The 72,089-nt window shown below is 38.8% G+C and overlaps 3 protein-coding genes across 4 annotated transcripts; 2 read left to right on the plus strand and 1 right to left on the minus strand.

Moving 5' to 3' along the window:
- Positions 1 to 31,334: 31,334 nt before the first annotated feature.
- On the plus strand, positions 31,335 to 33,019 carry LOC131691402 (uncharacterized protein F13E9.13, mitochondrial). 2 transcript variants are annotated; one of them, XM_058977762.1, is made up of 5 exons: positions 31,335 to 31,502; positions 31,566 to 31,648; positions 31,705 to 31,845; positions 31,913 to 32,112; positions 32,673 to 33,019. In XM_058977762.1, the coding sequence occupies exons 1-5, from the start codon at positions 31,430 to 31,432 to the stop codon at positions 32,998 to 33,000; spliced, it is 825 nt and encodes a 274-aa protein (XP_058833745.1). In that variant the 5' UTR covers positions 31,335 to 31,429; the 3' UTR covers positions 33,001 to 33,019. The 2 variants fall into 2 exon arrangements, with proteins under 2 accessions (XP_058833745.1, XP_058833747.1); XM_058977764.1 differs by having other exon boundaries at positions 31,335 to 31,427; positions 31,582 to 31,648.
- LOC131691403 (large ribosomal subunit protein mL52) lies at positions 33,010 to 33,705 on the minus strand. The gene is made up of 3 exons (XM_058977765.1): positions 33,494 to 33,705; positions 33,284 to 33,438; positions 33,010 to 33,221 (listed from the first exon to the last, which is right to left on the minus strand). Exons 1-3 carry the CDS (start codon positions 33,552 to 33,554, stop codon positions 33,042 to 33,044), a joined length of 396 nt encoding a protein of 131 aa, XP_058833748.1. The 5' UTR covers positions 33,555 to 33,705; the 3' UTR covers positions 33,010 to 33,041.
- Positions 33,706 to 40,004: 6,299 nt separating this feature from the next.
- LOC131693570 (uncharacterized) lies at positions 40,005 to 41,235 on the plus strand. Its single transcript, XM_058981493.1, has 2 exons — positions 40,005 to 40,585; positions 40,645 to 41,235. The coding sequence occupies exons 1-2, from the start codon at positions 40,075 to 40,077 to the stop codon at positions 40,998 to 41,000; spliced, it is 867 nt and encodes a 288-aa protein (XP_058837476.1). The 5' UTR covers positions 40,005 to 40,074; the 3' UTR covers positions 41,001 to 41,235.
- Positions 41,236 to 72,089: the final 30,854 nt, after the last annotated feature.

The raw sequence follows: 72,089 nt of genomic DNA on the forward strand, positions 1-72,089 counted from the left end.
TGAATGGGAAACGTAAAGAAAATGGGCTTCCTTCCAGTATGTTCCTCGCAGGTGAAACGTCCAATACTCCCAGCGGTATCTGTAATTTGTTCGCAAAACATTTCTCGAGTGTGTTTAAAAATGAATCGGCTAGCTCAACTCAGGTGGACTGTGGCCTTCAAGATGTCCCTCGCGATGTAATCAATTTTGGAAACATTCAATTTACTGACGAAGACATTATGGCTGCCATAAGCAAGTTAAAGTCCTCTACATCGGTGGGGCCAGATGGGATTCCTTCCATTATACTGAAAAAATGCGCAAGCGCATTGTGTACACCTTTTCGACTATTCTTCAACCAATCACTGTCGCAATCAGTGTTTCCCGTGTGTTGGAAAAATTCAGTAATGTTTCCCGTTTTTAAAAAAGGTGATAAGCAAAATGTTGCGAACTATCGTGGTATAACCTCGCTCTGCGCTGGATCAAAGTTGTTTGAGATCCTAGTAGGAAATATGCTCTTTCGTGAGACCAAAGCATACATATCGAAGGACCAACATGGTTTTTTTGCAGGCAGGTCAACAACCACCAATCTAGCCCAATTTACATCGTACTGTATTAAAAACATCGAAGATGGATCACAAGTAGACACTATATACACTGATCTTAAAGCTGCCTTCGATCGTGTAGACCACTCTCTTCTTCTGGCAAAGATCGAGCGACTGGGTGCTCCATCAAATTTTACAGGATGGCTTAAATCATATCTCATAGATCGTTCTCTGTCCGTGAAATTAGGAAGTAACGTGTCATATAGCTTCATCAACTTGTCGGGTGTACCTCAAGGGAGCAATCTCGGACCGTTGCTTTTTTCTTTATTCTTCAACGACGTCTGCTATGTTATACCCCCTGGGTGCAAACTCATATATGCTGATGATCTCAAACTCTTTCTCATTGTGCGGTCAATAGAGGACTGCATCGAACTTCAGCGACATCTAGATGCTTTCTGTAACTGGTGTAATCGCAACTTGTTGGCTCTCAGTGTGTCCAAATGCTCTATAATATCCTTCACGCGCAGAAAAAATCCAATTCTCTGGAGCTACAACATCGCCGGCCAATTGCTAGAGAGAGTGTCAGTTATCAGAGACCTTGGTGTACTCCTGGACTCGCAACTGACATTCAGAAACCATTACTCTCACGTTATAGCACAGGGAAATAGAAACCTTGGCTTCATAATAAGAATCGCCAACGAGTTTACTGATCCATATTGTCTGCGGGCATTGTATTTTTCACTTGTTCGGTCTGTCCTGGAAGCTTCCGCAGCCATTTGGTGTCCTTATACGAGTATTTGGACTAACAGAATTGAAGCAGTACAAGCAAGATTCCTCCGTTTTGCTCTTAGAAATTTGCCGTGGCGTAACCCAACAGAGCTACCACCATACATTGATCGCTGTCGTCTGCTCGATATGGAAACTCTGGCAAAAAGGAGAAATACATCCAGAGCGATATTTGTTGGGAAAATATTGACTGGCCAAATGGATGCCCCAGATATTCTCTCACAAATCAACATTAACGTACCCCCCAGAAACCTTAGATCACGTAACTTTTTAAGACTAGACTTTCAGCGCACCGAGTACGGTCAGAACGAACCCATAAGGGCGATGTGTAATGTTTTCAATAGTGTGTATGACCATTTCGATTTTTATGTTTCTAGTGATGTTTTCAAGAATAGACTTAGGAGATTGACTTAGCTTATAAGATTATGTGAAAATATTTCTGTAATGTTATTGAAATGCTGTATACCTTGTATGTAATTTTGTTAATTTGTAGTGTCAGTTCATTGTTATTGTAGGAAAAACATGCGAAAAGATTATGGGTTTTTACGCGCATTCGAGGTCTGCTTCTGAAGTGAACCTTGAAATGGGCTTTTCCCATACAACAACATTAAATTTCATGTAGACCAACATGGGTCAGATGAAAAATGGAAATAAATAAATAAATAAATAACTTTCAGTTAAATGGACTTTTAAGAACCCGAGTTTGTTTTTTTATTTTATTTTGTCGTTGAACGGCCAGTAGAGAAAGCGGTGGAAAAATTATCCGAAAGACTAACCTTGAAGCAGAAGATGAAAAATATTTTGCTCATTATCATGTGAATCAAAATTCCAAGAAGACAAAACATAGCTATAAAAACACAAAAAGATATCCTAACTGATATATGCTTTGAAGCGATTCAAGGCGAAAGCGACTGGGTTTGAATTTAGTATATTTTTACATTTATTTATTCCTTCATTATTTTCTTATATGTTCATTTTTTTCTGGGGAAAATTTTCATTAGGTCGTATCGTAAGTAACAATGTTATTCTTTTTGTTTACTTTTTACTCTGTAATAAACCAAGCCGCTTAAACGTTTGCCTCTTCGTTCTTTGCATAATGTGCTCGACGAAACCATCGTCTCTCGACATGTGCTGAAACATATGTGAAATGTTTATGTTAATGCCTATAAACCGAGAAACTATTCATTAATTTATTTACCAATTTAATTATTTATTGGTGTATTAATTTCTCTATATATTTATTTATTATTCATTTATATTTTATTAGTGTTAGATGTCTCACAATCCTTTCTGATTATTTAGGTTGAATTTTCCTTAAGCGGGTCTGACAGTGAAAAAATTAAAAAAAATCAAATTTTTATTTTTGGATATTTTGGATCCCTAAGACAAGAAATATATGCCTAAGAAAGGATTTACTCGAATTCAACTTGGTTCGACTGCTAGAGCCCATCAAACTACCAACTATCAATTTTCATATGAGGGGGCTGATAAAATCGGGTCTTCAGTGTATTTAATATTTTATGTTTTTTATTTTATATTTAATATTTATTATTGAATATTTAACATTTGATATTTAATATATAAAATGTAATATTCAATGTTTAATATTCATATTCAATGCGTGATATTTAGTATTTAATGATCAATGTTTTATATTTGGTATACAATACTCAATGATGATGAATGCTCTACCAGACTCGTCACACAAATGTCACATAAATGCGCGCATCACATAGCAACGCTTGAGAACTTCGTGATAATACAAACCCGGTCGCAAACGTGATCATTCATACACACCGGCACCCACCGTCTAGCATACAAAAAAGCAGCCTGGTGATTAAGTAAACGTGCTATAGCACAAACGGTATTCTTGAAGTACAGCAGTTGTTGATCCGATTGGTTGACGATTCGTTTGACCTTCGGTTTCCTTAAGTGACCAATTTAGTTATATAATATAATCCAGTAATTTGAAATCACGGTTCAGACCATGGAACACTTTCCCGGGATTCCTTAAACCTTCTCTAGTGTTTCATGCACTAAGAATTAACACGAATTACTTATGGCAGTAAATTTGAATTACGATTCTCACAATTGTTATACCAAAAATAGGTTTGTATCCGTACTGATTATTGGTAGCATTCCCTGAGACTTCCAGAACCATTAGTAGTAGCCATCATAATCGATTTTTAACGTCAGCCAAAGTTTAAGTTTTCTTTCGTCTCCGGTATAGACCTCCACAATAGCAAGCATATTTAATTTCAAATAGAACCCTATGGAGATAAGATTACTTAACGCGCCAGCAGAATCAGAGATAAAAGTCATAAATGCATTTTTTAGTTTTCTCTATTCCTATTCCTGGAACATGAGCGGCATAGATTAGGACGAAAGGCATTGTTTGCACTTTCTGCTTTAGGCAATTTTGAGGTGCCGTCTAGACGGCAGAAACAACGACACGACTAGACACTGCCATTCCAAAACTGTATCGCAAATCTGACTACCCCTCAGTGACTCAGGTAACTGGTAATGTCAAATTTGATATTTAGTTGAAAAATGCATGCAACTAGCAGCACTGATAAATCTGTTATTTTTTCTAATAATTGTTATGTGGATTAGGGACGTTTCGATATTAAAATACATCGATACTTAGAATCGATACTGGTATCGAATGTAAGTACTGATACTTTCGATATAATCGTGGTCGTAGTATCGATACTTGAAAGTATCGCCATTCGATTCCGCACTTCTACAGTGGCTTAATTCCGTGAATTAGGTAATCTACAATCTACAGTTAACGTTTTGCTCTGCTCCTGTGAACAGAAAAACCCGTTCGACAAATATCTTTTGTTAGTTTTATTCGTTTGATGTTGGATCCAGTCGACGATTCTGTTAGACGTCGAATGTCAGAAAAGATAAACAATAAATAATTGGCTGATCAGAAAGTCTCATGGACTGTCAAATAATAGGTAATGTTCGGAATCGATTTTTTCATCAAATGCGATTGGTGCTCCAGTTATTGTAGCAACTCAAATGCAACAACCGATTCCGCAATGGTTTAGCCTGAATAGGTAATCACATTTCACTCGGAAATAATTCTAAAATCATTCAGAATTCCGAATCGAATACTTCCAACTACTGGTTCTTTCGATTCTTTTCGATATTGTAAAGATTGTATCGATATCAGTAAAGTATCGTGCTTGAAGTATCGATACCAAAAAATCGAGTATCGGAAACAGAAGTATCGATTGCGTACTAGTATCGAAAATATCGCAACGTCCCTAATGTGGATACGGTAGCTACCGTTGCAACCCCTGGTTACGTAGTGGAAAATATAGAAACAAAACACGGATTATGTTTTGTACAAAATGGTGCAAATAACCTTCTGCATTCAAAATAGTGATTTCTTATTTAGAAATTTTGCAAAACGTGCTGGCGAAAGACTTGCTTAGAATTGTTAAGCGAATAGGTAATATTGTTTTATAATTTTGTTATAATTATAGGCCTTGCATGGTTTCGTTAGTTTTTTAGATTCTCTGGAATCGAACAATGTGTTGGGAATTAATATTTCACTGAATCGCTTTACCAAATGCAATTTTGGGAAGAATTTTGTGGTCGTTTGTGCTGCCACACAAGGGCAAGCGGCAAATATGTTTCGCCACAGGATCGCGTAAAAACATGCCATCCTGTACCACCGATACGCTATTGAGCATTGCAAGATGACGTCATATGAGTAAAAATGCTCGAAAAAATGACAGTTTAGTGAGCTTGTTTACATGGTGTTAGAATTAGAACCGAGTTTCTTGTACTGGATGAAACCAAAAACCAAAAAGTCCATGTAAACAAGCTCTCTGAGCTGTCAGAAAAGTGAGGTTATACATTTTCATGCAATGCCCAATTGTAATTAAATCTGTGCGAATACTTCAGAACACGCAATGCGGGATTCGTATGTTTAGTGGAACCGCTACCAACGGTAGCACCCCCAAAACGTGAATTCTTTACCAATGAAGATCAAGACAACAAACGTGGAAACAATCGTCTGCAACAGCAGGCAAATGTTAATGTGAGAGAGTAGATCTATTTTATGGATTGAACATATAGCACCAACCTAACAAGATTAATTTGTAGGTGCGCTAGGCGAATCAAAAAACAACAACTGCCTTCAGTTCAAAATGCAGCATAACAGCGCAGCATAGCAATTTCGGTTGTTGGGAGCGGTCAAACAGACAGTGGAATTAACTGGCAGGTTTGTCAACAGAAAGCACAAAAACTGCTTTGATGGCTCAGTGACAGCAACACGAGACGATCAATACATCGAGACTCGCTGAATTGCGTTACCCAGTGCAATTTTAGAAAAAATTGTGTTGCTGTGGTTCCTGCCACTACATAATTTCAACCGGCAAATATTTTTCGCCATAGGACATAGCAAAAAGAATTCTGCATGATAAAAAGATTATGTATTTCATTTAGTTTCTTGAAAAACAGTTATAAAACGCTAAGATTTTAATTGGCTTTCGCTCAGGAATCACTCAAAACTTCTGAACAAGACTTACGCTGTAAACAAACAATAAATAAAATTTTAATAAATGATGCTCTCATCCAACATACCTTGAATTTTAATCAATCTCTTCAAAATCATTGAAGTACTGAAATTGTACGAACTCCAAGGCAAAATTTCCGCAGCTGAAATATTTCGCATTGCTCGGATGGTAATACTTGCTATGATAGTCCATCAATATTATGGTTGCAGTTGAAAACTGGAAAATCCAACCAGCGACAATCATATTTTCTCTGATTCTAAACAATGGAATCACGTCGGAAGTGGTGCGCTGTTTACGTACAATGATGCGCTATCCAGCGCACTACTGCCGACATCATGGATTAGTACTAAACAGGAGAAAAACCGATTGTCGCTGGATGGATTTTCCAGTTTTCAACTGCAACCAGAATTTAAAAACTCATCCGACAAACATCTTTCGTTAGTCCGATTCGTTCGATGTTGGATCGAAACAACGAACGTCAGAAGAAATAAACAAGAAATGATCAGAAACATCTCACGGATTGCCTAATATCGAAGACCACAAATTATGCAGTCTTCGCTAATATCCAAAGTAGAGCCCTCAGCCCAAACGTAATTGTACTTTATTAATCGTTCGGTAATTTGCTGCATGTATCAAGGAGGTATGGTCAGGATGGTTATCTTGTCGAAATACTTCTGTACGATTACGGCCTAATTTTCGGTGAAAGATTCTTTCATCTCCTTGTGCAAAACTCCCATGAGCGTCGCAAAGTCCAGATAAAGTTCTGTCGAAACACAACTAGATAAACTGATTCTTGCTCACGGTAATCAACTCCATTCATAGATAAAATCAATGTATAATCGAAGCTTAAATATAATTCATCAATATACTAATCGTTCTTGCGCTGAAATATGTAGGCGATCATTAAATGTACTGCGACCGAGTGCAAATGGAGTTATATTTGTAAGGAGCGGAAGCTCGTGTTGGACAACACAGTCGGGCTCACCTTTCAAAAACGAATAATGGTGCCTAGTAAGTGGACGAAACATTATGTCCCAGATTGGTAACGCTGAAGAACGAACGATTTAAAATTATTTAAATGATAGAATCACATATTACAAAAATCTACAAAATATGCGAAAATTCTAATACTGAACTCCTAGTGAAAACTCGTATCTATGGAATCACCTGTGATGTAAATATAAACAAAGCAGTGATGCGTGATAAATTATTTATTTACTATGTCCCAGGGGTTACTCGATGTACTGGTAACTGGCGGTAAATGACTCGGACACTTTTTATAGGCAATTTTACATTGAGTTGTAGGTCGTGTCGTTGGCAGAAAGATAAGGAAATAAATAGCAATAGCACAGGTCTCCTAAATAAACTTTGTAATTGCCGCGTCATACATAGATTTAGAAAGCTAGGGATTTTGTCTCTCTCTGTTACATGAACAAACCTTATTAGTTATTAAGAAAATTTGTATATAAATTTTATTTTTTGAATATAATAAACAGTCCAATTGTAACAGTGGAACGTGCTAGTTGTGTTGTCCGAAATCCGGAGTAAGTGTTAAATCCGAAAAGTAGAAGCAGGTGTGTTGTATCTATCCGAAAGGCCGTAATATCACCATTAATTCAATAGGATCCCTTCGTTCTCATGGGCAAACCCACGCCTTTTCCGAAGGAAATCCGATTTGAATTAATCTTATAACGACGTAGCCCGGCCAGCTACACCTAGGGTTTGCTTCTTAATGGTCAAACGCCGATTTAGACTTACGATTCGGACAATTACAATAGATTTGGTTTGAGCGAATTTCGATAATTTCCCTGGGTCTTCTAGAACAGGTAGAAGCAGCCAATTTAGATAGAAAATGGCCAACCAATGATTTAAATTTCCGATTGCAGGAATTGTGCTGTCTAAATTGGTCAGACTGAACTTCCCCGAGACATCTGGAATCGTCACAAATAAGCATTATGATTAATCACGCTCGAAATATGATTCACGCTGAGTACGTCACTTCCCTGAGAGCTTCATGAATGGCAAATAGGTTTACAATTGTTACCGATTTCATACACATCCGTGATGAATTAATAAAATACATCATTTAAAACATTCAAATGACAGCAGAAATATAAAAAAAGTAATAAACAAAAAATAGCTGATGTCGTTTTCCAGTTATCAAAAGCGACATCTAACAACAAACACACAGACTAGTTTTCGCGAGCAAATGTCAAAATTCCGCACGGAAGAAGGAAAAATATTTCGCGACCTCATTTCGCAAGAGGTGCATACTAAGTTCATGGTAATACTGTGTAAAGCATGTATATAATTTTCATGACTGTAATGTAGCACTGTTTTTTCTCCCAAAATTTCTCGATTCTCAGCTTTCGTGAGCGTGTGCTTTTTTGATAAATGTGTAAACCGAAAACAAGATTATTGTTGGCAACAACAATTAATTAAATTAAGTGCATTATCATGATTTTGAACCTGCCCAATATCTTTTATTTAATATCTTATTTTAGGCGAGACTATCAACTGTTTTCGTTTAATCTGTGTGTGAATATGGGTTGATCCAATTCGGACCTTTTACCATACATACGAAATGATACGCGATCACGAAAAACCGTTTGAGAAGTCGAGCTTTCAGGAAAAGAAAAGTTTTCGCAAATCGGTTAACAGATTTCTACGTTTATAGCTCATAACCCTAGTAACAATTGAGGTTTTTTCTTGAAAACCTTCTTAAAACTTAGAGTGCACTTGTAGTGTGCTATAAAACTTAAAATGTTACTTGGAAACCTATTGCTAGGTAATTTGGCCCAACTTTTACTTTTTATGAAATATTTGCCACAAAATTTTATATATCAAAGAGAACTTTTCAATTCACAATTCGAAACTTAGTGAAAATTAAATAGGAATAACTTGGGTCAACGTAGGCATTTATTTCCATTGCAAAAATCGATAAGACATGGGTGGTCCTAATTGGAACAGGGTTGGGGTAATTCGGACCTTTCATGTACTTTTGCATAGAACCCTTAATACACAATACGGTACGATATCGGAAAAAGTTACCTTAGAAAAAATGTGCGCCATTGATCAGGCTTTCGGGAAAAATATTTATTTGTGCATCGGTTTTAGTTATATAGCTCTGAATTGGCCGACCCCCAATGATTACTGTAATTAAATATGACATAAAAAATTTACCGAACATTAAATATGACATACAAAATTGAAAATTAAAGAATTTAAGCTGAAATTTCAAAAAATAGGATTCCGGAATTAAAAAATCATATGATTAATATATGAGAAAATGAAAAATTGATAAATCTAAGAATTTAAAAATTTAAGAATTCAAAGATTTAGAAATTTTAAAATTCAAAAATTTAAAGATTTAAAAATTTAAAGAATTAAAGATTTGAGATTTGAAATATTTTGAAATGTAAAAGAAAATTTTTTAAAATATTGAAGATTAGAAAATTTTGAAAGTTAAGGATTTAATAATTTTGGATCTTTAAAATTCAAAATAAAAATTTAAAACATGAAAAATATATTTTTATTTAAAAGTTTATAAATTATATTTTTACAAACCATTTTCAATTATTCTTGATGATGAAAGCCATCATTTTTTTTTAAAAGTGCTGTATTAGGGCAGTTCACCACTAACAATAATAATATATTCCATATTAAATATAAAAAGTGATTGAAATTTATTTTTATTATTCTGTAGTACGTACGCTATGTTAGCAATGTGAAAGGCATTTTTTCTTATTTTTTAATGGGTCCATAGAAGTTAAATTTTAAGATAATTCTAAACTAAATATGAGTTAGAAAGGTGATCTGATTCGCAACGGATAGGTGACCATTGATTCACCGTAAACCTCCTGAATTCGCGGTTGCGGCACGGAACGAATAAAATTGTGGTATAATCCTGTTTTTCGAATAAAATTGCTAATAAGAAAATGAGGTCATGACAGTAGAAACATTTAACAGTAGTTACCACATTTTAATTATTTATGGCTTAGCGCTGCTCACAACTCCCAATGCTTCACAACCCCCCAACGTCCCCTATTTCGAGGTGTGCCTGTACCTTGAAAAGTACAAAATGTTAGGACAATCTCGACAAACACGTTTGCTATTGAGTGGCATAATAAAACAAATAAAATCATCAGCTTGTTGATCACCTCAAACAAATTAGCATAACCAACAAATCACAAAAATATTTCAGGAGCCTGAAACCGGCGGCGCGCCCCTCTTAAAATTAAATTTAACTATATTATGTATTTCTCTATAGAACTATTTATGTAAAATTTACCTCCAGAGCGCGCTGACACTAAAAAAGGTGTGATGTAGAAATCATCTGTCAAAACGCATGTGTATTATAAAGCGAGTGGAAAAAATCTTTTTTTTATATTAAAACGCTTATTTTAACATTCACAGACAACTGCAAACAGGTAATAAAAACAAAATCCTTTATGATAATATAATGTTCTGTACCTGGTGTAATAATAGATTTGGAGAAGATCACAAGAATCATTTTCCTTGACGTGGCGATCACAACATGGATAAATTTTGTATAGTACAAAGTTGTGGTAAACGAAGTTGTCAACTATTCCCTGTTCCTCATAAAGGCAGCAAAGTTTTCGGAAAATGGAGTAAATATATGAAGCTAAGCGGTGAATCAAAACACAGAATATGTGGAAGTCATTTCAAGCCGAAGGATTTCATCATAGGTGAGCAGTCAAAAATTCCAACCGTGAATATTTGTTTATATGAATCTTTTTAAAACAGTCACAACCCAGAAATTGAATCGCACTGCAGTTCCATCGGTTTTTCCTTCCCATAGAGCTGTTGATGGAAATGCGTTATCAAAACACGGATGTTGTTTTTTAACTTGCAAAACACGCAAGCAAAAATTTCTGAATCGTTTCCCTCCTGTAACTCGACCAAGCATTCGTCACAAGTGGATTGTAGCACTAGGGTTAATGGATCACGACATATCATGTTTGGGGCGCCTGCGTATTTGCCACAAACATTTTCAAGCAACAGATTTTTCAATTGGCAAGTATTCTATGGAAACTATATGCATATTCATAATTTAAACCATGTTTTTACAGAAACAAAACGGTATCTTAAACCAAACGCAGTTCCAAGTCTTAAAATCAGGCCACTGATTTCGCTAAAAAGGAAAATTTACATCGAGAGAGGTAACACTGCAGAACAAACTCCAGAGCACGGATACGCAAAGTCTTAACTACCCACGAAGTAGTGTAATGTGTTCTATCAAAGGATGCACGGCACAAGCAGGAAATGGAATCATGCTACATAAGGTTCCTCCGCCAAATGCAAATATCTTCATAAAGTGGGCTCGCGTTCTTAAATCGATACATTATCCTACAAAACATACACGTGTGTGTAGCAGGCACTTCTTGAAATCAGATTATACTGCAGGTTCTGATATAAACAGCATTTTTGAAATCAATTGACACGGATCTACTTACAGGTGGAAAGCGGTTAAGACCAGGATCATTTCCGACCCAATTCCTTACGACATCCCAAGCGCTTCAGATGTCGAATCCATACAAACGTACCTTTCGATCGTTCAAGCGGTTATCTAAAACGTCATCCAACCGAGATTCCGATTGTTACGAAGGAAGGACATTAGTTAACAGCAGTCCGACATATACAAAGGATTCGCAAAGCGTGACAGGGAATGCTCCCATTGAAAATTCTTTATTAACTGGACATAGTACACACTCTGAAATCCCTGTATTAAACAAGCAAAATTATTCTACCGACGTAGAATTTGAAGAACACTTAGATCCATTTTGTCGTGACTAACGACTTACCTTTCAATATAGGGGCCCCTTTTCAAAATTTCGGCAGAAAAATGATGTAAGATTTTGAACGCTTATATCTTTTGTTGTACTGAATGGATTTAATCAATTTCTTCGGCATTTTGTCGAAAATATTTGTACCAATGTTGTATTAAATTTTGGAATATGTAGGACATTCATTATCAACGGAAAAATAGTGTTTTGAAAAATCTTTCGAAAACGACTCGGAAAAGTGAAAATTTTCAGCCCATCCCGCACAGAGCCTTCAAAATGGTGCAGCAAATGAACAATAAAATAATGAAAAGTTTATATATAGGTTCACTACATGTTTGTTCCTTTGATTATTCGTATTGGGTTGCTTGACGAGAGCAGTTGGTGGGGGAAAGCCGGCATATTAGTTTTGGTTATGCCGTTAGAAGCCGGACGGAAAGGAAAGGCTCATGCACGCCACGAGAACGAGCGAGAAAGCGATAGTAGTGCATATTAGCGAAAGCGTTACGTACATTTTGAACCTTAATAACTTTTCTTCTACTAAACGGATTGCCAATCTTGTTTCATAAATCGGAAGGAAAACGTTCAACGCTTGCTACCGATACGTTGTTTGCTATATAAAATTTGTTTAAATAGTTCAAAAACTACTTTAAATGAGAATCAACATTAATGATAAAACCTATAAATAGGGGTGTCGCAGCTTTTCTCAAAACCAGACGTGTGTAAGACGCAGTGCATAACAGACGTGCGTGGTCGTGAGAAGCTGCATCGGACGACCAATCAAATCAGCTACCATCGGAGAGAAGCAGAAAAACGTTGGTGGAGGTGGTGGCGGTGAGAAGGCCAAAAAGCCAAAGGCTAAGAAACGCAGTCACTGAAAAAGCGGTAGTAACTGCCACTAAAAATGCCACCAAAACATCGAAGACTGCAAAGCGTACTCATTCGGTGTGAGCTGCGAAAGGGGAAAGATCGTATGGATGTACGCAAAAAAAACAATCGTCGGCAAGGTTTGAATTGTTTTAAAAGATTCCCGTCTTGTATCAACATAGTTATCCACAAACCGTCCTTATTAGGACGAATGCAAAATGGAAAAAGAATTTAATTAGAAAGTTTCTTTTATTAACTAGTATTAAGTTTGCGCTTGGTAATTCTGTACTTTTACCAGTGAATCATGAGAAAATGTTTTTCTAATCTACAAACCCGAAGGTTTTTGCAAATCCTTCCAAGAAAATCAGTGAATGTGGCAACTCTGCTACTAAGCGAAAGCTACACCAAAACGAATGATGAAAATATTTTCATTTATCGAACAAAAGGACGGCCTTCCATCTGCATTGTAAAGTCTATAAATAGGAATACCATGATGAAAACTGTGCTCATTCGGTGTGAGCTGCGAAAGGGGAAAGATGTATGTACGCAGTAAAAACAATCGTCGGCAAGGTTTGAATTGTTTTAAAAGATTCCCGTCTTGTATCAACATAGACAAACCGTCCTTATCAGGACGAAGGCAAAATGGAAAAAGAATTTAATTAGAAAATTTCTTTTATTAACTAGTATTAAGTTTGCGCTTGGTAATTCTGTACTTTTACCAGTGAATCATGAGAAAATGTTTTTCTAATCTACAAACTCGAAGGTTTTTGCAAATCCTTCCAAGAAAATCAGTGAATGTGGCAACTCTGCTACTAAGCGAAAGCTACACCAAAACGAATGATGAAAATATTTTCATTTATCGAACAAAAGGACGGCCTTTCATCTGCATTGTAAAGTCTATAAATAGGAATACCATGATGAAAACTGTGCTCATTCGGTGTGAGCTGCGAAAGGGGAAAGATGTATGTACGCAGTAAAAACAATCGTCGGCAAGGTTTGAATTGTTTTAAAAGATTCCCGTCTTGTATCAACATAGACAAACCGTCCTTATCAGGACGAAGGCAAAATGGAAAAAGAATTTAATTAGAAAGTTTCTTTTATTAACTAGTATTAAGTTTGCGCTTGGTAATTCTGTACTTTTACCAGTGAATCATGAGAAAATGTTTTTCTAATCTACAAACCCGAAGGTTTTTGCAAATCCTTCCAAGAAAATCAGTGAATGTGGCAACTCTGCTACTAAGCGAAAGCTACACCAAAACGAATGATGAAAATATTTTCATTTATCGAACAAAAGGACGGCCTTCCATCTGCATTGTAAAGTCTATAAATAGGAATACCATGATGAAAACTGTGCTCATTCGGTGTGAGCTGCGAAAGGGGAAAGATGTATGTACGCAGTAAAAACAATCGTCGGCAAGGTTTGAATTGTTTTAAAAGATTCCCGTCTTGTATCAACATAGACAAACCGTCCTTATCAGGACGAAGGCAAAATGGAAAAAGAATTTAATTAGAAAATTTCTTTTATTAACTAGTATTAAGTTTGCGCTTGGTAATTCTGTACTTTTACCAGTGAATCATGAGAAAATGTTTTTCTAATCTACAAACTCGAAGGTTTTAGCAAATCCTTCCAAGAAAATCAGTGAATGTGGCAACTCTGCTACTAAGCGAAAGCTACACCAAAACGAATGATGAAAATATTTTCATTTATCGAACAAAAGGACGGCCTTTCATCTGCATTGTAAAGTCTATAAATAGGAATACCATGATGAAAACTGTGCTCATTCGGTGTGAGCTGCGAAAGGGGAAAGATGTATGTACGCAGTAAAAACAATCGTCGGCAAGGTTTGAATTGTTTTAAAAGATTCCCGTCTTGTATCAACATAGACAAACCGTCCTTATCAGGACGAAGGCAAAATGGAAAAAGAATTTAATTAGAAAGTTTCTTTTATTAACTAGTATTAAGTTTGCGCTTGGTAATTCTGTACTTTTACCAGTGAATCATGAGAAAATGTTTTTCTAATCTACAAACCCGAAGGTTTTTGCAAATCCTTCCAAGAAAATCAGTGAATGTGGCAACTCTGCTACTAAGCGAAAGCTACACCAAAACGAATGATGAAAATATTTTCATTTATCGAACAAAAGGACGGCCTTCCATCTGCATTGTAAAGTCTATAAATAGGAATACCATGATGAAAACTGTGCTCATTCGGTGTGAGCTGCGAAAGGGGAAAGATGTATGTACGCAGTAAAAACAATCGTCGGCAAGGTTTGAATTGTTTTAAAAGATTCCCGTCTTGTATCAACATAGACAAACCGTCCTTATCAGGACGAAGGCAAAATGGAAAAAGAATTTAATTAGAAAATTTCTTTTATTAACTAGTATTAAGTTTGCGCTTGGTAATTCTGTACTTTTACCAGTGAATCATGAGAAAATGTTTTTCTAATCTACAAACTCGAAGGTTTTTGCAAATCCTTCCAAGAAAATCAGTGAATGTGGCAACTCTGCTACTAAGCGAAAGCTACACCAAAACGAATGATGAAAATATTTTCATTTATCGAACAAAAGGACGGCCTTTCATCTGCATTGTAAAGTCTATAAATAGGAATACCATGATGAAAACTGTGCTCATTCGGTGTGAGCTGCGAAAGGGGAAAGATGTATGTACGCAGTAAAAACAATCGTCGGCAAGGTTTGAATTGTTTTAAAAGATTCCCGTCTTGTATCAACATAGACAAACCGTCCTTATCAGGACGAAGGCAAAATGGAAAAAGAATTTAATTAGAAAGTTTCTTTTGTCGTGACTAACGACTTACCTTTCAATATAGGGGCCCCTTTTCAAAATTTCGGAAGAAAAATGATGTAAGATTTTGAACGCTTATATCTTTTGTTGTACTGAATGGATTTAATCAATTTCTTCGGCATTTTGTCGAAAATATTTGTACCAATGTTGTATTAAATTTTGGAATATGTAGGACATTCATTATCAACGGAAACATAGTGTTTTGAATAATCTTTCGAAAACGACTCGGAAAAGTGAAAATTTTCAGCCCATCCCGCACACAGCCGTCAATATTGTGCAGCAACCGAACAATAAAATAATGAAAAGTTTATATATAGGTCCACTACATGTTTGTTCCTATGATTATTCGTATTGGGTTGCTTGACGAGAGCAGTTGGTGGGGGAAAGCCGGCATATTAGTTTTGGTTATGCCATTAGAAGCCGGACGGAAAGGAAAGGCCCATGCACGCCACGAGAACGAGCGAGAAAGCGATAGTAGTGAATATTAGCGAAAGCGTTACGTACAATTTGAACCTTAATAACTTTTCTTCTACTAAACGGATTGCCAATCTTGTTTCATAAATCGGAAGGAAAACGTTCAACGCTTGCTACCGATACGTTGTTTGCTATATAAAATTTGTTTAAATAGTTCAAAAACTACTTTAAATGAGAATCAACATTAATGATAAAACCTATAAATAGGGGTGTCGCAGCTTTTCTCAAAGCCAGACGTGTGTAAGACGCAGTGCATAACAGACGTGCGTGGTCGTGAGAAGCTGCATCGGACGACCAATCAAATTGGCTGCCACCGGAGAGAGGAAAAACGGTGGTGGCGGTGAGAAGGCCAAAAAGCCAAAGGCTAAGAAACGCAGTCACTGAAAAGGCGGTAGTAACTGCCACTAAAAATGCTACCAAAACATCGAAGGCTGCAAAGCGTACTCATTCGGTGTGAGCTACGAAAGGGGAAAGATCGTATGGATGTACGCAGTAAAAACAATCGTCGGCAAGGTTTGAATTGTTTCAAAAGATTCCCGTCTTGTATCAACATAGTTATCTACAAACCGTCCTTATTAGGACGAATGCAAAATGGAAAAAGAATTTAATTAGAAAGTTTCTTTTATTAACCAGTATTAAGTTTGCGCTTGGTAATTCTGTACTTTTACCAGTGAATCATGAGAAAATGTTTTTCTAATCTACAAACTCGAAGGTTTTTGCAAATCCTTCCAAGAAAATCAGTGAATGTGGCAACTCTGCCACTAAGCGAAAGCTACACCAAAACGAATGATGAAAATATTTTCATTTATCGAACAAAAGGACGGCCTTCCATCTGCATTGTAAAGTCTATAAATAGGAACACCATGATGAAAACTGTGCTCATTCGGTGTGAGCTGCGAAAGGGGAAAGATGTATGTACGCAGTAAAAACAATCGTCGGCAAGGTTTGAATTGTTTTAAAAGATTCCCGTCTTGTATCAACATAGACAAACCGTCCTTATCAGGACGAAGGCAAAATGGAAAAAGAATTTAATTAGAAAGTTTCTTTTATTAACCAGTATTAAGTTTGCGCTTGGTAATTCTGTACTTTTACCAGTGAATCATGAGAAAATGTTTTTCTAATCTACAAATCCGAAGGTTTTTGCAAATCCTTCCAAGAAAATCAGTGAATGTGGCAACTGCCACTAAGCGAAAGCTACACCAAAACGAATGATGAAAACATTTTCATTTATCGAACAAAAGGACGGCCTTCCATCTGCATTGTAAAGTCTATAAATAGGAACACCATGATGAAAACTGTGCTCATTCGGTGTGAGCTGCGAAAGGGGAAAGATGTATGTACGCAGTAAAAACAATCGTCGGCAAGGTTTGAATTGTTTTAAAAGATTCCCGTCTTGTTTCACATAGACAAACCGGCCTTATCAGGACGAAGGCAAAATGGAAAAAGAATTTAATTAGAAAGTTTCTTTTATTAACTAGTATTAAGTTTGCGCTTGGTAATTCTGTACTTTTACCAGTGAATCATGAGAAAATGTTTTTCTAATCTACAAACTCGAAGGTTTTTGCAAATCCTTCCAAGAAAATCAGTGAATGTGGCAACTCTGCTACTAAGCGAAAGCTACACCAAAACGAATGATGAAAATATTTTCATTTATCGAACAAAAGGACGGCCTTCCATCTGCATTGTAAAGTCTATAAATAGGAACACCATGATGAAAACTGTGCTCATTCGGTGTGAGCTGCGAAAGGGGAAAGATGTATGTACGCAGTAAAAACAATCGTCGGCAAGGTTTGAATTTTTTTAAAAGATTCCCGTCTTGTATCAACATAGACAAACATAGAATTTAATTAGAAAGTTTCTTTTATTAACTAGTATTAAGTTTGCGCTTGGTAATTCTGTACTTTTACCAGTGAATCATGAGAAAATGTTTTTCTAATCTACAAACTCGAAGGTTTTTGCAAATCCTTCCAAGAAAATCAGTGAATCTGCCACTAAGCGAAAGCTACACCAAAACGAATGATGAAAATATTTTCATTTATCGAACAAAAGGACGGCCTTCCATCTGCATTGTAAAGTCTATAAATAGGAACACCATGATGAAAACTGTGCTCATTCGGTGTGAGCTGCGAAAGGGGAAAGATGTATGTACGCAGTAAAAACAATCGTCGGCAAGGTTTAAATTGTTTTAAAAGATTCCCGTCTTGTATCAACATAGACAAACCGGCCTTATCAGGACGAAGGCAAAATGGAAAAAGAATTTAATTAGAAAGTTTCTTTTATTAACTAGTATTAAGTTTGCGCTTGGTAATTCTGTACTTTTACCTGTGAATTGTAAGAAAATGTTTTTCTAATCTACAAACCCGAAGGTTTTTGCAAATCCTTCCAAGAAAATCAGTGAATGTGGCAACTCTTCCACTAAGCGAAAGCTACACCAAAACGAATGATGAAAATATTTTCATTTATCGAACAAAAGGACGGCCTTCCATCTGCATTGTAAAGTCTATAAATAGGAACACCTTGATGCGAAGCGTACTCAATCGTCGGTAAGGTTTTAATTGTTTTAAAAGATTCCCGTCTTGTATCAACATAGTTATCTACAAACCGTCCTTATTAGGACGAATGTAAATTGGAAAAAGAATTTAATTAGAAAGTTTGTTTTATTAACTAGTATTAAGTTTGCGCTTGGTAATTCTGTACTTTTACCAGTGAATCATAAGAAAATGTTTTTCTAATCTACAAACTCGAAGGTTTTTGCAAATCCTTCCAAGAAAATCAGTGAATGTCGCAACTCTGCCACTAAGCGAAAGCTACACCAAAACGAATGATGAAAAGATGGGTTGGTGATGTATATGACATAACAGGGGTGTCGTGACCACACTTCGAAGTTATTTCAAATCTTGCAAAGCATAAATTGACATAATTTCAATGATTGTTCCTTTATGAATGAAATGACAAATTTTCAGGTCAACGCGGCAATAACTTTGCAATTTATAGAACAATTTTATATTTTTAGTTATCATATATTAACTGTCATCTCTTCCAAACAACTTAACCCTCTGCTGCCAACCCCGTGGTTTTGCAGGGTTAAGGAGAATCATTGTAAAATGTCCAATACATGATTTTATGTTGTTACCTCCACTAAAACCACTTCAGAACACTCCCACCTGTCATACATGCACATTGTCTGCTTGTTGAAATCATTATATGAAATTATTGACCTGTATTCAATGCGGAGAACTCGGTAATAAAATTGTTTTGCTGAATATACCAACGAACGGGATCCCCAGGAAAATTTCGCTGAGCCCGGTGAATCGAACTTAATGCGTAAAATTTAGCCATTTGAAAGAGATACAAGCAGAATTTTAAGAATATGATCATCGCGGTTATGTCCCGGACATTACCCGCTCCTAGTTTTTTGCTAAGTGTGTTCATTTCTGTACGAAAAAGATTCCGATGGTTGTTTCGAGAGATTTTAACATTGATATTTCAAAGCAAGAAAATTGTTCATTTCATGAATGAATGTCTCAACCAGCTTAGAATCCAGCGCATCCCCTATCAACGCAGACGCCAACAATAAAGGTTCTTTTCAAAACCACCATAATTATTATAAAGAATAACTTGAAACATTCCCACATATTTCATTGAGTATCATTCGATTTGAATTACAAGTCAAACGAGTAGTCACGACACTCCGGTTATGTCCTAGACATTACCCACCCATCTTTTTTTATTCAAAGAGTGCTCCAACTCAAACTACCATAATCAAACTATCAATGCGGACGAACCGTTAAATACCATATCTTTTGATAATAATAAAAAACGCGGGGAACGTTCAATGCTGCCTGATTTAATCCAAACTGATAGAGACGTTATTGTTTGGACAGGAGTTGCATCTCTAAAACAATTAGATGCTATATGCGTTTCAGTAAAGATTTTGGAGGACCATGTGTATCAAAAGATGTTTCGAATGCATACCGCAGATCGTGTAATTTTGAGTCTTGCAAAGTTGAAGCAAAACAATTCATTTGCCGCTCTTGCAACCTTATTTCATATCTCACCAGCCACCGTAGCGTACTATTTCAATCATACATTACAAGTATTAGCAATTGTTCTTCGACAGTTTATATATTGGCCAGAGCGAGATGAAATTCGACGAAACATTCCTTTATGCTTCCGAGATAGGTTTTATAATGTGAGATGTGTTTTAGATTGCACAGAAGTCCCAGTAGCTACTCTGAAGTGCGTAAACTGTTGCATAGCATGCTATTCAAATTATAAAGGCAGAAGAACAGTGAAATTTTTGATAGGAATTACACCCGCAGGCACAATTAGTTTTGTTAGCGAAGCTTACAGCGGAAAAGCATCAGACAAGCTAATATTCAATGCAGAAAATGTTGTTTCTCTACTCGATCCGTATACAGATGAAATAATGACCGATAAAGGTTTCAATATAGAACGAGAGTGTATGGAGCATGGGCTGCGTTTGCATATTCCACCATTTCTGCGTGGGGACCGGCACAGTTCGGAAGATGCTGCACTCAATGAACGTATTGCTAAAACCAGGATACATGTAGAGCGAGTCATCCAAAGAATCAAGCTATTTGGAATATTGCAGACTACAATAGACGCTTCCACCTTAGGGTTGATCAACAATATAATGACAGTTATTTGTAGTTTAGTCAATCTGTCGTCGCCAGTTCTGAGTGATGATAGATTTTAAATAAGGATTCTGCAGAAGATCAAAGAATGGTTTGTTTTTTTTTTTTAAATAAATTTTCTGATGATCAGAATATGCTTGTTTATTTTATTATCACCAGCATTTCTATTTTGAATGTGAATTATTCCTCATAGAAGCATCTGTTTGTACAGAAATCTTATTTCTAGAAACAATTTGCGATAACATATGATCAAAATATACATTTTGTAATTTTGTGATAAGCTGATCAGTATACTGCTTATCATAACTTGTATCTAGTACGACGAAATCGTCATCAAATTTTGAATAAACGACAAAATCACATTTGCTGCAATTCAATATATGCATGTTCAGTTGAATCTGAGCAAAATATTTATGTTTTGGATTCAAGTACATTGTCTGCCCTTGAATACGTAAATATGATTTTGTAGCTTTACACAGATTAGTAATATAGTCTAAGCCGTTACTTTCGCCTGACGTAGGACACTTTATCTCCAATACCACATGACCAAAAGGATCAACACCGTCTGGGCTCGCGCCTATCCAAGGTTTGCTTGGACATACAACAAAGCCACATTTTTTAATAAGTGGATTACGCTTTGACTTGTAGCATTCAAAGGCTTTTCGCTCGGTTTCCTTTCCGTATTTCATTGCGTGTGTTGTGACAGTCTTCGGTGCAAGGTAACTTCTGATTTTTTTTGGCCAATCTGGAGATTTATTCGAGCCATATGTGTACAGCTCATAGCACGAACTAGCAGTTATGCGAATTGATCGATGCAGCTTCCAAGCATTATTTGACTGACATTTGGATTCTTCGCATATGTTGATGACGGATTCGATTTCTTTATAAACAAATTGCTCATAAAATTGTTTGTCATCTTCAGACAAAAAGTCGATTCCATCATAAGCTGACGAAGATTCGTGGAAAGATAACAATTCTTGTATCTCGTTTCTGGTCACATAGATTTCCACATTTGTATTAGTCAGGGGACCAGTGTTCGGTTTTGGCGTTCTGAGAATTCTTCCATCCAGGTGCTTCTTAATTGCTGAGTCTGGCGAAGCTAAAAAATTAATTTCTATAAGATAAATAATGTTCATATCCATATTCATACCTTCTAAAATACGATCAAAAGCGTCTTTAAGTAACTGTTCCTTTTTGGAAGAATTCTTTTCTAGAACAACTTTATGTTTGCGCACACAACAAAGTTTGGACACCGGTTTCGCACCCCACAAACTAGTTTTTTCTGCTTTACTGATCCCCCAGGCCTGTCGTGAATCCGTACAAGTAATAAATTCCACAAATCCGAATCTAAAAAATCATATCAAGGAGGTTAAATTTATACATCAAATAACTGCAATATAATTTTTACTTACTGACAAAGATGAAGTAAACAAGCAACAATGTGTTTGCACCTGGCGGTTCCTGCTTTACAGGAACACGATAATGCCCATTGCCGGTAGTCCGATCCTATCCTTAGTTTTATCTCGTGAGGTGATTGTCCGGGATGTGAACTTTGAAGTACATACGCTTGAAGTTCGATGCTGGATCCTTCTTGCTTCGTATATCCGATACATACTATGTGTCCAGATGTAAACACATTTTGTCCTTCGCGAAGGGGTCGTATTGAATCCCCAACGTAATCCATTACATCTCCGAGGGTAATGGAAATTCGTTTTACTTCTGGTTCTGCCACATCTGAAAATTCACCCAACATAACCTCTGTAGTACACAAATAATCCCAAAATATTCCATAAAAATATATTTCACTTTTTGAATATCACAGCAAACGATAAAATAATCTTTTTCTTACCATTGTTATTCATTTCCCAATTCATTTTTCGTGATTTTTAAGGAAATTTTTTGATGTAATAGTGCTTCTGTAGAATCCCGAACTGTATTTTATTTTGTTTACACTTTTTTTGTGGTTCACAAAAATATCACTAGTTGGCGCACGAGTAGTTACAGTTTGTTTTAAAATGGCCTATTGTAGCAACGCAATTTTTTAACTTTCCGATGAAATAAAAAAAAACCTCATAACTCATGTTCATGTTCACCTATGTTCATGCTGTGATTCGTGACTAGGTGCAATCTGCATTTTCATCTACACGGCATATCAAAAATCCGTTTTCTTAAACCGTCCAACTTTCCGCAATACGTACTTCTAAACGATTGCTTTCTGCCCCGATACGCCAATTCGACTCACATCGCCATTACTGAACAATTACTATCCAGCTTCACTCAAACGATTCTCCCCCGCAACATAACAGTCTACCACAACGACTAAAAATATTTGCTCAGGTTTTTAATTTCGAACGACGAAATCAAATCAAATAAAGCCGCTGGTTGTCATTCTGTCTGGGAAATGAATGAAAAAAACGAAAACCTTGCATGCAGCATTCATTCTAAGGGTCGATTTCATCACCCTCTCTTAGCTTTTAAACCAGGTTTACCAGTACGTTTAAACCTGGCTTAAGCGCTAAGCGAGGGTGAAGAAATCGGTCCTAAATCGTTTTATACTCCGCACCGTACTGGGCTTAACTAATGTACAGAGCACGACTTTCACAGAAAAAAAAGTTCTTTGATTGCATCAACGTGTCGGTTCTACCACTAAGAACGATAGAAATGTTACGCAAAACCAACTGAGGCTGTCATCGCTCATTAATTCCATATCAACTTTTGAATAGGGCTAATAAGATTTGTAAACAAACTTTTGTTTTGCTGATTTCTCTTAATTTGTTATAAACTGAACACAGAAAACATTTGAAATTGATTTTACCAAGGGTAAAGATGTTGATTCATGTGTACTTTTCACGAAATTCAACTCGGCAGCGGAATAGTGAGCGAAACTAGTTTGTTTACAAAAATCTCATTAGCCCTTTTGAAGAATTAACATTGAATTATAGTTGTAGACGTATGCGCAAACTGTCCTGTGCGGTACAAGACGGCAACGTTGCAAGTCGCATAACAGTTTTACTGAGAGCTGTCGTGCTCAGGGTTACCACATATACAGATTATTCTGTATTTTACAGATTTTTCTAGATAATTTACGACCAAGAATCTGTATATACAGATTACAGATTTTTGGCTAAAATACAGATTTTGCAGATTTTCAGTGTAGATATGTAGTACCCAGTCTATCAGAATTTCGAATAACGTTTAAAACACTCAGACCTTAAGAAATCACTTAGCCGTGGAACAAAAGTGCCAAATTTTGATATAATTTTTTCTACAAACAAAGATTAATTAATTTTTCATTGTCAAAATATAATTTTTTTGGGAAGCTTCTAGTTAATTTTTGAATACAGATTTTCGATACAGATTTTTTCCCCGCGATGCAGATTTACAGATTTTTTCACGAAAAATTACAGATTTTAATGTGGCAACCCTGGTCGTGCTTGATTCGGTCATCAAACTGTCGAAGCGAAAAGAAGACGACAGCCTCTGAAATACTGTCGCAAGGCTGTACTGTTGGAACCCCTGGTTGTAACTGATGACGATTGCAGTATTACGTAACTAACAAACTAGTGTTTCACCTATAGGTCATTGGCCAATTGGGTCATTAAGTTATATATAATTTTCCATTCCATTCGATAAATTTTAGGTCCAATATACATAATATAACATTATTTCACAAAAAAAATTCGTTGTGATACGTAAAAAACGATTTTTTTGTTTTTTTTTTTCAAATAAATCTTATGTAAACATAGACAATGGTGTTTATGTCCAATAAAAATAACCCTTCGGGAAAACCGAGAAAACATGCCCTAATTTTTTCTGACAGGGCATCATTTGTCGTGAAATTCGATATGTCAAATCCTTCTTATAGTGTCAAATCCAGACTGTCAACATATTTCTTTATTTTAAATTTTAATATTATTTTCACGTTTCCTGAGTTGGAAAAAAACATTGTTGCAATCACGAAAATCAGCTTTATCGATGTAAGTAATAAAAAACGACTTAATTACCGAGAAATTTTACCGCAAAACTACTTACCGATTCAGAGAACACAAGAAGTAATTGATAAAAAAATGAGTTCACTTATGGCGATTTCGCTTGAACCTGAAACTGAGTCAGGTTCTAACCCCAACCGCTGTCAGTTCATACATTTTGACAGCAGTTGGGGTTAGGAACTGACTCAGTTTCGCCTCAAACAAAAACCACATTAGTAGATCTTTCATATACACCGAGCAAAATTTGCATTGAATTTCCATAAAAACGTCTTATGACTTTCAGACATAAGGATTTTAAATGGGTTTTATAAATCTGTCTTATGATTTGGAGGGGAAATTTTAGAAATCCATCTCTTATTATTTTCATAAGACAGTCTTATGAAATTTATGAAAATGTCCGAATGAACGCCGTAGGTGCCCATTTATGAAAATTGCTGACATTTATAAGTAGAAAACATAGTAGAAATAACGATTTCCATAGAACAGTCTTATGAAATTCATTACAATGTTCGAATGAATGCCATAAGTTTTTTATTTATGAATATTATTGTGCATTTATATAAAAAAGAACATGGCTGACATTTCTCGAGCATTTTTAGTAGACAAAAAATCAACAGTAAAAATCAACCTTGAGAGGATATTAGGTTTTACACCAACCGACATAACCACACAAAATGAGCCGGATGAACTTCGTTTAACAATTCTCGGTGGTTTGTTTACATGGGAGTTACGTGAGTTTGAATGTAACAGATGGGCACCCGTTGCACTCCAACTCACGCAACTGACAAAGTAAACAAATCACTGAGACTTGTCAAACATGAACGTCATTCCTCATGAGTTCATTCGTGTGGTCATCTTGTAGAACTCAAATCGGGACAAATTAACCGCCAAGTATAGATCCCTTCAGAAGATTGAAGAGAAAACACTCATTAAATATTAAAATTTGTACATAATGAGCAACGCTTCGTCAATATTTCTTGGGAAACTGGGCTTAGACAACTGGGAAACTGGACTTGACAACTGAATGATAATGATTGTTACTTCTCAAATGATTTTGATAATTATAAAATACGCGTCAGACACTAATTATATGCACAACTTATTTCATTTCAAATAATCGGATATCTTCTGTAAAAATCATAACCATGTAAACAGATTTAATGCTTACAGTAATTTATTCAATAACATAAAAATAATTTAAAATTTTGTTGCAATTTGACTGAAAAGCTCACTTCTTTTGTTTCAAACAGCGGTAATCAAAAAGTGCTGAACCTATAAACTCCTGGTTGGCCGTCTAGGCCACTACTGAATTCATAAGAAACAATTATGAAGTTTTCACAAAAGTGACGTTTATGAAAAACAAAATACAATTTTATAGAATCAATAACAGATCTCATATGGGTTTCATGAGAAAAACTTATGAAATTCTTAAAGGCATATATTGGAGCGAAGTCATAAGACTGTTTTATGAAATACATTATTTGTACGTGTATGGAGTGCATGAATAAAGATAAATGAATTCATAAGCCTGCCTATGACATTCTAAAGCGTTCAATGACATCGTCAGAAGGTTGGTTCATATGCCGAGACTTATGAAATTCTCAGATGCTTTTTGCTCAGTGTACATTTTCGCACAGTAGGAAATAGCACAATTTAAGTAAGTAACTGTAACTCTTTTATACATTTATACTTCCAAAACATGATTCCCAATATATTTCATATGCTTCATATTGAGAATACGAATAATCTCCAAGTTTAAAATGTAATCAACATGACCACCTCCTGTCACATTTAATGCATGACGTCACTGTGCAGTGACCAATAAGGACTTTGCGCGTGTCTTTATATTTAAAGCAGCGTGTTTGGGTAAACCGTGCAGCCAAATCTAAAGCGGACCCTACACGAGACAGAATATTGTCAATAAAAATATTGACAACACTGCTTCAATCCGTCAATCCCATTTGAATCCTACAGAATCAATATTTTCATAGTGTCCTTACACGATTAATATATTGATCAATAATGGTTTATTGTCAATATTTCTGCTCGTGTAGGGTCCGCTTAAGACAAGACGAGACAACTGGCTTCTTATTTTTGGTTTTATTGCTTTTTTGTGCCCTGCTGAATAATTGATGACAGTCTAATGGCGATTTCGCTTGAACCTGAAACTGAGTCAGGTTCTAACCCCAACCGCTGTCAGTTCATACATTTTGACAGCAGTTGGGGTTAGGAACTGACTCAGTTTCACCTCAAACGAAAACCACATAAGACAACACAAGACAACCCTCTAAGAACGGTTGGTTTCAAAATCGTCCAATGAAGGACGTTCGTTGAACCAATTTGGACAACGTCCAAATAACCGTTCAACAGATGTCCATCGTTGGACCCGTGTTGAACGATTTTGCAACAATTTTTTGGACGTCTTAGTGGGAACTAGTAAGTAGTAGAGCACTCTAGTTAGAGTGTGGCCAAGAGGACATGACGTATCCAAACGAACATGAAATTTGACGTAGTTCTATTGTGTATACATCAAATTCCATAGACTTTTCTACGGCCCATGTACGTACACGCCACATGACACAAATACTACATCACAAGCACGTGGAAAATAATAAACAAAGACGGCAAAAGTAAATGGGATTGTTTTCAACCAGGAAGCTTCATTAGTGTTCGTGAGACCGGTCGCAAAGAACTCAATGTTCGTTTGGATACGTCATGGCCTCTTGGCCACACTCTAACTATACATAATAGAAATACGTCAGATTTCTGCTCGTTTGGATACGTCAAACGCGTCTTGGCCGCACTCTAACTAGAGTGCTCTACTAGTAAGTACACCCAGTAAACTGAAAGGCGGCTAGGCGGGCTAAACTAGATGCTAGCGATCGGTAGGCTATTGAAACTTTGTTCTAGGCTATCCGCCGTAACTTGCCGTTTACTGTAAAAGTAGTGTGGGCAGACACGGGCATCAATTATTCAGCAGGGCACAAAAAAGCAAGAAAACCAAAAATAAGAAGCCCGTTGTCTCGTCATGTATTAGATCAGAGGCAAGAGGATTGGCAACATTGGACCAATCATTGGTCTTTTTTAAATTTTGGCATCCTTTTATTTTTAGTTAAATTAGGTAATTGTTCCGAATCGCGGCTTTTTCGAAAAGAGGGTTAATTTATTTTGGAAATGGTTCTAAAAGGCCTATTTTATAACAAGCAATGAAAAAAAATCGGGGGGAAAGCTTTAAAGTACTTTAAACTGGAAAAATAAGTTGTTCCCACTTACCTTTCTAACAATGGCATTGCTCATGAGAAAGCAACGTTAAGGGGGAAGGTAGCGTGATGCGGCTTTGCCGCATAGTCGAGTCCAAGGATTCGAAGCGGCGCAAAGCCGCTTAGAAACCGACGAACGAGGTGGTTTTGATCTTGCTCTCGAAGGGTGCCATCAAACCTGTAATCCACTCGTTTGCCCGGTATACTCAAACCTAGGGGCTATCCCTAGTTTAAGTCCGACTGAGCGGTAGCGAAGTCGAACAGCATGACAAAAAGCGATGTGGCGTAGCCGCATTAGGCATTAACAATGTTTTATTTAGTGACAATAGGATAGTATTTATTTACAAAAATAAAATGCTGTCAGTGCCGAATGTGGCTACGCCACATCGCTTCATTCAAGTGCCTTAAACTAGGGATAGTCCCTATGTTTGAGTATACCGGGCAAACGAGTGGATTACAGGTTTAATTGCACCCTTCGATAGCAAGATCAAAAAACTTCCTCCGTCGGTTTCTCAGCGGCTTTGCGCCGCTTCGAATCCTTGGACTCGACTATGCGGCAAAGCCGCATCACACTTCCTTCACCCTTAACGTCACTTTCTTATGAGGAATGCCATTGTTAGAAAGGTAAGTGGGAACAACTTATTTTTCCAGTTTTAACAACTTTAAAGCTTTCCCCCCGAATTTTTTCTCATTGCTTGTTATAAAATAGGCCATTTAGAACCATTTCCAAAAGAAATTAACCCTCTTTTCGAAAAAACCGCGATTCGGAACAATTACCTTAAATTTCAAATGACTTCACCCGAACGCTTCAGTTAGAAGTTAACTTTGTGCATTTAAAATTAAGTGTTTAGTTTTATTTTGTAAAAATCAGTACGATAGATAACATCGTATAAAGAATTTAAGCTTTTTCCGGTTCTCAACTGATCCGCAACTAAGAACGAAATGCATTGATTTTTGCCGCTTGCCGTCTGATTGGGGTGTAACAAAAACAGTCGAATTTGCAGCGTAAGATAAATTTGAATAAGTACATAATAAGTGGAATGCATACACAAATTTGTCAAAATTTTAGCTGCACTTTAACTATGAGAAATACCTTCATATTTCCACTGTCGGTGGAAGATTATTAAAACTACCCAGAGCTGTTTCGGTGTTTGAAATAGTGCCAAATTTGAATATCAGTGAACATATATTTTTTAATAATTGTCATTAAGCGAAATATTCCTGGTTTTAAATAATGTTAATATTACATCATTGAATTTTCTCATTATTATAATCACATAATAACGATACTCCCCACGCATTCGAGCATTGTTATTCTTCGTGTCCGATAGGTAGACGTTTTGAGTGTTCAATAGGTAGATTTGCTTCAGTCTTTGCGCAACTGTTCTTTATAAACTGTGTATTAGATGACACTTGACTGTATGCGGTTAGCGATCGTGGCAGTGCAGTCAATTTATTTTTCATATTTAGATATGTTGCTATAAAATACAATGCCCGTTTTATTAACAAACATTTTGCCAAAATTTATCCGATGCTAATTAATTCAACATTCTGTCATAATACAACATGTGTCTGGCAAATCTAGGCAACAAAATTATTTCAGAGTGGGTAAAATAAGCGCCAAATATTTCATAACCGAAAAAATGAAAGCACCTGTTTTATCATTTTCTTGGAGTAGGTTGACTGTTTCACTCGAGGGTCTGCCCCAATGGGAAGAAGAGCGTGTCAGGATAAGAATAAGAAGAGTGGCAGTTTTGACAAACGCAAAACAGATTCAAGATAATTTGCATAAGGTGTATGCATGTGTGTACAATAATATTATTGGTGGCAAACGCCTTGAGAACCTCATAAAGGCTGAAGGCACTAGTTTCTATATTCAAAACATTGTTTTAATAAATTTCGATTTTAATAACCTCTTTTTTATGGGAAGTAAAGCAGTATTTACGCAATGTAGATGTTGCCAATTGTAAAAACAAAACTCACTTTACGTACGCCTATACCTTATCTGGTATCATCTTGGGTTTTCACATCATTTGCAGTTTGACAAGACCAAAATTTGACAAGACCATAATTTGATGTTGGAACGGTCTATCCCTGAGAATCATAGGAAGGGCAATCCCTCGGTTTTCCTAGCGGGATTAAGGTTGGACAGAGGAAGGGTAAAATTCGCAAACGAAAAAAGCAGTTTTTTCCACACCGTATGTCAGATCTTTATAAAAATCAATCAGCAGTACTGTAACAACATACTACATACGCTGATTGATTTTTATGAAGATATGACATACGGTGTGGAAAAAAAACTGCTTTTTTCGTTTGCGAATTCTCTGTCCAACCTTAAATACGTTAGAATACGGAAGTGTTGCGACCGCAAGAATCAATTCGATTCACCCTTCCGCAGTCTTGCTATGTGAACGACTCTTTACAGATCAGTCTGCAGATATACTATTTTTTTAACAGATTAACATAAAAACCTAGGATCACTGAATATTGACTCGACGTCCCTATATTTTGTTTTCTTTTTATAAATAGGTCTGTAACATTCTCCTTCAAATTGAATTCGAAGAGATTTTGTTTGATATGAATGCTATTGACAGGTCGGAAGGAAACAAATATATGAACGGTAAAGAAATTATTGATATATTGAGTCTTTATTCAAATAATCAACACTATTTACTGAATTGAAATTTCACGATACGAATTCAAATTATTTTATTAGGCAACTTACACTTATAATGATGGCAACACCTCGAAATGAGCCATGTGGTAACGAAAACAGTATCCCATTAGTCAAATTCGAAGACGTCAAATTGGCTCCACGCTGGCTTTAGAAATCGCTTATGTGGTTTTCGTTTGAGGCGAAACTGAGTCAGTTCCTAACCCCAACTGCTGTCAAAATGTATGAACTGACAGCGGTTGGGGTTAGATAGAACCTGACTCAGTTTCAGGTTCAAGCGAAATCGCCATTACGACGAGAACATTTCAAAAGGGCCGATAAACAAAACGTAAACAATTCCGGTTAATACTTACTTCAAATGGACACTAACAAAGCTTTATACATACCTTAAATAAGCCGATTCTGAAGCCTGGCTGTTGGGGAAATAACGGATTATCGAAAAGGCACATAAGCAAAATAACTTGTTTTGCTTATGTTCCCTTTCACTTCCCCTCAAAAATTAACGGCTCATAAACACCAAACAACAAAACGGAAAAATTTGTTTATGGGCCCTTTTCTTATTGAAAAAGACTATACTTGAAAAGGGAACAAAAACATCGCAACACCAAGAAAGGGATCAAAATAAACGTCACATAATCATTTGCTGTAAACAAATGGGCTCACCCGCACGCACTATAAGCTAACGTCTCGCCGAAAAGGGATTATGGGAGAGGGCACAAAACCAGTTCGATGTTTCAAAAGGGACCAAAACATTTATCTACAAAAAACGTTCAAAATACAATTTTTTTAATAAATCTGTTATATTATTCGGAAAAAATGGTTAATTTAACACGGCATTGAGTTGTTTGGTCCTTAAATCAAGCTCCTGTTCATAAATGGGAATATAAAGTACGAGGTAATATTTCAGACGCCATTTTCTCAACATGAGCATATTGTATATAATGCCTTATGAAATGTTGACGTCGATTAGTAGTTGTTTAGTCTTGTCTTAATGTCAATGGGGCCCATAATTTGTGTGGCCGAGTGATGTTGTTTCAAGTTGATTCAACACAAACGAGGTATGTCACGATTCAAGGCATTATTCACACAAAGATTCCCAATTATAGGGATGATTCATGTAGAACCTTTACCAGGTCAGTTATATACCGTGTGGCATTTTCCTTACGGGAGAACAATAATTGTTTTTCGTGCCACAGGCACGCCTCTTTACAGGGGAAATTTCGACGACGCTATAAAGAAGGCAATTTGTGAGGCTACTATATATTTGCAAAGTGGAATTGTACAATGTACTTTAATGTGTATGTTAACGGTAACTTGACAGACTACTAATTATAGGATGGAGTTATAATTGAAAATATGCATGATGTCCCGTACGTTAAAAGCCGTTATTTTACACCGGAAACCGTTTCTTGTATGAGCAGACTTGCGTTGGCTGTGAAAGAAACTATAAGAAACGCAATTCCGTGTGGTATCCAGGTAATTTGTATTTTATACGCATTCAATATTGCATTATTTTACGGATAATTCAGCACAAATTCTTTAGATTTTGGCCTGCGGTAATATGGAAGCTTTAGCAGTGTCGAAAGCCTGTAATTTGAACTTTATTCGCGCCGAAGGATTTGTGTTTTCTCACGTTGCAGATGAAGGGTTTACCGATGCTACTGCTGGACATATCCTTAGATATAGGAAAATTATAGATGCTGAACCCATAGGAGTGATCACAGACATCAAGAAAAAGCATAGGTAATATTTGAAGATTTTTTTCAATAGGTCCAATCTGCAAATGGGAGCCCTCTTTTTTCGCTTACTCTTTCGATTATTACTGCAAAACCACAAAAATTTTCGAACATTTCTAGAGAAAATTTAGAATAGGACGTAAGTAACAATGAGAGTTTCTCTTTGGGGTCTTTCTCTTCCGTTCATTACTTGGCCATATCAACATTTACCACTCTACTCTTTGCATAATATTCTAGTAAAAATCGTCGGCTTTCGATGTGTATTGGAAAATTAGTGCAATGTGTTGTAATGCCGTTGTAATTAACGAAAGAGAAAGTAAACAAAGAGAGGCTCTCAATGTTACGTCCTGTTGAAAATTTTCTCTAGATCAGTATGTTTCGGAAGACCAAGGTTTTTACTAGCTTATTAAGCAAACAGTTGAAGGGAAATCAGAAAGGTGACCGGGTATTTCGCCGAAGAGAAAGTAAACAAAGAGAGGCTTTCTTTTGTAGATTGGACCTATTGAAAAAAAGTCCTCATTTTCTCTATGCTAAATGCGTACATATTTATGATGTTTCTTTTGTTAGTTCCCATGCCATAACCAGTGATGTTTCTGTGTTGGATACTGCGAGAGCAGCTGAGTTTTTTTGTTCCGACGGGATTGTACTGACGGGCGAAGCAACTGGGTGTGAAACAAACGTCGAGGAGGTACAATCTTTGAAAAAGGTTAATTTACCGTTGATTATCGGTTCTGGAGTGACACTTGAGAACGTCGACAACTACTGGAATACGGCCCACGCAGCCGTCATCGGATCGTATTTTAAACATGACGGAAACTGGAAAAATGATTTGTGTGAAGCTAGAGTGCGTTTAATGATGAAAAAAATTGATGTCTTTCGGAATCAATTACAATAGAGAATCAAGTATCGATTAACCGTTTACTAAAACTATTCTCTTCACTTCAACAAAAGATGACCCTTGGGTTTGAGCTTATTATCGATTATAGCTTGTTTTTCAAATTGCTGCTTTTTCTGTAACCTGTTGTAACGCTCCAATGCAAAGTCCATTTCTTTAGACAAAGTAACAATTTTAGTGGCCAATTCCCTTTGTTGTAATATCCTTTTCTTTTGATTCGCCTGTAAATAAACACATGTTTCACCCAGGATAAATGTAAATCGACATATCTGTAAACTTTTACCCCTAAAGGCACAATCTTTCCATCTATGTAACTGTAATCGGGTAGATCTGTTAATGGTCCTGATTTATTGAAATTTCTTAGAAAAAGGTCCTGACGTTTGATTTGATCGTCTCTCAAACAAATGGAAACACTCAATCTACGTAAAATGTAACCAGCTGAAATCAACCTCTAATGAAAAGGTTATATAAATTAATATATAATTATGTTTACCTGGTTGATACAAGCGTTTTGAAACATTTACAGTAAGCAATTGCATACCTCCCGATAACATCTTTAATATTTAAAAAAAACCTTAACAATAGGCTATCGTACGATTAATAATAAACAATAAACAATAGTTGCGTTATTGTGACTTGGGTGAAACCTAATGGCGATTTCGCTTGAACCTGAAACTGAGTCAGGTTCTAACCCCAACTGCTGTCAGTTCATACATTTTGACAGCAGTTGGGGTTGGGAACTGACTCAGTTTCGCCTCAAACGAAAACCACATAAGAGTGACAATCGGCCTTTTATTTTTCCTTCGACATTCTTCTATTTGCACAATTCTCGACAAACCAGAGATGCCAGGTACTTTTTTCAAATGTCTGCAATAATAATTTTAAAAGTCTGGGAAGAACAAAAAATGTGAGGCAAGATAGTGTAACCAAAAGCCTTTATATTCAAAAATCTGCAAATATCTGCAACCAAACTAAAAAATCTGCAAATATCTGCAACCAAACGGAAAAATCTGCAAATATCTGCGTCATCGAAAAAATCTGCAGCTTAAATTAAAAGTCTGCGAATTTGCAGACTTGTCTGCAAATCTGGCATCTCTGCGACAAACATATGATTACGGCCTAAAAGCCAGCTGTCAAAATCCACTTTGAATGGAAATTCCCAGGTAAAGGCTAGTTTACAGTTCGGGAAATGGATCGCGGGATTTCGCACGGGATTTGCGTCGGGATTTGATCAGGGAAAATTTCCCGCCGAGATCTCTCCAAACTGTCAAACCAAACACTCTGCTGCTTCTTAAAAATACAAACAGTATCAAACTTGCAGCGAATTGTAAACTTTATAAAAATACTATTTTCCCCGTCGGAAACAATTTGTGTTGAATTGTTCCCGGGCGGATTTCTGTGTGGAGAGTTTTAAAATCCCGTGATGTTTCCCGCGGTTGGGTTTACACTTCAGGAAAACTGTCATTTTTGTGTAGACTTATTTCCCGTCACGGGATTTGAAATCCCGAGCTCCATTTAAAATACACAGGGACCCAAATCCCGTGACACGTTTTCCGAACTGTAAACTAGCCTTAACTGGCATCCCTATCATACATACAGAGTTTGACAATTGAGTTCTACAAGACGACGACACGAATGAACTCATGATGAATGAAATTCATGTTTGACAATTTTCGGTGGTTTGTTTACTTTATCAGTTGCGTGAGTGCGAGTGCAACGGGTGCTCATCTGTTACATTCGAACTCACATAACTCCCATGTAAACAAACCACCGAGAACTGCCAAAGGAAGTTCATCCGTCTCAATTTATGGGGTTATGTCGGTTGGTGTAAAACCTAATTGAGTTCTACAAGATGACGACACGAATGAACTCATGATGAATGAAGTTCATGTTTGACAATTCTCGGTGGTTTGTTTACTTTGTCAGGTACATGAGTGCGAGTACATCGGGTGCTCATCTGTTACATTCGAACTCATGTAACTTCCATGTAAACAAACCGCCGAGAATTGTCAAACGAAGTTCATCCGGCTCATTTTGTGGGGTTATGTCGATTGGTGTGATGCCTAATTATGTTTTACACCAACCGACATAACCCCACAAAACGAGCCGAATGAACTTCTTTTGACAATTCTCGGTGGTTTGTTTACATAGAAGTTACGTGAGTTCGAATGTAACAGATGAGCAACCGTTGCGCTCGCACTCAAGTATCTGACAAAGTAAACAAACCACCGAGAATTGTCAAACATGAACTTCATTCATTATGAGTTCATTCGTGTCATCTTGTAGAACTCAATAGGCAACATCGTTTTTCCACCGATCGAAGGGGGTCAGTTTGACAACGTCAAAATCGCTTAAAGCGTCATCAACAAACAATTGAGTTCTACAAGATGACGACACGAATGAACTCATGGTGAATAAAGTTCATGTTTGACAATTCTCGGTGGTTTGTTTACCTTGTCAGTTGCGTGAGTGCGAGTGCAACGGGTGCTCATCTATTACATTCGAACTCACGTAACTTTCATGTAAACAAACCACCGAGAATTGTCAAACGATGTTCATCCGGCTCATTTTGTACGGTTACGTCGGTTGGTGTAAAACCTAATAGTAGCAGTAAACAAAAGAAAACAATGAACACTTTAACTGATTTGATGTAAACTAAAGTGCTCCTCGTTCGTATTTGTTACAAGCAAAGTTCTTATGTTGGCTACGTAAATATGACGTCACGTCACACTCTTGGAAATTCCAGACAAACCGTTACTAGTCGAACACAGTTCACAACAGTTTATGAAAGAGAAAACTTTTCTCTTTCATTTACTACCAACATCTGTGATTGGCGTGTAACGGTTTGTCCGGAATTTCCATTCAGTGGATTTTGACAGTTGGTTTTTAGGCCGTAATCATATGTTTGTCGAGAATTAGGCTGTGCACGCCCAAGACGATAGAGGTGCGCACATTTTTTTTGTGTGAGAGTGTGGTTGTCATTTTTCTTTGATGAAGCCGAAAAACAAGTGGATATGAAGAAGAAAAGCACAAACATCTGACGTAGTGGGCCCTTCTGTTGCCATAAGTTTTGTTTCGGTTCGGTCATAGTTAATTTAATCTGTTTTTTTAGGTAAAAAATGTCCATAAGTGTTCTAATCGATAGATCCGAAGTGAAGCTCGGCCTTTTCTCACTTTTAATCGTGCGCCAAAGAATCAGGATGCTCGTTCGGATGTTGATGTTTACTTCAAGGGCCCCGGCCGCCATGCTTAATTTTGCAAGTATAATACATTAATACACACAAAAGTATCAAATGTTCCCACTTTTCTCTTCATCTTGGTGCACGCCGACGAAGTCGACTTAAGGCTCAAGTTACTTTGTTTGAGTATGTGTAAGAATTGAACGCTTGGTAGTATGCGTAGGAAAAATTGTGTACAGCTTTGCCGTCGATTTATCCTTATAAAGCATTCCTTAATCTCTGATAGAAGAAAATCAGCCAATTTATTAGATTATCGGGATTCAAATTGTGCAAAATAGTTGGAGGAAAAACAATTGACAGGGCGGGACGGTGCTTTTGAAAAAGTGGCTGTGGTTTTTTCACTACGCAGTTGTGTTGCGTGCCCCGCAGAGGGGGAACAACTTGACAGCTCCTATACAAATCGTTGAAACCACTTTATTTGGGTCTGTGGGTCTAAAATGGCGGATCAATTTTTATTCAAGAACAATTTCTAAAAAAAGCGTAAACTTGTTCACAGTGAAAATTTTCTTGTTCAATTTTTTTTTACTTTCGATAATTCATTTTTGAAGACTTTTTGGGCGTTTGGTGTTGTTTTGTTATAAAAATGCATCTTTGTTCCGATGCATAATTTTTAAATGATTCATGATTTTTTGGAATCATCAGCATACAAACAAGCGGCGCTTATACTAGTTAGTGAGCACCTTTATTTAGTCTTAAGATATTAGGTAGTAATATTTGTATTGGAATGTAAAAAACACACACAATGATACTGGACTGTTTTGCTCCCTCTCCGATAAAAAATGAACTGTCATCACTTCTGAATTTCGTGGAAACCTTTGCACCGTACATGTCACAGCACCTACCAGTTAGATCCTCTACCTTCAGAAATAAACAGTCGAAGTCAATCCTGCCTTTGTTAAATGCGAAGTGAAAAATGATAATCACTAAGCTAAATGCATTTAAAGATTAACGACAAACATTCGAGAATTGTCATATGCGAAAGATATTTCAAGGGCAATGGGAGAGGAAAAAGTTCACACTAGAAATCAAATCAAATCATGCATTTTATATTATACATTCGGCACAATTTGTAATCCTTTACTAGTTTGTATTTATCTTAACTTATTACGCTGTTTTGAAATGATCATCTTGATTATCTCTTCCGAATGTAAATAAAGAAAACAAGTTCGTAAAAGACGTCACGAAATTATTTTCTCGCATAGAAATTTACAGTATCGCAATTAGTGGACGGCGTTCTATGGTGGCGACATCATTCGAAACACGGTGGTTTCAAGCAACTTAGGCTAAACGTCAAGTTGCGGGAGGGTTGGTGCCCCGGCACAGTGTGGTGGTGTGACGAAAAATCGTCTCCTTTTTTTCAAAAGCACCATTCCGCCCGGTCAATTGTTTTTCCACCAACTATTTTGCATGATTTCAATCGTGATAATCTAATAAATCGACTGATATTCTTCTTTTAGAGTTTAATATATGCTTTATATGGATAAACTGGTGACAAAGTTGAACGAATTTTTTTCCAACGCATACTATCAAGCGTTCAATTCGTGTAGACGCTCTCCGAAAGTTCTTTGAACCTTAAAAATGGCTTTTACTGTGAGCCGTGTTTACAAACATTGCTTCACAGTTTAATGGCAGTGTTGGTAAACACGGCTCACAGTAAAAGTCATTATTTATGTCGACTTCGTATGCGTGCACAGCCTAATAGACTTATCCAGCTGCGTTGGTATTGTGCCGTTTTGACGTTTGAATTGGGAGGAAAACAAATCGATTGCACGGCGAATTGCGAGGAAAACAAACCGCTTCTGGGCTTGAGGGGAGGGCGGTAGTATAAAAATGTAAGATATCAGTGTGAGTATTTTAAACGTCAGATATCTCAATTTCACCCTGCCGCAATATTCCGGAAAGTGTTGCTATTTTCATTAATGAAAATCGTCTTGTTAATTCAATTTATGTCGGCAACATTTTGTATCATGAATCCACTATATTGATGCAGGGGACCGGTTTTTCATGTCATGGGTGTTCAGTAAGGTTTTATGAAACCATTTTCCGAATAATTTTAGATTATTGTGTGGTTTATGTCTTATTTTTTGTTAAAGTTAATCAACCACGTATAGCGGTAAATGCGTAAAAATACTTGTTCACTTTGCCGCACAATTTTTGTTTAATTTAGTTAGTTTTACTTTTTTTAACGATCATAATTTTATTTGCCAAAAGTAATGACAATCTTTCCTTATAAATATAGCAACACTGCCAAGCATCATTTCGCTATCTTTGTAGTAACATTGCGTAATTCGACGAGAACATTTAATAAGGGCATATAAGCAAAATATAAACAAATACAAAAAGTTCATGCTTGAAATGAATACTAACACAGCTATCACTGCATCCAAAATAAAGTTGAGACTTATTCTGAACTTCTTGTAATAAAAAGTGATTTTCGAAAGGTCACATCTACAAAATATCAGTCTTTCACTTATTTGGTTTATATGACCTTTCACTTCCATATAAAAAATAAGGGAGGATATACTAAAATGAGCAAACAAAACATTCGTGTTCATAAGCCCTTTTAATTTTTAATCGGATATATTGACCATATTTGAACTAATAACTCACTTCGTATAGGTTTCTTTGGGCTAGAAGGGCATGTTCTAACAGTAAAAGCCTAAAAAATCTATTATTTTTATTATTTTCAACATGTCCGCAATTTCAAATTGCCCTATATGCTTGTTTATTTTAAATGCGTGGAGGAGACTATATGCCATTCTTCTGAAAAAGGCCTTTTCAACTTCCTGAGGCAATTTCTGCTGCGTTTGCATTTCTACCATTTTGTTTTTTTTTCATTTAAACAACTTATGGAAAGCTGTTCACAGTACTAATTTCTCATCTCATAAAAAAATTGTTTTACATTGATCATAGAAATGGAAGTTTCAAATGGTTTCGATTTGCTGCTTGGTATATAATTTTATAAAATACTATATTACAACGATATAGTAATAGTTTCTTTCAGATGCAGCAGCGTTGATCAGTAAGGAGGAAACAGAAACTGGTGTTGTATTTTCCAATCCATCCGTTGCGCTCTATGAGGAGATCGAAAATTGTTCCAATCTATCGAATGCACCGGAAAATTTCACGGACAGGACAAACAATAATATAGGCATTTCGTTTGCGAATGTAGTTTCGTCAACTCCAAATAATCGTCAATTTTTGCGTCAATCAGAACGAGAAAGCGAACAATCCTATAATGAGACTTTGTTAATTCACACCATTGATTATCAGCAGTTTCGTGCTCATCGCAGCGAACGTACATACAATGAATCGCGACTAATTCGAACAATGGACGAACAATACCTTCGTACTGCTAAACGAAGTTCAAATGATGTACCGTTCGGCTTGCGATCTTATGAAGAGCATATGGCAAACCAATTGCTTAGTACTCCTCGTCGTGATCATATAAGTGTACCAGAAAGCCTGCACGGTGAATCGTTGAACCGCTCTATCAGCAGCACACTTTCTACCTGGAATGGACCATCTCGCTCAGATAGTTTTCGTTCACCAACAGACGATAGTCCTCGCGCTGTTGCGTCATTTGCTAAGCCAATGGAACACCGTCTTTGTCGTAGTCGTCGCAATAACTTCCGACCATCGTTTGATGATCACAATCACGAAGAGACTACCCAATCGGTCTTTAAAACATCGAGTATTGCAAACTTCTCGTCGTAAGCGTTTTGAGCCGTTTTCTTCAACAGAACGCTTTCGGGATACCTTGCTATTCAATCGTTCTGCGTCGAGGTCTTCACGCAGTGACTCGTTAGCCAGCTTACGTAGTACCATCGATCCTATGATTACGCCCCCAACAGGTCAAACTTCGAGTTACAATCGTAGTGATCCATTCTCAAGTCGACGTATTCACCACGGGGTGCTGTCCAATCATTCTAGCTTAAAATCATCACATCGTAACCCGTTATCTAACATGCGTCCTTACAATGATCATTTAGTAACCCCCGCTACAGGCCAATCTTCAATGCCGCTTAAAATTAGCAAAGACACACAAGCCGACGAAAATACATCGGATTCCAAGGGTTCTGATGCTTTAATTACATTTAGTAAACATAATAATGAACCGCCATCTTTAACAACAGAAGGGCTCGAGTTAGTGAGCACAGCAGATATGTCTCAACTCGGTGACAATAGAGGCGACATTTGTGATGCAGACTCAAATAACAGTGAAGACGGCGATGAGGCAGGAGACGCCACGCTGTTGAACGATTTTTCGCTTTTTGAATATTTCCAATCTTACCATCACGAAACATTGATAAATGAAACTGATTCCACTGATATCTCTGATGAAGGTTTGTATGGAAGGAAACGAAATTAACAAAAATATACAATATTTTATTATTTTTTACAGAGGAACTAGGTTTAGGATTCAAAGAATTCGAGGCGCCATCCAGCAAGAAAAGAGATTCAAATTCAAAGAATAAAGATCTGAAAGAGCGGGGATTGGAGTATACTCGTTCTAATGGCAAGAAAGCACCAGCTCGAAGCATCAAAGCGCCGTGCGAATGTTCGAAAATGGCCTGTCATTTGAAGTACAACGCTGATATGCGCGAGAAAATGCTAAAAAGCTTGCTCCAGCTAAAATCATCAGGCCAAAACCAGTTCCTCAGTTCGCATATCGATATAAAATATGCGGCCAAGCATCGAGTGAGCAAATTGCAATTCAATATATGTAGTATTAATATTACCAATTCCGTTGGCTTTTAGGTTTTGAACTCACAAAGAAAATTCACCTTTAATTATTTTTTACCCGGTGTCGGAGGAAGAGTACGTATTTGTAAGAAAATGTTCCTCTCAACATTCGACATTAAAGAGAAGAAGGCCAGAGTTCTAGCTCAAAAGCTGGTAAGAGGTTCGGGAATTTGCGCTGAAGACAAGAGATCGGAGTTTTCAAGCCATATAACGATAGGCCAGGAAACACGTCATTACATCGAAGAACACATCAAATCATTTCCATCCTATCGATCACACTATTGCCGCGAATCAAGCAGTCAGATGTATTTGTCATCTGATTTGAACATTCGAAAAATGTTCGATTTGTATGTGGCCAAATGCAAGGCAGATGGCCAACAAATAGTCCACTATAATACGTATCGTTTGATATTCCGTTCATTCAATCTAAAATTTAAAAAACCTCAGAAAGATTGTTGTAATGAATGTGATCGATTCAAAATTACTATGAAGACAGCACCTGATGCAAACGCGAAAGATGATATCCAGCAAGCCCAAAAGAAACACCAAGAAGCTGCACAATACGTTTATAGCAAGAAAAAGGAGAACGTTGCAGAAGCTAAAAAATGCAAATCGGTTTGCACAGCGAGCTTTGATCTCCAAAAATGCCTGGCAACACCGTTTTTAAGATGCGGAGTTGCGTTTTATAAACGGCAATTATATACATACAATCTTACTGTTTTCTACACTATAAACGGTACTAATAATGTTAAATGTTTTATTTGGGATGAAACAATCGCTCGCCGCGGCGCCCAGGAGATCGGTTCATGCTTGTTACACTTTCTGCAGGCTCTGCTTCGAGAGCATCCTGATATACGTATTATAAATTTGTATTCAGACAGGTGTAGCGGACAAAATCATAATTTTATTATATGCATGACGTTAAGCTTCTTCGTGGAATCCATGCGACCGGCAGGGCTGGATATCGTCATTCATCATAATTTCATGGTATCCGGTCACAGCCACATGGAGGTGGACTCCGTGCACGCTGCCATCGAGAAGGCGAAGAAAACCACAACTATCGACATTGAAATCCCTCGAGACTGGGCGGTATTTATCGCTCAGGTGAGAGCGACGAATCCATTCCATGTAATTGAACTAGACCAGTCTCAATTCTACGCACTAAAAAAACTGACGACACGCTACAAACGCCCGACACATGACGACAATAATAAACATTTCAAATTTAAGCCCATCGTATCGTTCCAATATCGATCGTCAGATCCGGGAGTAGTAGGCTTTAAAATTGATCATTACGATCAACAATACGCTACATTTACAGTAGCAAATAAACGGGATCTCGATAATATACCAATTCCAATGCTGGAACGGATCGACGAGCAACCGCTTAAGCTGCAACAAGCTAAACTGAATGATCTCCGAGACCTGATGAGTTATGTCACTAACAAAGACTACTACGAAACCATGTTAAAAAATATCACCACGTCAAAACGAGGCCGAAAACAAAAAGAGCCAGAGCAAGAATTCATTTTCGACGCGGACATGGATCCCAATGTCGAGGACGATTATTGAATTCCCGAACCCAGCAATAACATCCCGAAAAAAAATAAACTTTTACTACAACATATCACTTGATTTAATTGCTTTTATGTACAACAATCCCATATCCCATCATGCGCCGAACATAACTAACTAATGGTAGTGATGAAATATTCTGCCAGGACTACGAGAAACACTAATGTATGGTCGGTGTTAAGTCAGACCGGACTGTCTCAAAATCTTTAAAAAAATGAGATGATAGCACCGGATAAAGAATTCCTTCATCTACATTGGACTTTTACCAGATTTAAAATGTTACAATATACAAGAAATATTGCAAAAATTCATTTCAAATTATAACATAAAGGATGCTGCGATTCAAACTTTAAACTCGTTTTCTCTAAATGAATACAATGTCATTTAGTCCGGTCTGACTTAACACTGACCATATTAGGTATGCACACGGGTATGTAGTTAAAACCTCAGGTGACTATCACAATACAAAGTGCACTACAATATACTCTAGTAATCACTAATTTTGTTCATACTGCCGTTGTAGCACGATCGAATTCAACTCGTGTTTTGTTGGTAACAAAGGTTTCCGTTTCCATATCTCGTTACTTATCTCATACCATTGATTTTCGTTTGGGAGCTTAAAAATTCGCCGAGTATACACTCCATATAGCAGTAAATCAGCTAAGATTAAGGACATATTGTTCGAGTACTATCAAAGCTGGTTATCGTAAAGAAAAAACTGGCATTTGCAATGCATTTTTAATTCTGTAAGTAAACGTATATATGTACAAATACGAAAATGCACATAAAATCAGTCTTACCTTGCTGTTTGTGCATCTACTGCCTGAAAAACATTTAAAATAATACACAATCCATATAGAAATATTAAACTTTATTCAATAAATGACGGAATGAAAATAAAAAGGCATTAAAAACAAATCAGACCACGGATTGGAACTAAAAACAAACGTCACATGTTATTTTGCTGTAAAAAAAAGGACTATTGGTAGGGTATATGAACAAAGACACGCCGAAAAGGCTTTTACAGCAGGGCTCAAGAGACGAGTGTCGTTTCAAAAGGTACTAAACCATTTATTCGCAAATCTAAATGCAAATATAAATCAATATTTTAAGTTTATGTGAAATACTTAATTTTACGATAGATTGCGTTGCAAAATTAATAATACATACTTTTATTGATAAATAGAAAAATAAAATTTAAATTTTATTTTTGCAGTTGACGTTTACAAAAGCAGCAATTTGTTGATAATGCCTTATGAAATGTTGACGTCGTAATTGGACAAAAACTGCCAATGAGGTATATATAGGTGTGGCAGATCACACGGTTTGCTAGGGTTGGCAGAGATGCCAGATTTGCAGACAAGTCTGCAAATTCGCAGACTTTTAATTTAAGCTGCAGATTTTTTCGATGGTGCAGATATTTGCAGATTTTTTAGCTTGGTTGCAGATATTTGCAGATTTTTTAGTTTGGTTGCAGATATTTGCAGATTTTTGAATATAAAGGCTTTTGGTTACACTAGCTTTCCTGACATTTTTTGTTCTTCCCAGACTTTTAAAATTATTATTGCAGACATTTGAAAAAAATACCTGGCATCTCTGAGTATTGGCAACCAAAAATATGTAAACAATCCAGAAGCACAACGGGTCGACGTCATAGCGGTCACACGATTCAATGGGAGCGGAACGACCGGTATGACGAAAGCAAGTCGATTTATACTGTGATCACTCACACCACTCCTGTAAGATTCATCTTACGAATACCAAAGTGCCATCTTCGCCAGACCTGTATATACGACATTGAAAAACTGCCCCTATTGTCACGTCTTGTCTTAGGGTGAAACCAAATACAAATTATTATACATATACATATTTGTATTTGGTGAAACCTAAGACAAGACGTGACAATCGGCTTCTTATTTTTCCTTCAACACGCAGAAAAAAATTAGTAAAAATAAACAAATTTATAAATAACAATTATCCCGTTTGATATAGTGACAAACAAGATTCAGGTTTGTTTCAATCAATACTGTTGGTTGAAATTACCAACTAATTTATTTGTTGGCTTTTCAGTAGTTTCAACAAATATTTCGTTTGAAACAACAAAATCATGATAAGTTTAACCGAACAAACAAGTTTGAAGAAACAAAAACAAATCGTTTGTATTAACCAAAGGAGAGAACAACTCAAATTTAGTTGAAATTAAACAAAGATTCTGTTGGTTTTTAACAAAGGGTTCAGTTAGGTCTAACAAATTTTTTTTTTGATTTAACAATGTTTCCATTTAATATGTAAACAGAAGTATTTGTTGAACTAAACCAAATACATGCTTTCGAAAAACGCCCATTTTAGTTTGAAACAGTCATTCTCCACGTTTTTAATTCAACTGAACGTTTTGTTGATTCAAAAAGGCCTGATTCTTCTGCGTGAACATTCTTCTTTTCGCACATTTTCACCCTGCCGAAATCTTCCGATCAGTGTTGCTATTTTCATTAATGAAAATGGGTCTTGTTAATTTATTTCATGCCGGAAATATTTTGTATCTTGAATCCACTATATTGATGAAGGGCACCGTTTTTCCATGTAATGGGTGTTTGGTAAGGTTTAATGAAGCCATTATTTGATAAATTTTAGATTATGGTGTGGTTTTTGTCTTTTTATGTTAAAGTTAATCAACCACGTATACGGTAAATGCATGATAAATACTTGTTTCACTTTGCCGCACAATTTCTGTTCAATTTAGTCATTTTTACTTTTTTGAACGGTAATAATTTTATTTGTCAAAAGTAATGACACTCTTTCCAATAAATATAGCAACACTGCTTAACATCATTTCGCTATCCCTGCGGTAACATTGCGTACGGTGCAAAAAGTCAGAATCAACCAATCAGGAGCTGCACCATTCTGACGTAAAATTTGAACAAAAACGCCCCCCCCCTTATTAGGCAATCCATGAGACGTTTCTGATCAGCTGATTATTTCTTGTTTACTTATTCTGACGTTACTCCGAGGGGTGCGACGTCTGACCATATCGTTGATTCGATCCAACATCAAACGAATCGGACTAACAAAGTTGTTTGTCGGACGAGTTTTTCTGTTCGCAGGAGTAGACTTGTTGACAGAACCCACTGCTGAATTGTCAAACAAACGTCTAATGGATTGCCTAATTGTCACGTCTTGTCTTAGGGTGAAACCAGCCCTCTGTCAAGGACGACGTCTCTGTACAGCCAGCATTACTGCCATGAAAATCAAAACATTAATTTTGAATCGAATGATTAAAAGCTGTAATTAGTTACTAAATGTTGATTTTCTGAATAAGATGGTATTAAATCATCCCACAAGATGCAAAACGTCATGTGGAATGCTTGAATATCGTGTATAGTGCCGAACATAATTCTTTGTTTGGGGCTTTATAGCTATAATGCCCCATATATGTAGGTCGCTGCCAAACTCCATATGATGTTACAGGGTTGCCAGGAGGCTGGGTGAAACTAACGACGCTGAATCCTTCTGGATAAAGACTCGACACGTCAATCGTTTGTTTACTATTTATCTGTCAGTGTCATTCCAATCGAGCACGAAACCTGTCAATGGCCCTCGTTCCAGAAGGATTCGAAGCGATTTTCTTCGGATTGCGTGCTTTTGACAGGTCTCGTGCTCGATTGGAATGACACTTACTGATAAAAACAGCCCCCTGTCAAGAACGACGTCTTAGGAACCTGTTCACTTGGTTTATCATAACTTAGGAACCTGTTCACTTGGTTTATCAGTGTTACTTTGCATGTTGCTTAGACCCGTTTACCGAATATTTATGGGTGTTTAATCATGTGATTTTAAAACTTTACGATTTATTTGCAAGTGCACCTACGCTTTATTGTATGTAATAGTGAGATTCTTTCTTTTATCTTCGAATTTTTCAATCATAGTAACATTTCCAAAATAACTTAAACATCAGCAAGGACTGTTACATCACATGGGAATTAGTTTCGACTTATAATTTGCACGACATTATATAAAGAAACTAACCCAGTGGTGAAAGAGTTCGGAACTACGTTACATATCTTTTTTATATTGATAGAATTAAAAAAAACCTATTTGAAAGTACACCGCCTTGAGAATATTTTTTAAAATTTCATGAAGGTTCAGAAGGTTTTTTCCTTGTCCTGATACTAGGTGTAAACCAACAGAATACCGTATGCAATAAAATTACAATTACAATTACAATTACAAAAGATATTCGCATTTCGCTTACCATGAGCTTACTTGAAACATTAAACTGGATTTTCTCGAAATGTTTAACCGATCTTCCTCATTTTTCCGCAATTGTTCGTAATTAGTTATTCTCGTTCTTTAGCGAATCTTTTTAATGCATAAGTTTTTATTTTGAGGATAATAATTTTTTGAAGCAAATTTTACAGCTCAAAACATTTAGGAAAAAGTTCCCTAATGCAGAAATTTTGATTGAAAATATCAAAATATTTATTTAAGCGTTAAGGTACGAGGAATACTCCTATACTAATTAGTTTTTAGAGTTTTAGAGCACCTGCTTGCTTTGATTGACATCCTTTTCAAATGACTTACTAACAGTAATGAACACATTCTAATAATAAATAATTCCAATTTATAAATGAAGAGTTTTAGTCAGTTATAATAATAATCAAGCTTATTTATAGAAAGGGGGATGTGGTACCTATCACACAACGTATGTATATTCATTCGTAACCGAACTTTGTACCGAGAAACAAGTGCTTTTTGTTCTCTCCGGTGTGGTTTAGTTTTTTCGGTAGTACGAAGGTGCTTGCTGTGGCAGAGGCTGCAGTAAAGCATTACTAACAGTCCCGCGAGTGATAATTATTACCTGCGATATCGGTGAAGGTGAAGTGCAGTGAAGTGCGTTACTAAACAGTTTTCTTGCCTGAAAGACGGCTTTGTTTAGACGAACTATATCAGCTCTCTACTGTGTGAAGGTCACTCGGGTGACGGATAAAACAAATGAAGGATCAATTCACCTACCAGCTCGTCAGGAACAAACTGGTGAAGTGTTTCGTGTTTTACTTTTCTTATCGATTTTTTTTCTTTTTATTGCTTTTGATTTTTTTTATTTTGATTTAAGTTAAACAGTGCGTGTTGCTCCCGCAACAAAATGGAACAAACAGAAGGATCACCCTCCGAATACGAATCTTATGGGGAAGAGGAACGTTTATCTGATTCGGAGACAGATAATGTTATGGTCGATCCACTTCCCCCACTTTCCCCCAATGTCTCACAGCCCCCCCCCCCCCCCCCGAGTCAAGGTTTACCAGGATGGATCCGCTGGTCCTTGGGTGGTATACTTTCGGTCCAAAAATAAACCGTTAAACAGCATAACTGTTGCACGGGAGCTGACAAAACGTTACTCGGCTGTAACCGAGATTAAAAAGGTTCAGTCAGATAAACTGCGCGTAGTCCTTACTGACTTGAAACAGGCCAATGATATCGTTAGCAATAGCCTCTACGCTGGAGTATCGCGTCTACATCCCTTCTCGTGATGTGGAGATCGACGGTGTGGTAAGTGATGCGGGTCTAACTGTCGATGATCTGATGAATGATGGGGCTGGCCGCTTTAAGGACCCCTAACCTTTTTTTTTTTTTAAGAATGTTATCTGAAATTTTTATAGAGCGGAGCAGTAGACGCAAAGTTACAGCGTTTTTCATTTTACTCCCTTACGGAAGCGTGGCATATACTTGAAACTTTAAACGCGATTATTTCGAAATCATATTTTCCCAAAAACGTCTTTGCGGTGACTACGATTACCGAAAAAGTTTTCAACCGATTTCAAAACTTTTTTTTGGCTTGTTTTTTTTTTTTTGTGTAATTTTTTTTATTTGTTTATTGAGATATGGTTGTTAGTTTAAAACATTATTTTTTCAGTTCGTTTCTAAATAAAATTTTAGCTCATCTGTATCTATATCAATATTACTTTGGTTAATATAATTAATATAATTTATAAACAATTTAAGCACTTTTACCCTAATATGTTTTGATAGATTAGAAAGAGATGGTTTGATCAAATCCTCGAAACACAGTCGTCTTCCACCTGGATATATCGTCTCAAGCTTTAGTCTGAAGAGAACCCATGCCGCTCTTACTCTCGGGCACTCAGAGAATTTATGCTCCAGAGTCTCTATCACTACGTTGCAATGTACGCAATATTCATCGTCTGCTCTTCGAATTGTGCACATTAGTTGTCGATGTTCAGTTTTTCTATTCACCAACATATATAATGCTCCTCGTTGTGATGATGTCAGCTTCTGTGTAGATATGTTGTTCCAAACGTGTTTCCAGTTAACGGTCGGGTTGTCGCGTTCGACTTTCGGTGCTTCTGTTTGCTCTACGTAATATTGGAGAAAATTACCGGCAGATAAATTATGCAGCAGATGAGCTGGCAGCTGGTAATAGGATTGGCGGACTAGCTTCAAGCATGGTATATCAGCTATTGGGACTGGTTGGTTAACAGCGTTTTGGAGGATCACAGCTTTGTAGAATGTCATGCACTCTATCTCTTGAAGATGACGATTGATTAAAAGCGCCTTGCACTTTTGAGCTGGAAGCTGGAGCTTTAATCCTCCCTTCTCGATACTTCGTGACAATTGTTGCATAGCAATCCGAGCTGGTACTCTGCTCCACAGAAACGTGCCCATCGTCGATGTCAGTTTTGCCGTATGAACGTTGAGCGGCATTAGGGTCGATGCTAAATACCAAATTTTGGATGTTATGAATGTATTGAGGAGCATTATTTTTTGATGAAGAGTCAGAACTCGCAATGAATGGAGCCAAACTAATCTAGAAAATTTGATGACTACATCATTCCAGTTTATGGATGTCATTTGTCGAATAGAGTTGACAAACGTTACACCTAGGATTCTAATTTGGTCGGTTGTGTGTAACCAAGGTACTTGCAATGCCAGTTCATCTACGAGCCCAACGTTAATTGCAGTCGTCTTGTTCCAATTGAGTTTCGCCCCGGCTAACTGCTCAAACCGAGAGAAAATGTCGCGAGTTTGCTCTATCCTGCGTGTTGATGTTACAATCATACTTATATCGTCCGCATAGGCCACCACTAGATCAGTGCCACATACATTTTCAAGTTCTCTCACTAGTGGAAGAAGATAGAGAATGAACAGGTGCATGCTGATTGGGCATCCTTGTCTGACCGATCGTTGGATACGGAATGAAGGAGATAGATGGCCATTTACTAATATGCGGGATGAAGAGCGATCAGCTAATCGTGAGAGTAAATCCACAAACTGTGTGTTGAAGCCTAGTGATCTCATATTTCCATATAGGAACGAACGTCGTACGCGATCAAATGCATGGTCTAGGTCGAAGGAGATCAGCTTCCCCCGTTGTTTGTTTTTGATCATTTGGGCTATTCGATCTTTGAGAGTAAGTGTTGCTTGAAATATATTCGCGTCAGGGTTTGCACATTTTTGTGCGTTGCCTACAATCCGATGTCTTCTCATGACTGTCTCAAGTTTACCTTTCAGAATGCGTGTTAGTATCTTGTAATCAAAATTTAGCAGCGAGATCGGTCGGTATGCCCCTATGGTGTCTCCGGAATTCTTTTTTTTCACCATTACAATTATCCCGTTTACGAACTCAGATGGAAAGTTTTCAGTGAGTGCTTCATTGAGGATCAGATTGAGTTCTCTGTGTATCACATCGAACAACTTGTGGAAGAACTCTTTCGGGAGGCCATCTGGGCCCGGTGCCTTTCTGGATGCGCTCGCCCTTATTGCTGAGAGTATTTCTGCTGTTGTGATGTCGTTCATCATAGTTTCGTTTATCTCGTCGTTTTCTGGAATAATTCTCTCGCACCGAAAAACAGTTTCTGTTGGTTGATCTTCCCTCTCATTTTCTTTGTATAGTTCAGAGAAATATTTATATATATGCTCTTCTATTGCATCAGAACTCTCGAGAGTTTCGCCGTGCTCATTTTGAAGCTGAGTGATCGCTGTTCTCTTCTTAGTTCTCTCGCCTATCTGGAAAGTGGAGAGTGGTTCCCCGGATATATGCGTATCGTTGATCCGCATGAACATTTGTGTATGTGTTCGTTGGAGTGCAAGCATCTCTCCCTTCAACCGATTTATTGTTGTTAACATTCGAGGATTTTGATAGTAGTCGTCGTATGCCTGTCGAAGTTGACTGTAGAGTCTCTGGTGCTCAAGATGGTAGTTATCATAGGCAGTTTTCGATTTCCACCGAAAGAAAGACTTAGTCTTTTTCTTGGCGTAGTACATCCACCAGTTGATCCAAGACGGATAATAGCGCCATTGTCTGGTCCAATATTGCCATTGATTACGGAAATCGTTGATATTTTCGGGCGTTAGGAGGTACGGGCGAAGTGACCAGAATCCGTAGCCTTGTCTTCTACCTAGATTGGGAAGGCAGATTCTCGCTGTGAGCGCTTTATGATCCGTGAATGAACACACATGTGTATCCGCCACTCTCAGTTGATCCCGAAGATTAGAGCTAATATATATACGATCTAATCTCGACATAGTGCTTTGGGTTATGTATGTGTATCCAGGAGTACGAGAGTACAATTTCTCCCAGACGTCGTGTAGTTGCATGTGGCGTACTAGCGTTTGAAGAGCTGTGCTTGTGTTGTGTCCTGTTGCATCACATTGCCTCAGAACACAGTTAAAATCGCCAGCGAGAATTGTGTGTTCTGTCTGATGACGTAGATAGTATGGTAGTGTGGAATTAAAGAAGCGTTCTCGTTCTGCACGGAGAGCCGTGCCTGATGGCGCATATATATTGCACAGAGTGGTGTTGTGTATTCTAAGTGTAGTTATTCTACCATCTAAACTTTTTTCAACGTGTGAGAATTTTATATGATCTCTGAGAGCAATTGCTGTTCCTCGACGCGCGTGATCCACGTTGCAGATGATATTAAAACCAGGTAAGACCAACTGCTCGTTCTCCACCTCCTGCATAAAGATTAGGTCCAGATCCAGGGTTCGAACGAAAGTTTGAAGAGCATTTATTTTTGTCGTGTTTGTAATCGTGTTAATGTTTATTGTAGCAATATTATAACTTATTTGGTTCATTGTGAAGTATTCCCCTCTTGCTCCTGCAGGTAGTGTTTCATTTTCTTGCTCGCTTTTCGTCTGAGTGACCGTCTGCTGCCGTTGGAAGCGGAGGATCCATCGCTGTCCATGTCTACATCGTCATTTTTTCCAGTAAGTGCTGCTCTATGGAGAATATCTCTTCCTGCCAGCAGTGATGGCATTTCACCCTAGTGATGCACTGGCGCGTAAGTGTGATGCCTACACAGAGGATACAATGATCACACACCACAGAAAAAAGCAGAACGCTCTTTCTTTCGGAGCTGTATAGACCAATTTCAAGTGTGCGCTGGTGTTGAGGTAGTTGGGTGCGAGATAACCGTGCTCTCTTGCTCTTTAAATTCTCTGTGGCGCGCTCAGATAAAGTCACCACCGCGCGCGCCCCAGAGTCGCTGTGGTGTATTCACTGGCGTGGTTTCACTGGCGTGTATTCACTGGCGTGTGATCTTTGGTTTGTTTTCGTCTTACAAGCCTCAGTGCGGGTGAGATTACTTTAATTTGCACAGCTTGTTGCGTTGTGTTGTGTGGATGGTGGTGGCTTATTTCAAGCTTATATGATTTTCTACTGAAGATTTCATACAAGTTGCTTGGTAAAGCGAACGAGTTTATAAAGTATTGTTACACTACCTGCAAAACTAAAAGTACTCTGTCCTCGGAGCAAATTGGGAAAACTTTTTACGTATCATCGTATAGAGAGTTTTATAATGACCAGAGGCACCTGATATACACACTCGTGTTATAAGTATTAATAGTTTTATTATAACTTAATCCTACAAGCTTAAAACGAAATCTTAGATTTCGTCGACAGGCTTGATATATTCAGTAAAATTAGGTATACGCTTGTGGCGATAATTAATTTACATACAACATCACAATTGAGCGTACACACGTTGTTCATTTGTTCATTTGTCTATTATTTTGCGTGGAAATCGTTTAAACAGCAGGCGAAAGCGAATGTTTGAAGAGCATGGGAGCTAGAAAGGGGATTCTGCGTGTCAATGAGCGAAATAAATTGGCTCAGTTTCGGGGTCAAGACAAAAGGCCACTAGTGTTCACGCTTATTTTAAATGAACAATGAATCTTGTGTTCCATAAAAAGATGTTATAAATGGGTCAGCAGCAACAATGTTTATTATAAATATTCTAGATTTTTGCGTCAGTTAGTATTTTAGACCGTAATTATAATGCACGGACTCATTGCACGTAATATCAACAGCAAAACAAAGTATTAGGTATCTGGTAGTATCTGTCGGAATCACTGTCAACCTCTATGAAATTTTCGTATTTTCAAGTAAAAAGTAAAGTGTTTCTTCAAGCGAGCGATTTTTGTGAGATAAATTTATTCCTCATTATAACTTTCTTGAATGAGGTGTTTTATCAAAAAGATACTAGGAACCAGAGTTGAAAAAATATCAAAATAACAATGTTCACAACAGAATCTTTTCATTGCCGATTTTCTAATAAATAGTTCACTGATATAAAATATCGCTACGGAAAAAACCGTCAGTGAACTTCAAGAGTGCCGATGTTTGGGAACATTATTCGGTGTCAGCAAATATCGGAAGTAGAAAAGATCGCTTGCGAACTCTTATATCAACGAAAATATAGAAAAAAGTTCGCCTTATGAATACATCTTGCACGATCTTCGAACAAGGGATTTCCGAGGGATTTCCATAGATTCCAAAAACCTGTAGATTAACATGATATAAAACAACTACGTTCTACAATATTACGGCGATAGCTCAATGGGATAAAGCGTCAGGTTACTTTAGTGTCAACGAAGCTTTCTTCAGAAGCCATCGCGTGAAAAAAAAATTTTCTTCAATCGACAGAATTAAAATGGGAAAGAATTAAAATGGTGCTTGAATGGTATGTTGTCAAAATATATATATATGGAAAAAAGCAAATTCTGGTATGGTGGCCGGTTCTTAACCCGTTATTTGTATGACCGAGTATGAAAATTTCATATACAATAATATTTTCAATGTGATGTGCAAAGCATCACTAAAAGCGTTTTTCGCTTCCGAATGTCTCTTTTTCGATGTTGCTTTGGGCGAACATTCTTTCAAGAGTTTCACTGAGGCAGAAGCTCGTGTGCGAACTTCGATGCTAAGAATCATTGAATATTTGTCTCAAGAATGATACATTCGGATGCGATGTTTGGTTTCACAGATTTTTGTTTGGGAATGTTCTGGGAAAGATTGATTCGCGACTGAACCTGGAATGAACTTTTATTGATAATGATTTTCCCAACACTGCTAGGAACAATGAAAAGTTCCAATTGCAAGCTTGGAAATTTGCTCAAAAAACAGTTGAAAAAAATTGCGTTGAATTTTGAGCTCACTTGCACATATAGTTTAGCTAATGTATCTATAGTTGCATGTCCCATAGGAGCCGTAATTAGCAATGGCTACATTAATGATACATAGGTAGTGGTAATGGTACAAGGGACGATCCATAAATGACGTAGCATTTTTTGAGTGATTTTAAACACCCCCCTCCCCCATCGTAGCATTTCGTCACAAACCTCTAAATACCCCCCTTGGTAATTACGTAGCTTGACGGTATTTCCCCCCCCCCTTTTGTCCCCGTAAAATTTAAAAAAAATAAAAAACGATGTTAGTTATTCCCCTTTAAAAAAAGCTACGTAGCATGACATGACCCCCTACCCCCCTGTCGTCACACATCATCACAAAATACAATACTCCCCCCTCCCCCATATCATGCTACGTCATTTATGGATGATCCGCAAGAAGTTTCACATACATAAATTGGTTAATAAACAATCTTAACATTTTTTTTATCATTTTTGGGATTAAAAGCTTTCGTTTAATATATTGACATCGCCCATAGAACGTTTCATCGATTTTTTAGCAGAATTTTCACTCAAATATTCTAGTTCTTTGCACACATACCAAAGATACGTTGAACGATTTGCCATATTTGCAATTAAAGTTCAAGAGCAGTTCATAAGCCACGTAGAACAACTTTCAACATTCTGCTTTTATTGCACTATATTATTAGTCTAACTAATGCTATCGTTGTAATGCAGTACAAGTGTAGATTTTCAAAAAAATTATATTAGAATTAAAACGAAATATTTTTTTGTATCGCTACGTCGCTCAAGAATAGCCAAAAAAGTGTAAAATATTTGGCTTTTACTGACCCAAGCATGACTAAAATGCGACTCACACATAAAGTGCAGAACTATTAAACTATTACGTACTTACTTTGTTAGCATTACTAGAGCATTCGAAATTGATAAATTTTGAGAAGAAAATAGAATATGTTGAGGATAATTAGTATTGTCTGATATAATATTACTAAATATCCATAAAAACTTATTTCATCATGAATAAAATCCTATATTTCTGTTTATCAGAAAATTTGAATCACCTAAGAATAAAATTCACGGAAGTGTACTCGATTCGAAGTGTATGCATGAATACATACAGGTGAATTGATTAATATATGAATAGAATACGAAGTTTACGTTAATTTGTGGGATAAACGTAGATCGTATTCCTTTTTCGGATCAAAATGAAAACAAAAGCACATCCTCACATAACGAAATCAACTATAGGTTCAAGGTTTCACAAGAAGATTTTTATTCGGTGAGGTCATAAACATCCTCTGATTAATAAACTTAATATTATAAGTTTTACAAATTATAAAATCACGGTAAACAGATGAACGTTCCTTGGAACAATTTAGTATGTACTGCAAAGACGGTGGATTTGCCATTTTGAACTTCTTTGCTATACTCGTACCCGAACATGTTAGGTTTTAATTTTAAATGATCCCTAAACTAATTATTGAGGGGTTACACCACTATAGAGCAGAGATAAAAATATTCAAATTCATTGAATGAAAATTGATCACATTCAGACGTATTCATTTTCAATATTCAGTGACGCAGCTGAAAACGTCAAACGACCAAACCGCCCATTCATCCATGCAGATTTTCATTCGTCTCCGATTATTACACGGAGCGCCCGTCCAGCAACGAATCAAACGCATCAAAGTAGGCCCTGGCACAATGTAAGCAAAGATGATTGTTGTTTCATATGCTTTACCGGCATTTGAAAACATTTTCCTAGATAAATACCGAAATGAATATATTGTACGATATTCAACTGAATGAATAACATGGATATTTGAATGAATATTTTTTCTATTCACCGCGAGTCGCATCAGCTTCATTTTCAGCCGTCAACAAAAAGCTTCGATTATTTTTAACTCTGCTATAGAGCACGAAAAATAGGCATATTTCGGGAATTTATCTTGACGCAATAATGAGATGAATCGAGATCTTGTTTAACTTTCCGGTAGTGCACGCTGCTCTGAAAATCTAGCGAAAACGTCTTAAAGCATCAGCGGCTGCTTGTTCAGTGGGCCATAAGCGCGACTTCCGGAGGGTTAATGAGATATATAACATAAGTAATGAATTGCAAAAAAATGATTTATTCGAGTAATTTCATCACAAGATGGCGGCTGTGCAGCACTTTCCCGTCGGGGAAATTTATTTGGAAGGGGTCCACGGCCGGAGCTCTATGTCCCGTAATTTTTGATCCTGAGCCAAAAACCAAAGCTTTTTAAACTTCTTAGAACGACAGCAAGCGGCGTACGTAAGATTTTTTCTATGTCTTGATTTTTCGCGAAATGGCACATTTTTTAGTCGAAAAACGCTGAAAATGTGTTTAAAATCGACACAAAATTGCTTATTAAAAAATTATGCAATGAAAAAATTAAATCCCACGTACGTCGTTGGAGAAAGTAATCTTGAAGATGCTGTAAAAATTTTAGGCTTATCAAAAATCATTTGTTCGACTTACATTTCTGGCCAGATCAAAATAATTTATTTCGAGAAAAACATGGTTAACGTTTTCAGTATACTCGGGGTATACATAAGAAGCGTTGCGAAAAATTTGAATATTTATTTATTGTTTTCGCGATTCATTTTTTGGAATATCATTTTCAGCATCCTAAAGCACCAGTAAACTAAATTCAACCAATAAATAAAAATTAAATGTTTTAAAAAATCTACAGTGCTGTAACCCCTTGAAAGCACTGTACCCGTCAAATAGAAACGCTTCTAAATTGGCACGTCATTATTTTTAATAACGCGCTACAGAAGAAAAACAAGTAACAATGTGAATTCTCGTGAAATTTATCTTGTTTTATGTGGACTTTATCTTGGAAAAGTTGGACCTCGGATAAGCCTCTTCCCGTGTGAGTGAGAGAGAATTACAATGCCTGCGTATGATAATAATCGAAAACGTGTGTAATACCAGGACATTACTTGTAATGGATCACTTTACTTTTTGGCGTCGCCAAATTCGCAATCAAAATAAGTTAACTTACCATTGAGTTATTCAGTCGAACAAAAAATAGGCCAGTCCTAATGTGGATGTACAAATCCCGTCTTACATCTGTTATACGATTAATCTGATACTACAGATCATTATAAAACTTTGTTTATACCAGCCGATACATTGATACGTAAAACGTTTTCCTTGTTTGCCCCTAGGCTCGAATACATCAGGTTTCTCACGGTAGTGTAACAACACTCTATAAACTCGTAAGCTTTACCAAGCAACTATGAAATCTTTAGTAGAAAATCATATAAGCTTGAAATAAATAATCTCACCCGCAGTGCCGCTTGTAAGACGAAAACAAACCAAAGATCACACGCCAGTGAAACCACGCCAGTGAATACACCACAGCGACTCTGGGGCGCGCGCGGTGGTGACTTTATCTGAGCGCGCCGCAGAGAATTTCAAGAGCTCTTCTCCACGCTCTAGATCGTTCCAGTGTTGGGTGTATGAAAATTTACCTCTGCCATCAACATGCGCTCACACATATCAAATACGGTGGTGTATATGAACGAAAGAGAAGCGCTCTCGTTTTGCTTGCCAGAGTGTGGGGAGTAATTTCAATTTCTCTTTACTGCACAGAGGATAGGGACATCACTGCCTGCCAGTGTTGGTTGGACGATCAGTTCGGAAGCTGGTGTTGCATCAGTGATCGCGCTTGTTTTCGTGTGGCTGTGTTCCTGGGGAATCTTGCTTGTATCAGTGGTTTTATTTTCTGCTCTCGTTTGGACTGTTCCAGAGGTGCTGGGATTCAGTGTTGTCGGTTTCGACGATTTTGGTTCGACGGGCTTCAGTACAGGTGAGTTTTGTCTTTGCCCGGTTTTGGTCACATTAGCGTATGTTTTCTTCGACTGGTCCGCCGTGAGCTTCTGGACTAGCAGCTTTTTGTTTTGTACACAGGATATTCCGTTATGTACAAACTCTGAGCAGTGCCTGCATGTTTGTTGCTGGCCGTAGTATGTAAGGAGAGTCGTTTCTCCTTCAACGGTAACAAAGGTTGGGATGTTTTGCTTGATCAACATCTTAGCAATACGGATCCCTGTCGGTATTCCTCCAAAGCAAATGTTTCGTCCCACACTAACTCGTGAATCGAAATCACTTCACCGTACGCACTTAGAAAAGCCATGATTTGTTTGTTCGACACATCTTCAGACAAATCATGTAATTTGACATCTACTGCTCCATCTTCCATTTGGATCCGTATCGGGTATCGTTTTCCTTCGACTTCGATTTCGTGTTTGTTGTCATTTTCAGTGACCACTCTCTGTGCCACTTCGAGCTCAGAGGTTTTCACAAAAACACAACCAAGATTTCGGCTACACTGGATGCGTCTTACCTCCTCTCTCTTCAGACCAAGGTTGGTGCTAACAAAGACATGGATCTCTTCGAATGATGGTTTTTTCGGCACATTCGCAAAATCAACGCGGAAGGTATTTTCGCGTCGTTTCATGTCAAAATGTCCCAGCAACGCGATAAGCGCGGCGAAACCAGGGCTTGGCGATGCCCAACGAGCAATATGCTGTTAGGTAATTTCAAACAAGTCTGTGGACTATCTTCCGAACGTAAGCTCTCGCGGCAAAGACGTTTACTCAGCTCAGAAGTAGAGCGCTAACTACCTTCAATCAGTTAAGATTTTGGAGTGCAAGCAATTGCACTCAAAGTCCATCGAAGATGGGAATTACTATCCATCAGACTCGTTTCGCGTAACCTTCGCCGGATCTGCACTTCCGAGCTACGTTGAAGTGGGAGGAGCTCGTTTACCTGTACGCCTGTTTGTACCGCGGGTCATGAATTGTTCCAATTGCAAGCAGCTAGGTCACACGGCCACCTACTATAGCAACAAGCAACGGTGCGGTAAATGTGGGGAACGCCATGCGGATGATACTTGCAGTAGGCCCGCTGAGAAGTGTGTTTACTGTGGGGAGAATCCGCATGCACTTTTGACATGCCCAACGTACAAACTTCGCGCGGATAAACTGAAGCGATCCGCAAAGATCGCTCCAGACGCTCTTACGCAGAAATGCTTAAAAGAGCTGTTCCACTTATCTCCGAAAACCCATTCGCTCTCTTACCAACTGACGATAACGCCTCTAACGACCCTTGCGAGGGGCATTCTTTGGCTCCGCTTGGAAACTCTAGGAAAAGACCTAATCAAAACTCACCTGAACTTCCTCGTAAGGATCCTAGGTTGTCCCAAACAAGGGTACAAAATAAAAATAATTCATCAACTGGAAGTGCTGGTACAAATCCGAAGATTGTAACAGTTGTACATTCCTAGTAAGTCAAGATTGTAAATATATTGAATTGAATATATAATAACTTATACATTCAACTCATCACCAAGCCTATAATTTACACCCACACAATCCGACAAATAGATCATCAAGTATCAGACATAGAATCCACATTTCAATTACTTCAATCAAAGCTAATTATTCCATCCGCCAAAATTTAGGCAATGTGTCCTATCTTCGATAAGTCCAACCGTTTCTGTATCCGAAGATCACACTCGTTTCTTTCAAGCCCGAGTGAGATTGCGAGAATACTAATTCCAAGAAGAATCCTTGCACCAAAAGTTGAGGGAAAGGGAAAGCTAGACCGCTTGCTTACGCCAGAACGAACTAGATGGTTGAATGATCTGAGATCCCGAGTAATCCCGAAGAATTCTCAGAAAATGACGTACTTCCGGGTACTTTGAGACTCCCTTTCTTAATCTGAGGAAAACAGGCTCTAATCACTTTGTCCCAAATCGTTCAGCAGAGTGGAAGTGCCGCGATTTGTTTCCCGCGTGAAAACCAGTGTAGGTAAAGCCGTGACGTGGCTGATATTTAAGTAGGTTATAAATTTCTATTTCTTTTACTAGTTAGAAATTGTGCGTGTGCATAGAGAGCGTAAAAGTGCGAACCGATTCTGTGTGCGAATCGATAGGAGAAGGTAAATTGTGCTTAGAATTCTGACCACACACGTGGCTAACAACCCTTTCGACCGCCAGGCTTCTTTTACTTCAAATAGGATCATTCGGTTCAGATCGCACGCCAATACGTTCATCGCCCGCTTGCCGTATTTCGCATCACTCTGCAACCGTCAGAAGGACAAATTTTCCCGGCGCACGTTTTGTCGGAAGAAAGCCGATACGCCAACACATCGCTCCATCGGAAGTGCCCAAATATTCCGGTGATCGCCTGAAGTCCACGTGCCGGTCCGAACCATCACTTTCGGCCGGTAATCGAAGCAATCGTCAACCAGAAACAGCTGGTCAGATTCGGCCGAGGCGATAGCAGTTCATCTGATCGTCTCGTTGCCCCCGCGCACATCAGCAGTAGCAGCATCATCGGCTTCATTCAACAGTAGCTGATTCGGTGAGTCCGTTCTAATAGTACTAGAAGTGAAGTGGCGTCCAGAGAAGACGACCTGAAGTGAAATTTAAGACCGTCCTCCGGTCAGTTTCCTGAGCCCCCGCTTTCAGACGGGCCACGCTCATGACGTGATCAAAGATCCATGTGCACATGTGACGGCGTTCTCGATAGCACCCTCGAGACGCACATGTTATAAAAAGAAAACACCCGGGTGTACAAGCAATAGCTGCATCTCGCTTGCCGCTCCGGATCCCTTAGCCTGTTGGGTCGAATTTTGAAAGCACACAGAAGAACAGATAGATAGAGAAGAAAAACGCACACAATAGAGTTAGGCCTGTAGATAGACAATGAACAAATAGAAAGCATGCTTACGGTAATCACAGAAAAACCAAACTAGAATTAAAAAAAAATACATCGCCTTGAATAATGTAACTATGTTTTGTTTTGAGTAAATTTTTCATGTTAGTGTATTTGAGATAGAGTTTTTAGTTTACTGAAATATTTCCCACGTCACCCCGATTATGTTTCGTTCGTTTTTTCTCTGCCGCGTGGCAGATTTGAATTAGGTAGATTCTCTTCCACGTTGATAGCGCGATCTGGTGGCAAACATTACCCTGCCAGTGATGATAAGCTTTTTGGCTATGGGGAGTTTCGACTGTGGGATCTAGAAGGTGAGCTTTGGTTCTTGGGGAGTTCAGCCGTCTAGGGTATTTGGACCTGTTCTGGGGTTTAGCTTGTGTGCCTAGCTGAACCGATCTAGATTCTTTCAAAGAAAGGATTCTTTTCTTGACTGGCATTCTTGCAGTCTCATCCGGGCATCTCAAACTTGGCGGTAGTCGCCGAAAGGAGTGGCGCTAAAACTACGCGCTTCCAAAAGATCGGTTAGCGACGGCTACAAGATAATACCTCCTGGTTTTGGGAAATTGAGATACAACCAGGAGTTCCCAGCACTCCTCGGGGCACCAAAAATCCCAAGTGCTCCAATTTTACAGTCAGAAACTGAGCCTAAAACAAGATTCCTTAAATTTTCTGACATTGTGGACTGGATATTCACAGCTTTCAACATTACCGATCCTCTGAAAAGCTTGCTGGTTGCTATTCTACCAACAGTAAGAACATTTTTAAAACAGTTGACTGAACAATGGCCCCTCCTGACAGCGATCGTATCCTTCAATGGCTAACTTATAAGACGGAATCAGGGATCTGATCACTGTTTTACAGTGGAACTGCAGAAATATTATCCCCAAAATTGATTCATTAAAACACTTGCTAACTTACTTACATGATGCATTTTCCCTATGTGAAACATGGCTAACTTCTAATATAAACCTCAATTTCCACGATTTTAACATTATCCGATTGGATCGAGAAGACTCATATGGAGGGGTACTTTTAGGGATCAAAAAGTGGTACTCCTTCAATCGAATCAACCTCCCTTCGACGCCAGGCATTGAAGTTGTCGCTTGTCAAACAACAATCAAAGGCAAAGATCTTTGCATTGCTTCTATTTACATTCCTCCTAGGGCCATGATGGGATATCGAAGATTCTCCAACGTGATTGAACACCTTCCCTCGCCCCGCCTGCTTCTTGGAGACTTTAACTCTCACGGTACGGGGTGGGGCTGTCTATACGACGATAATCGATCTTCGACAATTCAAGACCTTTCTGACCACTTCAATATGACAATTCTGAACACAGGGGAAATGACACGGATTCCTCGACCACCTGCGCAAGCAAGTGCACTGGACATATCTTTATGCTCGACATCACTACGGTTAGATTGCAAGTGGAAGGTAATATCTGATCCCCACGGTAGTGACCACTTACCAATTGTAATTGCAATCACCACTGGTTCAAGACCATCGGAACCACTCAATGTTCCCTATGACCTCACACGAAACATTGATTGGAAGAGCTACGCTGCCGAGATATCCAAAACTATCGATTCAACACAGGTACTTCCCCCGAAGGAAGAATATAAGTTTTTGTCCAACTCGATTCTCGATACCGCGATTCAAACTCAGACGAAACGAGTACCCGACGTGAACACCCAAAAACGTTCTCCATACCCGTGGTGGGACAAAGAGTGCTCAAACGTGTACACGGAGAAAGCTGCCGCGTATAAAACCTTCCGGAACGACGGGTTAGTTGCTAGTTATCGAGTGTACGCGATATTAGAAAATCGAATGAAAAAATTAATGAAAGCTAAGAAACGCAGTTACTGGCGCCGGTTTGTCGACGGGTTAACAAGAGAAACATCGATGAGCACACTTTGGGGCACGGCCCGACGTATGCGAAACCGAAACAGTACTAACGAGAGCGTGGAATATTCAAACCGTTGGATATTCGATTTCGCCAAGAAGGTTTGTCCGGATTCCGCCCCGGCACAGAAAATCTACCGCGCCGCGTCGTCTTACAATACCGCGAACGTAACACCGTTTACGATGGTGGAGATCTCACTTGCTCTCTTATCATGTAACAATAATGCCCCGGGGCCAGATAGAATCAAATTCAACTTGTTGAAGAATCTGCCAGACTCTGCCAAAATACGCTTGTTGAATTTATTTAATAGGTTTCTTGAGGGTAACATTGTCCCACATGACTGGAGACAGGTGAGGGTCATCGCCATCCAAAAACCAGGAAAACCAGCCTCCGACCACAATTCGTATCGTCCGATTGCAATGCTGTCCTGTATCCGAAAGTTATTCGAAAAAATGATCTTGTTTCGCCTCGATAATCGGGTCGAAACAAATGGCTTACTGTCAGATACACAATTTGGCTCCCGCAAAGGCAAAGGGACGAACGATTGCCTTGCGCCCTCTCCTCTACAATTTTTACGTGAATGACATTGACGAATGCTTGTCAATTCCTGCACACTAAGGCAGCTTGCAGATGACGGTGTGGTCTCTATTACAGGTCCTAAAGCTGTCGACTTGCAAGGACCACTGCAAGATACCTTGGACAATTTGTCTGCTTGGACTCTCCAGCTGGGTATCGAGTTCTCCACGGAGAAAACTGAGCTAGTCGTATTTTCTAGAAAGCGTGAACCAGCGCAGCTACAGCTTCAATTAATGGATCAAACTATTGCTCAGGCTTCAACATTCAAATATCTCGGGGTATGGTTCGACTCTAAAGGTACCTAGGGATGTCACATTAGGTATCTGAAACAGAAGTGCCAACAAAGGATCAACTTTTTCCGTACAATAACTGGAACATGGTGGGGTGCCCATCCAGGAGACCTAATCAGGCTGTACCAAACAACGATATTATCAGTGTGGGAGTACGGATGTTTCTGCTTTTACACTTCATCAAACTGGAGCGAATCCAGTATCGTTGCTTGCGTATTGCCTTGGGTTGCATGCACTCGACCCATACGATGAGTCTCGAAGTGCTGGCGGGCGTTCTTCCGCTGAAAAATCGATTCTGGGACCTCTCATATCGATTGCTCATTCGATGCGATATTCTGAACCCATTGGTGATTGCAAATTGCGAAAGGCTTGTCTAGCTTAATTCTCAGACCCGATTCATGTCCTTGTACTTCGATTACATGGCACAGAACATCAATTTATCTACGTATAACGTCAACCGTGCTCATCTCTTAGATACTTCTGATCCAACTGTATTTTTCGATACATCCATGAAGGAAGAGATTTGTGGAATTCCGGATCATATTCGCCCAGAAGTGATCCCAAATATTTTCTATAACAAATACCATCAAGTCGACTGCGCCAAAAGGTTCTACACTGACGGATCAATTCTCGACGGGTCCACAGGCTTCGGTATCTTCAACGAAAATCTTGCTGCCTCATTCAAACAAAATGATCCTGCTTCAATTTACGTCGCAGAATTAGCTGCCATTCAGTATACTCTCGGGATCATTGACACCCTGCCCTCAGACCATTACTTCATCGTTTCTGATAGTCTCGGCTCCATTGAGGCCATCCGTGCGGCGAAGCCTGGAAAGCACTCACCGTATTTCCTGGGGAAAATACGGTAATATCTGAGTGCTTTATCTGAAAAATCCTACCAGATTACCTTGGTTTGGGTCTCGTCACATTGTTCTATTGCGGGCAACGAGAAGGCGGACTCTTTAGCCAAGGTGGGCGCATTAGAAGGCGACACTTACGAAAGACCAATTTGCTTCAATAATTTTTTCAGTATCTCTCGTCAGAGGACGCTCGATAGTTGGCAAACCTCATGGAGCAATGGGCATCTGGGACGGTGGCTACATTCCATTATCCCGAAGGTATCAACGAATGCTTGGTTTAAGGGGTTGGATGTGAACCGGGACTTTATTCGTACGATGTCAAGGATCATGTCCAACCATCTCGTTTGACGCGCATCTCTGTCGTATTTTTTTTTGTTACAATGGAGAAGACCTTTACGTCCTAGCCCAGTACACGTGCTATTGGTAGGGTCCAATCTACCGCACGGGGTGCACTGGGGGCGTGTCGGGCTCGAATGGTGACGCTGTCATTAACACCGACTAAACTCCATTGGGCTCCGCCATCGTTCCTCCCAGGAACTACCCCTCGGTATTACTTCTGGGGGGATGGCTGTATTAAATGTCACGCGTTCATACGTCCTGTATGAGGCTTACTTGGGTGCTCTCTCTATCGCACCTTGATTCACTCTCAAACACTCCCACATGAGGCTGACTTTTGTGCTCACCTTTTTCGTTCCTTGCAAGGCTGACTTGTGTGCTCACCTTACTCATTCCTTGCTAGGCTTACTTTTGTGCTCGCCCCACCCATACCATGTGAGGCTGACTTGGGTGCTCACCCTATCACCTGATTCACTCTCGTTCGTGCCACTCTATTGTACCTCTGTCACTCCCCCTGGCATCCCATGTGGGACATTTTTCTTAGGCCCCACTTCTGACATACACATGTGCTGACCTTTTTCATTCCTTGCTAGGCTTACTTTTGTTCTAGCCTCTACCATACCATGTGAGGCTGACTTTTGTGCTCACCCTTAACATGCCGTGTGAGACTGACTTGGATGCTCACCCTTTCACTCCTCTGCCACGCCATGAGGCATCGATAGCTAAGTCCCAACATACTACGCTATGACCCTCCCGTCTTGGCATGAGGCAGTCCACTTATACGCCTATACACTCACTCTTCTGTCTTGCTTCGGGATGGCTGGGTTTCCCCTTACGCGGTTGCCAGTCGCTGCGCCAAACCTGCCTCGGCATGAACAGACCATTCACTCCCTTTTTTGCGCTTGGCCTTTTTCGCTCCAGCTAACCAATCACTAGTTAGCCGTGCCCGTCGTCTGTTGCTCGGTTCGCCAGATTACCTGTAGCCTACTGGCAATCTGGATGGTAGCAGCCGAGACTGCGTTCTACTTCTCCACCGATTGACACATCCGCTGAATAAGGGTATCAGGGGTTGTGTCCCAGCCACAGACGTCAAGCATTGCTCTTCTTTCGACGTCGAACCGATGACATACGAACAGTATGTGTTCGGCAGTTTCGTCTACACCTGGGCAGTCCGGGCAGACTGGGACCTCCGCGTGCCCGAACCTGTGGAGGTACTGTCGGAAACAGCATGGCCTGACAGGAATTGTGTCAGGTGGAAGTGAACTTCCCCATGGGGTCTTCCCACCTAGCTCGATATGCTAGGTATCAGCCGGTGGGTCAACCTGCCTTTCGAGGAGTTGTCCCACTCACGCTGCCATCTGGCGACCGAGGTCACCCTGGTGCGCTCGCGGGCTCCCCCATTTCCACGTAGCTCGAAGCACTCCTCATCTTCCCGAATGACCAGCCCAACTGGCATCATGCTCGCTATCACGCAGGATGCATCGTGTGATACCGTGCGGTAGGCAGATATCACTCTGAGGCACATCACGCGGTAGGTGCTCTCCAGTTTCTGTAGGTAACTGGTTACCCTCAGTGCTCTTGACCATGACGGGCCGCCGTACCTGAGGATAGATACGGCAACGCCTGCCAGTAACCTACGTCTACTGGCGCACACCTTTGAGCTGTTGGACATCATTCTCGATAGAGCCGCAACAGCAGTCGATGCTCTCTTGCATGTATAGTCGACATGGCTGCCGAAGGTCAGCTTGTCGTCTATAATGACTCCGAGAGACTTCAGACTTCGTTGTGAAGTGATCGCGACTTCTCCCACATGGATAACTGCATGTTGTGCCGACTTGCGGTTGTTGACGATAACTACCTCCGTCTTGTGATGAGCGAGCTCCAGGCCTCTCGCACTCATCCATTCCTCCACCGTGCTGATCGCGTGTTCTGCGGTTAGCCTGAACATGTTCGGGTTCGCTATGATCGCTGCCTTGAGAGCGTTGTTTGGAACTCCATCCGGCCCTGGAGCATTGTTCATTGCTAGGGATTTAGCCACTGCGAGTAGTTCTTCATTCGTCACTGGAGCCACCATTTCGGCCATGCCCGCACTGTCTCGTAGTGCAGGTGGCTCGAGACGGGAAGAGTACTTCGATAATCGTTGCCAACCGGTCCGGAGACCGTTCTGGGGGTGAGGAGCCCCCTTTGGTCTTGGCCATCACAATCCTGTAGGCGTCATCCCACGGATTCGCGTTGGCACTCTCACACAGGTTGTCGAAACACGCTCTCTTGCTGCTTTTAATGGCCTTGTTAAGGGCCAATTTCGCAGCTCGAAACACTTCACGGCGGTTCTCTCTTGCATCCTCGGTGCGAGCTCTTTGCATCCTACGTCTAGCTCTGAGGCAGGCTGACCGTAGGGCTGCAATCTCGGCACTCCACCAGTATACCGGGCATCTGCCGTTTCTTGGCAGTGTTTTTCTCGGCATAGTGGCGTCGCGTGCGCGTGATAGAACAGCTACCAGCGCATCCCCGCTTAGACTGTCGGTGTTGGTCTCCAGTCCCGGGGCCGCGGTGAAAGCTTCGCTGTCGAAGTGATTGGACTTCCACCCGCGTACCTGACAGGGATCTCCCTCCCTCGGATGCTGCACACCATAGTTGATCCTAAAGCGGATTGCTAAATGATCGCTATGGGTGTAGCCTTCGTCTACCCTCCATTCCATGCCTGGATCCAGACTCGGGCTGGCAAATGTTACGTCAATCCACGCCTCCATCCCGTTTCTACGGAATGTACTAGCGGAGCCATTATTAGCTAGCACAGTATCGAGTTTCGCAAGCGCCTCCATTAGCGCTTGACCTCTGCTATTTGTACAGCGGTTGCCCCACTCCACTGCCCAAGCGTTAAAGTCTCCCGCTATGACCACCGGTTTCCGGCCCACTAGGTCCGACGAGAGCCTGTCGATCATCTGGTTGAACTGTTCTATTGGCCACCTTGGTGGAGCGTAGCAGCTGCAATAGAACCCGTTGTGCAGATTGCCACCATTCCAGACCCGTCCGACACCCAATTGCCGTTGCCGGCAGGGATGCGGTACGGGTCTGATAAGAGGGCGACATCTGTCCTCGACTCCGAGACCGACTGCCACAGCAGCTGTTGGGCTGCTGCACAATGGTTAAGATTTAGCTGTGTGACGTTCACGGTTTCTTCTTATTTGCCTGCACTCGTAGGCTTTGTGGCCGGACTCAAGGCACCGATAGCACCTATCCACTGAAGGCGGCTGGGGTATGCTAATAGGGCATACCGACCAGCCGATCTTCAGCTTCCCTTTCTCGGTTACCTTTTTTGCATCCGCCTTCAGTAGCCTGAGGTAGGCTACTTGGGTGCCAGAGTGTCCATCTCTAAATCGCACAGAGGCCCGCTCGATTGTGACGTCGCATTGTTCCTTAACGGCTGCGACGACATCTTCTGCGGTCGTGAACTCGTCGAGATGCTTGCACTGGAGAGTCATTTCCGCCCCTAGCGACCTGACTTGGGCGCCTTCACCAAGGACCTCTTGGGCCAAGGCCTTGTATACCGCACTAGATTGTGCGCCTCGCTTCAGCACCAGAAGCATTTCTCCCGTGTTGGTGCGTCTCACGCTACGCACATCTTGCCCAAGGGCCGAAAGGCTTTCGGCCGCCTTCATCGACTTTAGGACGTCGGCGTATTTGTCCTTGTCGGTTTTTAACCACAAGGCCTCGCCTCTGTCCTTGGCCTTCTTCGCGGGCCGCGGTACCTCCGGTGTCGGTGCCGGCTTCTTCCTGGTGACCAGCGTCCAGGGGTTCACGCCCCCTGCCCTCTCGCCCTCGCTTACCTCGGCCAGACGGCGTTTGGCCTTAACGGTTGCACGCCGTGTGGTGTCGGTTTTTGCACCCTCGCCTGGCGACTTCCTAGGGTGCTTCGTATTCGACGGTGTCTTACGATTGCCCTTGCCCTTGCCTTTTCCCTTCGAGGGGAACTCGGCCGCCGATTCGAGCGACGTGGCTGCTCCATAGAAGGTGAAGGCCACTGTCTGAGTGCCTGTATCGACCTTCTCTCTTCCCTTCCTCTTGGAGGCCACTGTCTGGGTTTCTCTGTCGGACTTCTCCCGACATTCCACCCTCTTAGCATAAGCCTTCTGTTTCTGTCTTGCGATACGAACAGTTTTCCGGAGCTCCAGGAGACTCTGCTTTAACTCCTTGCTTATGTTTTGCTTTGCGCTAGTGAACTCGATTATTGAATCGAGCTGCTCCACCACTTTGCGCATCGCGGATAGTGGCCCGTCCAGTGCGTTGGTAGGGCTATTTCCTACCAATACTGGGGGGTCACTGGTGCTATCAGATGCAGTACTCGTCGCTCAACTACTCTCCCCACGGGGGGAGACCTCGCCAAACCACCTTTAGCAAAGGGGTTTGGCACCTCCGTTTGTTTGTTTTTGTTTTTAGTTGACTCCATGTTTGATCCCACGAGTAGCGCGAGAATAAATGTCCGCCACGCCAGAGCTCCGCATTAACGTGGTAAGGGACGCTTACTGTGGGGGTTGCCCAGGTACCCCACAGGCTCCGTTAACGATCGAGCATCTTTTTCACCCCCTCGATCACTCATCCCTCGGCACGGGTCGCTTCACGCCTTGGAATTGGGGTTATGACCTATCTTGCTTTACGTGGTGACCGCGGCTCAGATCATCACAACCATCCTCCTTTACCAGGGCTTGGGACCTGTAGCTCTGGTTGTCAATAGTTCCATGTACGTATATTATAACAGACATGCTACTATTGAGATCCGTCATTCGCTAGCGGAGTTATAGGGCTTGCTGAAAGTAATCATTGTGTTTGTGAGAACGGCTATCACGGCATCGAACATGTTGTTTGGTTGTGCGCAGAGTACTGTGTTGCCAGGTCCCAACTAATAGATTCCCTTCGGGCCCGAGGTAGATCACCCTATGTGCCAGTCCGGGACGTCCTGGCAAGCCGTGACCACCCCTATATTTTACTTATCTATATCTTTTTGAAAACTATTGATGTCCAAGTTTAATGCATTTTCCCCTCTCTCATTCACAGTAGAATCTCACCAACCTATCCCTGTATCTACAATATGGCATTGCTTCACGGGTCTTCGGTGCATACCCTTCTTGATAACCGTCTATCTAGAGAACATCGAGATAGTGAAAGTTAACTGTATTACTAAAACCCACTTTTTAATGTGTTTAAAGCAGACCACCCCCTTAAGGAAAAATAGCATTTAATCATATGTCCTAGGAATCAAGAAAAAGTAGAACAAGAAAGTAATTAATGAAATAACAATTTTATTAGGAAATTTTTTTATAGACCATTACAATGTATATATAATTATTGTTTTTCATTAACTTATTGTTTTGTAGCATCCGGTTTGTTTCATTCAATAGGTAACTGTTACTTTCGAATGTAACCATTTGATATAGTTGTATATTACGCGATTTTTGATGTTCTTTTCATTTGATTATGTTTTCCTTAATACAGACGACTTAATTTACTATATAGGTATTTGCTTTTTCATGGTGTACTTATGTTGTTGTATATTCAATCTATATGTAAACATCAAATTTTGGTCGTTTTGCTTGTTGGTATATAGGAGTCACACTATTATTTCTTATGTGCAAGATATTTAGAAATATAATAGTTATTATATAGTTGGATCAATTTTAGATCGATTTTAAAAAGTTGGAGGAAGTTTAGGTTATGTTTTAAGAGAGCTTCTGACAAGGACCACCATTTGTGACAGATGGAATGATATTTGTGGATAAATAACGATGAAATCAAATCACCATTTTCAATGTTAGTATAAAATCAATAATAGTGTAGTGTGTCGTTCTAGAATATTTATCATACCTGAAATAGGTTAGATATTATGTCGCATCTTTTTTGTTCGAAAGAAAAATCTTTTCGTGAATAAAGCATGATTCATGTCATTTCAATTTAATGAAAATATTTATTAAAAAATATTTAATTTGAAACTTCAAATAAGGTCGGAGATTTGTAAATATTATAATTGGTTATTATCAAAACAAACTTTGTGGTAATATGTACACTACATAGAACGCATGACTACTACCAGTACATAAACAGGATAAAATGGCTGTTGGATTGTCGGGAATATCCTAAATTAATTAACCTCTGAGAGATTGCTTCATCATTCATTTACATTAGATGCCACGGAGTAACCTTTTTAAATCTCAGACAAAAGAAATAATATTTTCGTTCTCTTCATCAGTCATCTAGATCTGAATTTCGTGTGCGTAGCGTAGTTGGTAAATCGATTACCTTGTACGCAGCGCACCTGGGTTCAAGTCCCGACCCCGCACATAGGGTTAGAAATTTTTCATAAGAGATTTTTCTAACTCGAAGAGGCGAATGACCTTAAGGTTAAAACCTCTATTATCGAAAATTTTTTTTTAATTTTTTTTAGTGTGCGGCTATGTCCACAGCACTCCGATCGTTTAGTAGAGAAAAAATATATGATACATATATAAAGCCAATAATCGCAAGTCAGTTATTCTATATATTTCTCTATATACATGGGATTGACTTAGGAGCTTATGTGCTAGCTAAACTTTTAAATTATTTGTGATGGTGACGCATGGCTGCGATTTTGGGTATTCGAAATCAAACTGCATTGAAATATTTTTGATGGAAGTGTAGCTATCCAATACAGTGTGTGAAATAAGTATCGTACACAATAAAAATCTTAAAATAATAGTTCTTCGACCCAAATACAAGTGAAATTGCTTTTTGTGTGATATTTTGGAACAAGTCTCATGGTTCGTATATTGACATTATTATAATGCTTATTTTTTAATGAACTTATTGAGTAGTTTATATAGTTTCTACTTACATTACATGATAGGGTGCGCTTTTCCATATTTTGAACATATGGCGGCAATATACATGAAACTAGAACTTCTTTATGACGACACATACATGTCCGCGCCATAAAATAACCTTATCCCAGTAAATTACATCCGAAATGAGATTCAGAACAGCGATGCCAGGTGTGAAGACATGTCTTCATTTTGAAGACATTTGAAATGTTGTGAAGACGTGTTTTTTCATTTGAAGGCCAATTTGTTCGGATGTCTAACTGATTTCTGGCAGAATTCTGGCACAAAAGCAAAAACTGGTTCAGAATCCTGGTCGTTGAAAACAAATTAAGACTTTTTTCATGAAATGTGAAGACATTTGAAAAATATACCTGGTATCCTGGTAGTATTCCGATTGCAATGAGTGGGGAATCTGCTGTCAAAACGAGTTAAACAGAGAGTTGTGCGAAAAAGAGTTTTAACTTTTCTTGGTGGAAACCAATAGGTAAAATGTGTGGTCGCAAACAGTTTAGTTTTTG

This window comes from Topomyia yanbarensis, chromosome 3, assembly GCF_030247195.1.
Source record: "Topomyia yanbarensis strain Yona2022 chromosome 3, ASM3024719v1, whole genome shotgun sequence".
NCBI classification, from domain to species: Eukaryota; Metazoa; Arthropoda; class Insecta; order Diptera; family Culicidae; genus Topomyia; species Topomyia yanbarensis.

Bases quoted from the DNA above. Each gene is read 5' to 3' on its own strand.
- LOC131691402 (XM_058977762.1), top strand. From the start codon at position 31,430: ATGTCACGATTCAAGGCATTATTCACACAAAGATTCCCAATTATAGGG. The intron at 31,503-31,565 runs GTCAGTTATATA...TTCGTGCCACAG, and splicing joins TCATGTAGAACCTTTACCAG to GCACGCCTCTTTACAGGGGA. The intron at 31,649-31,704 runs GTACAATGTACT...TACTAATTATAG, and splicing joins TATATTTGCAAAGTGGAATT to GATGGAGTTATAATTGAAAA.
- LOC131691403 (XM_058977765.1), bottom strand. From the start codon at position 33,554: ATGTTATCGGGAGGTATGCAATTGCTTACTGTAAATGTTTCAAAACGC. The intron at 33,439-33,493 runs GTAAACATAATT...GGTTGATTTCAG, and splicing joins AAAACGCTTGTATCAACCAG to CTGGTTACATTTTACGTAGA. The intron at 33,222-33,283 runs GTAAAAGTTTAC...GTTTATTTACAG, and splicing joins GAAAGATTGTGCCTTTAGGG to GCGAATCAAAAGAAAAGGAT.
- LOC131693570 (XM_058981493.1), top strand. From the start codon at position 40,075: ATGATTACGCCCCCAACAGGTCAAACTTCGAGTTACAATCGTAGTGAT. The intron at 40,586-40,644 runs GTTTGTATGGAA...TATTTTTTACAG, and splicing joins CACTGATATCTCTGATGAAG to AGGAACTAGGTTTAGGATTC.